The sequence below is a fragment of the Miscanthus floridulus genome, chromosome 5, assembly GCF_019320115.1.
Source record: "Miscanthus floridulus cultivar M001 chromosome 5, ASM1932011v1, whole genome shotgun sequence".
NCBI classification, from domain to species: domain Eukaryota; kingdom Viridiplantae; phylum Streptophyta; class Magnoliopsida; order Poales; family Poaceae; genus Miscanthus; species Miscanthus floridulus.
Window position 1 is genome coordinate 131,037,844 of NC_089584.1, and position 71,174 is coordinate 131,109,017.

At 45.9% G+C, this 71,174-nt stretch overlaps 5 protein-coding genes and 2 pseudogenes across 6 annotated transcripts in view; 6 read left to right on the forward strand and 1 right to left on the reverse strand.

Moving 5' to 3' along the window:
* Positions 1-1,264, forward strand: part of LOC136453615 (dolabradiene monooxygenase-like) — a 1,641-nt gene extending 377 nt beyond the window's left edge. Inside the window, exons 1-2 of the mRNA XM_066454174.1 lie at positions 1-532; positions 631-1,264. The exon at positions 1-532 is cut by the window's left edge and continues 377 nt beyond it. Coding sequence (XP_066310271.1) covers positions 1-532; positions 631-1,254 — 1,156 coding nt within the window. The 3' untranslated portion in view covers positions 1,255-1,264. The remainder of the gene's footprint in view (positions 533-630) is intronic.
* A 29,299-nt stretch (positions 1,265-30,563) lies between these two features.
* Positions 30,564-31,917, forward strand: LOC136453616 (protein ALP1-like). The gene is made up of 3 exons (XM_066454175.1): positions 30,564-31,073; positions 31,162-31,387; positions 31,478-31,917. The coding sequence occupies exons 1-3, from the start codon at positions 30,564-30,566 to the stop codon at positions 31,915-31,917; spliced, it is 1,176 nt and encodes a 391-aa protein (XP_066310272.1).
* A 190-nt stretch (positions 31,918-32,107) lies between these two features.
* Positions 32,108-34,696, forward strand: LOC136453617 (uncharacterized; annotated as a pseudogene).
* Positions 34,697-36,662: 1,966 nt separating this feature from the next.
* Positions 36,663-38,387, forward strand: LOC136455356 (uncharacterized; annotated as a pseudogene).
* Positions 38,388-38,646: 259 nt separating this feature from the next.
* Positions 38,647-39,376, forward strand: LOC136455357 (uncharacterized). Its single transcript, XM_066455415.1, has one exon. It carries the CDS (start codon positions 38,783-38,785, stop codon positions 39,374-39,376), a length of 594 nt encoding a protein of 197 aa, XP_066311512.1. The 5' UTR covers positions 38,647-38,782.
* Positions 39,377-50,722: 11,346 nt separating this feature from the next.
* On the reverse strand, positions 50,723-53,219 carry LOC136453619 (protein TRANSPARENT TESTA 1-like). Its single transcript, XM_066454176.1, has 2 exons — positions 52,300-53,219; positions 50,723-51,630 (listed from the first exon to the last, which is right to left on the reverse strand). The coding sequence occupies exons 1-2, from the start codon at positions 53,056-53,058 to the stop codon at positions 51,208-51,210; spliced, it is 1,182 nt and encodes a 393-aa protein (XP_066310273.1). The 5' UTR covers positions 53,059-53,219; the 3' UTR covers positions 50,723-51,207.
* Positions 53,220-62,748: 9,529 nt separating this feature from the next.
* LOC136453620 (uncharacterized) lies at positions 62,749-64,789 on the forward strand. 2 transcript variants are annotated; one of them, XM_066454177.1, is made up of 5 exons: positions 62,749-62,841; positions 62,932-63,212; positions 63,344-63,555; positions 63,657-63,933; positions 64,041-64,789. In XM_066454177.1, the coding sequence occupies exons 2-5, from the start codon at positions 62,955-62,957 to the stop codon at positions 64,383-64,385; spliced, it is 1,092 nt and encodes a 363-aa protein (XP_066310274.1). In that variant the 5' UTR covers positions 62,749-62,841; positions 62,932-62,954; the 3' UTR covers positions 64,386-64,789. The 2 variants fall into 2 exon arrangements, with proteins under 2 accessions (XP_066310274.1, XP_066310275.1); XM_066454178.1 differs by having other exon boundaries at positions 62,764-62,841; positions 62,937-63,212.
* The last annotated feature ends 6,385 nt before the right edge of the window (positions 64,790-71,174 follow it).

Genomic DNA, 71,174 nt, shown 5'->3' on the forward strand with positions numbered 1-71,174 from the left:
GTGGCGCCAGCTCCGCAAGATCTGCGTGCTGGAGCTGCTCAGCGCCTCCCGGGTGCAGTCGTTCCGGCGCATCCGCGAGGACGAGGCTGCGCGGTTCATGGAGAACCTCGCCGCGTCCGCCGGCGCCGCCGCCGCCGCCGTCAACCTGTCCAAGATGATCTCTAGGTTCATCAACGACACCTTCGTGAGGGAGTCGGTGGGCAGCCGGTGCAAGTACCAAGACGAGTACCTCGACGCACTCGGCACGGCGTTGCGGCAGACGTCAGGGCTCGCCGTCGCCGACCTCTTCCCGTCTTCGAGGCTCGTGCAGGTTCTTGACACGGCGCCGCGTAAGGTGCTCGCGTGCCGGGACAGGATGCAGCGCATCCTCGAGCAGGTCATACAGGACACAAAGGAAGACGTGGACCGCGGTGGCGAGGCTGCGGCGGCCGGGACCGGCAGAGAGGGCTTCGTCGGCGTCCTGCTAAGGCTCCAGAACGAACGCAGCACGCCGATCCCGCTCGACGACGACACCATCGTCGCGGTGCTCTTTGTAAGTCTCAAACCAGCCTTCTCCAACTCATCCGACCGGCAGCGCCGAATGTCCGGTCTGCGAGCTAAAATGGCTGCATGTTTTTTTGCCCCTTCTAGGACATGTTTGCTGCCGGTAGCGAGACCTCGTCGACCACGCTGAACTGGTGCATGACGGAGCTAGTCCGGACCCCGGAGGCCATGGCGAAAGCGCAGGCCGAGGTGCGGGCGGCCTTCAAGGGGAAGAGCACGGTAGGCGAAGACGACCTCAAGGGGCTCAGCTACCTCAAGCTGGTGATCAAGGAGGCCCTCAGGCTGCACACACCAGCTCCACTCCTGGTCCCTCGGAAGTGCCGTGAGACGTGCAGGGTCATGGGCTACGACGTCCCCAAGGGCACGGTCGTGTTCGTTAACATGTGGGCGATTTGCAGGGACCCCAAGTATTGGGACGATCCGGAGGAATTCAAGCCGGAGCGGTTTGAAAACAGCAACCTAGACTACAAGGGAACAAACTTTGAATTCCTTCCATTTGGAGCTGGCCGTCGGATTTGCCCGGGGATCAACCTAGGGGTGGGAAACATTGAACTTGCATTGGCGAGTCTTCTATACCACTTTGACTGGAAGCTGCCTGACGGAATCGATCCAAAGGATGTTGATGTAAGTGAGGCTGCAGGATTAGTTGCAAGTAAGAAAACAAGCCTGATCTTGCACCCTGTTACTCGCATTCCTCCAGCAAATGTGTAAATAAGGTGTAGTTATGTAGTATCGTGTGGATCTAACAGTATGGCACTAGCCATCATTGATTGTGTGCTTAGATGGGAAATAAAAGTCAGGCTTTGGATTGTGTATATGACATTTTATAGGTCCTTATGTTGTAAAATTTATCTTATACAGTAAATCTTATTAGTGTATGTATGTGGGTTATAATAAAAATTACAGTTTCACAATGTGCCATTGACTGCTTTGATTACTATAATTATTTCTCTATCATGCAAACTTCTAACAATTTTCTTATGCCGGAACAGGTATTATTTGTTCTATAATTTTTTAATAAAAATGTTCTACAAATGATAATAATTTTGTGAATTGAGATCAGCCTTGATTCGCCTTGAGTTCCAAGCGAACAAATCTATGGATATGTGAGTTTTGTCTATAATGTTTGCCTAAGAATCCAGTAAAACGTTTCACTGCTTCGTGCATTGGCTAGTGATTTGTCGATCATGCAGCTCAATGGATCTACATTTTTCTACCCAGTAATGCAAAGGTCACACTACTAGAAAAACGACCTTTCATCCCTAAGCTTATTACCTGTTGCATTTGGAATCGGTACTTACATTAGTATTAGCACCGGTTCCAAAGGATACTGACTGCAGCGCATAGCGAGGACCCCTTTAGTACCGGTTGGGGGAAACAACCAGAACTAAAGGGTGAGCATTAGTACCGGTTGTTGCCTCCAACCGGTACTAGTGCTCCATGCACCCTTTAGTACTGGTTTGTGGAATCAACCGGTACTAAAGTTGTATCCTCTAGTACCGGTTGCTGCCACAATCCGGTACTAGTGCGGAAACACATTGGAGAAGAGAGGAGGGCGGGAAAATATGAAGGAAGGATGCATGGGAGAAGATATATACGTTTGCAGATGATAATGATACTTATGAGCACTCTGATGATGAAGAGATAGAGGAGCATTTGGTCTGTCAACGTATTTCAAAGTACCACGTCAAATCGCACTCAAGACCTCTCACCAACTCTTTGTGTGCAAAAGTTTCTGATGGTGATTATACGTATATACACACAGTCACCAACAAGCAAGAGGATGGAAATTATTAATTGATAGCCCAAGTGGCAGTAGAAAAACTTCCAAGATGAACCCAACTGACTCTCCTTCATAGAGAAGTGCTAAGACTCCATACATCTTACCGCGATACACAACTCCGAATAGCACTCGAGACCTCTCACCAACTCCTCCACCACTTTTCAAAGGCAAATCAGCTTATTATCACATGCATGCATGGTAGTGTCTTTGAAACAGGTTTAGGGCACATCACATTACGTTTATCATCTTTTGCACAACAACAAATGTGACCTTTGGAAGATAGCCCTCCTCTAAACTTGCACAACAAAGCTAGATAGGAAGATAAGGCGACCTGCGCGGGGGTGACCTTGTTCTTGGGCTTGCTGGCAACGTCGGGAGTGGTGGGCTTGGGCGGCGCCATGGCTAGCTTAGCTGATGCCATGAAGCTTCCACCAACAACGAAGGATCATTGAAATCATAACCAAGCATCACCTCCAAACTTCTTGTAACAAACTAGCCTAATTAAACTTTCATTAAGCTTAAGTGAAGTCATTAGAGCATAATGGAACCAATGAACAGCTGTGTATCCAAGTAAAATGACCCATTTGCCCTCACAAGCTAAAACACGTGTTTAAGCCATAACTCAAATTTTTGCTTAAGAACTTAAAAATCTGTCCAACTAAGAGTTGTAGAACTCACAAATTCTAACAACTTATGTAATTAGCACTTTGCTTGAAACTGATCAGAAAAGGGTCAAAATCTCGAATTACAAATCTGTGCTGAAAGGTGCAAATCAAGAAAAGTCTCAACTTTGGAGCTCTTTATTTCAAAATTTCCAATATAAACTCGAGCTGAATCCTATACAAAACTTTTAGAGCTACAAACCATTAGTAACTTTGATTATTGGAGTTAGGCCAAAATCTGCACAAAAGGGTTTCAAAAACAAGGTCAAACACACCAAAAATGGTCAACCCTCACAGGAAATTGAAATCTCGCTAAGTCTGAAATTTTCAGTTTTGCCGAACTTTGACGCGTTTTATCTCCAAATCGGTTTGGAATCTGGGCAAAAACCTTTAGTAGAGTTTGAACTCAGTTGTTAGGACAACACTTTTTGTAAAGGGACCAAACACGGTTTAGTTCAAAAATCCCGCACAAAAATCATCCCAAAACCCTGCCCTGTGCCTGTTCCTTGTCACCCCCTGTGCCTGAACGCCCAGCGCACGCGCGCGCACCGCCGCCCAGTCACCAACCACGACAGCGACGGCCCTGACACGCTCAGCACCCAGTCGCGCTCGCGCTCGCGCTCGCCCTGTCGCCCTCGCGCTGTCGGGCGCCGAGCGCTCTGCCCGCGGCGCCGCTAACACCTCGCCGCCGCCTCCACCAACGCCCGCCGGCGACGCGACGCAGCAGCGCGCCTGCTCGCCAACCGCGTGCCCCGACAGAGCAGCTCGCTCACGCATGCGAGCCCCCGCCCTATCCCTACGCCCTCGTCTGTGTCATACCCCGTATCACAGGATATATGGACCTCGATATAATGGGTTGTAGGCCTTGTGGGTTTGTGCTAGCGACAATGAGTGGTGGCTATATAGGAGAGAAGCCAGAGACGGAGAAGGGAACAGAAAATATCCAGAAACACGAACGGGTCAGGAAGGTGTTCTTCCTCCTCGCGATTGAGATCATATCCTCTGATTTTCTCCTGTGATAGCTCATGTCACCGGATTGATCTCACTGGCGGCCACGGGTTGTGACAGTGGTATTAGAGACGACTTTCCTCGGCGTGGGTGGTGGGCAGCGTCAGCTCCTGCTTCGACGCTGGTTATCGGCTTCTTCGTCTAGACCAGCAGTGGCGCGACCTGGTGGCACGTCGACGGCGGATCCAGTTGTCCAGCTCGACGGCTTCATCGATTCGGCAAGCCCATCCTCCTCAGCTCTGGTCGGTGCTCCAGCAGCAATCGACTCGGGCTCCATTTCGTTCGCGATAGATTTCCTTCCTCGGTGCGGCAATGACTCCTTCACCGAGCGTGTGCTGTAGCGGCGGCTTATACTCTGGTGGCGTGTGGTGGCGGTAGACCTTCAGATCGACGCTCGATGGGTGGGCGGCTTCCACTCGAGGCACTCTGACGGCCAGCTGCGGCCACTACCACAAGTACCTATGCGCGGCATCGACATACTTCCTCAGCTTCCCTGTTGTGGGCTAGCTGCGTGATTGAGGTCTCTTCTCCTGAGCATCCATCTAGGTGCAGGGAGAGTTGCTATACCTTGGAGCCAATTTTGAGTGAGGGTGGCCTTGGTTTGCTTCAGCGAGCACCTGCTGTGTGTTTTGCCCCCCAGGTGTTTGTGGGAATGTCACAACAAGAGAGTCGACGCCCAGTGCTTGATTTTCTGTCTCATTCAAAAGCGGTTTGGGATGAGGAACTGCAACATACATTTGACGACCAGCATGGTTTACTGAAGGAGCTAGCTCAAGGTGGAGAGCATCATGTTGGTGAGAACAAGTTCATGGTCAAGGGACCCATGGATGAGCTCACTCTTGACACTGGTGCTCCTATCCTCTTGGAGCTTGGCATGGCTTCCGTCGATGTGATGTATGATGAAATGCCTCAGCTAGATGTGGTTGGGGATGTTGCACTGTTGCATTACCTTGACTCACAGGATGCATTAGTTCAGCATGAAGCTCAGTTTGATGAGTCCTTGGTTTCGAACAACAGAGCAATAGTTGATCTTGTCATCAATGATTTGATCCCTCATGACAGTGACATGGATACTGCAGATAAATTGTTCAATGATATGCCGCTTGAGGTAAGATGGGATGAGGAGAGGCAATCTGACATTGGCATGCATGAAAGCCTATTGCAACACCAAAGCTTGAGTGTGGATGATGAGCTAACAAAGCACATGGTCAAGCTCAATGCCAGTGTAGTGCTTACTCCTGTCAGCACCTCATGTCTTCTCAACCAATGTATGAATGTTGTAGACCAAGTATTTAATGAGTTTCTGCAAGGGGAAGAGTCATAGGACAGTTTATTGGAGTTATTAGCTCATGGAGAGTGTTCGATTGGCATGGACAACAAACCAATTGCCGAGCCAGTCTCTTTCAAGGCTTCGATGGAAGGGGAGTTGTTTGATGAAAACCATGTATGGGATGACGATCCACAGTATGATACTGAGCCATCGGATGACATGAGCTTGGATGTAGATCATGTGGTAGAGCCACTCACCAAGGACTTTCAGGTACTCCCTAATGTCGAAGTCTCTGCTAACGAGATGGAGAACATCATAGAGGAGATCATCTTGGTACTATGCAATGATGCATTGTGGGATGGCAAAGTTGCTGGATTATCATTGTTCCAAGAGTCCGATACAGAAGTTGCAGATATCATATCAATTCCATATGCAGTCAGTTTAGGCAATATTTTTCCTTTGAGGAATACTGATAATGTACGGGTTGTTAGTCTCATCAACCAGAACTACTGTGACCTGGCACACTTTGGCACGCTTGTTCGGCAGCATGATGCAATCGTTGCTGGACATCAACCTAAGCTTGGGATGGATGCAATGGATACCGTGTTTGATGAAACACCTCCTGAGATGTTTGTATTGGCTGTTGAGTTTCTATCTGATGTATGTGCTGCACATGGATTGCTCAACGGCATGCTCTATCAGGATGTGCTATGGGACGATGAGCTGTTGCATGCCATCCATGACCTTGATGGTCTGTTGCAACAGCTAGATCCAGAGTTGGATGACTTGATGCAGGGCAAGTTGCTGTCTAAAGAAGTGATTTGTGGTAGCATGGTGTGGGATGAAATACAAGCTAAAATTGGCATGCACCGTCGTTTACTGCAGCAATTAGCTCAAAGTGGAGATTATTTTGATGAGAAACTAATTGGGTCAGACAAAGAAATACTTTCATTGAGGGCAGTAGCTAAAGACTCAAGAAGGAAAGTTCAGCAACTGAAATACATTATAGATGAGTTACAGTTCAAATTTGACTGTTCACTATCTCATCTTGGAAGCATGTGCAATAGCTTGAGGAATTATGAGTGGATGAAATGCCCCCCCTTGAACCTAAAGAAAGGAAGTCTTGCTGGAATCTGTCCTAATGAGAAAATATATGCTAGTAATGGAGATGGAAATGAAACTTATTCCAAAGTTGAGATATATGATCTGTACCTTGGGAAATGGATATGTAGCCCATCTATGCTGCTCTGTCGGTTTGCTCTTGCTGCATCTGAACTAAATGGAGTCGTCCATATGTCTGGTGGCTATGATGGAAGCGTGTACCTGGAATCAGCAGAAAGGTATGATCCAAGGGAGCGTTTCTAGGTCTGGCTTCCAAGTATGAGTACTAAAAGAGGATGCCGCACCTTAACTGTCTTTGGAGACACCCTAAATGACATTGGGAGGGCACTGTTAGCAATATGTTTGAATGTACCATGGGATCCAGGTGGCAATCATGACTGCTTCATTCCAGCCATTGCTTAGGGACAAGCAATGTTTTGTGGGGGCGGTAATGTCATACCTCGTATCACAGGATATATGGACCTCAATATAATGGGTTGTAGGCCTTGTGGGTTTGTGCTGGCGACAATGAGTGGTGGCTATATAGGAGAGAAGCCAGAGACGGAGAAGGGAACATAAAATATCTAGAAACACGAACGGGTCAGGAAGGTGTTCTTCCTCCTTGCGATTGAGATCATATCCTCTGATTTTCTCCTATGATAGCTCACATCACCGGATTGATCTCACCGGTGGCCACGGGTTATGACAGTCTACAACGCTGCCTCGCTGCCCCGCCAATTGCGCTCGCCACCATGGACGGCCGCCAGCAGCGCGCCCCGCCCCTTTGGTCCCATCCACTGGCCCTAGCTGCCATCCAGAGCCCCGCGTGGCTATAAGTAGCCCACCAACGCCGCCTGCACTTCCCTTCTTCGTCCTCAGCCCCTCCTCGTCGCCCGCCGTCCACTCCACCGCTCGGAATCGCAGTTTCCCCAAACTCAGAAACCTTCCAACCACCACCACTGCCCCAACATGGCACCCCACCTTCCGACCACCGTTGTCCCCGTCTAACGCCTCAAATCGACCGTAAGTGAGTCCCTGAAGCTCGTACTCGCGTGTTATTTCCGCTTCCGTCGACTTTCCATGCATGCCGTCGGCCGTGCGTCGCCTCTCGCCACGGGTAGGCTAGGGGTGCGGATTAGGGAAGTTGAGAGCAGGGGGAGATGCGCCTGGAGGAGGGGAGCGTTTTGGGGAAGTTGTTGGGGAGGGAAGGAGCGCCAACGCACCAGCGTAGCCACACCGCCGCCGGTTCAGGCGCCCCTGCGTGGTTGCCCCGTGCGTGACTAGAGGTTGAAGAAGGTGGAGGGCGTGCTTGCGAGAGAATAGAAAGCTTAGGGGTCCGGTAGAAAGTTGTAGGCTTTATGTTTGAAGGTGGAATCTGTCCAGGGGTGTAGGCACAAAATGCAGAGACCTGTGCGCGATTAACCCGTAGACCTAGGGGCTAGATTGGAAGATTGCCTCGGTTTTTCTTTTTTCCTAGATCTAAAAAGGCTGAAACTTTGGAAATTCGTAGTAAATTGTAGAAAAATCATAAAATAAAAAATGAAGATGTTTTGGAATCCTTGAGTTGTGTAGTTTCACAGAAAAATAACTTTGCACATGTCACTGTTGTATGTTGTCCTCTAGGTTTTATTTCTTGTTTAGGCCATTAAAATCTTAATAAATCAAAGAAAAATGCTAAAAAGATGAATCCAACTCTCAAGTGTTTGTTTCAGAGAATAGAAGCTTAGAAAAATAGTTGGAGCCTACCATAGGTGTTTAAGTCACTGTTTTAGTTTTATAATTGAAATCTAAGGGTAGATTTTTCTTTTTGCATAATGTTTAATCCAGAGATGAGAAAGATATGAAACCACTTGGATTAGTTTAGTGATCAAGTGTAGTTTATAGGAAAACTATGAAACCTTGACTGAAACTTGATGAAATCCACTTTCCTTTTTAGAGAAAGATAAAAAGGAGTAATATATGGAAAATAGATGTCCTTCACTAAAAATCATGAAAAATTCACCAAAACCTCGGTTTCACCCCTAGACCCCACTGTTAAAATTTCATCTCCAGATTCATTATGGGTTGTGACTTAAAAAATAGTTAGTTGCATTCTACCTTAGGATAATAAAACATGTTTAATCATTTTTGTGCACCTCTAATGGACCCCAACTTTTTACAGTAGCTTCGTAATAACAAAGTTAAGTTGCTGGTAAATTTTCACCTCATGTGTTGCTGTTTGGTTAGTCAAAAGAAATTTGGAAGATGAACCAATTTATAAGCGATAAAGAAAACATTAAATAATAAAAAGGATAAAAAGGGTATATTGGAAGAAGCACATAAAAACATTAGAAACAGGATAACTTTCTGATCTTAAGTAACTAAACACGTAACATAGGTGTACACAATCACCATCAAGAAGGCTGAGTGTTAAATCATGAAAATGCAATACCTACAAAGCAATCGGTGTATGTGTTGATCTAGGAGTTGTATGTCTTGACATAAAGTTTCTTTTGTAATAATATATGAAATGCCATTCAGATACTTGAACATGCGTCTTGAACCATTTGCACTTGCATATCATGTAGAACTGAACATCGCCGACGGCACCTATGAGCTCCACCCGACGCAAGAGGAGGAGGCCGTAGCGGATCTGCACCACGCCAGAGTTGAGCCCATGCCAGAGCAAGCCGAGGACCAGTTCGCTAACTCCGAGTGTGAAGGGAAGCCCCAGAGCATAAATTCCTATCTTTAAATCCTTGCAATATATTTGGTTGCCTTGATTGTGCATTTACGTTTCTAGGAATTGATTGAAACCGTAGATGCATGAATGTAGCATCCCTTAATCTGAACACTAGTATAAGAAGTCGAGTAGTTGCAATGCTTAATAGGACTCGGTAAAAGTTGAGTGATTTCCTATCACTCGCGAGTTATAGGAGTTGAATGCTTATCATTTCGTTGCAACTATAAGGATGATGGATGGGGCTGGGCTTATGTTCAGTACTCGGTGTGGTTGCCCCGTCTATCTAAATGAAAATGGACTAAGGTCGAGATGTGATAGTGTTCGTGATCAAGTGTTTGAAAGTACTAATCTCATACCTAGTATGGGATGGGGAAGCCTAGTACCTGATTGAACCAGGACGTGGCTTATACCCCTGCTGTCCTTGGAACGTAGTTCCCATGGTGCATCATGTGGGTGCAAGTACGGTCACAGTACGGCAGAGACCGGGACGTGGAGCATTGCATGCCAAAGGAAGTTTGGACCTGACACATGCCTGGGGATCGATGGGGATGGCTGACAAGTGAAGCGACCATTTGTGGTGCGCGGATGTCATGGGATTAGGTTCGCCATGCATGGTTAAGAAATTCGAATCGGTTCGTCTGCCTCTCATAGTTTGGGACTACTTGATCGCTATGCTACACTGAGTAAGAATGGAATATGATGATGATGTTAATATTGATGCTTGTCATAAATTGCTTGGAAACTATGCTTGTTTGGTATAGCTGCTAACCTAGATTGGTAAATGAACGTAGAAAATTGTGGCTAAAATATTGAAAGTAAGGACATACACTAGTTGCTTTTGGCAAAAACAAACCCCATAGCCAAAAAGCCTGCATGTCTAGGTGTTGGTGGAAGTAGTTACCACCCGTCGGTTAAGTCTTGTTGAGCGTAGTCGCTCAGCCTTATTTGCGGCACTCTTTTTCAGGTTTTGAGAATGAAATGGCTGCAAGTGTTACTTGGCCTACCCAGCTCCCTCCGGGTTGGACGATCGAGTGGGATCCCTCCTCGGACGGCGAGGACAAGGGTCAATGATGTCATGATTGGCTTCGTCATGATGTCGTGCTTCGACGCTTTAGCTATTGTTTGTTTTATTTCCGCTGCTTGAATACTTGCAAACTTATGTTTGAATTTCGAACGCTATGTTGTAATAAATCAGTGCACTTGTTTAATCTAGATGGACTGTTGTAATCTCTAGAATCACTCACCATCGTATGAGCATTGCTTTTCTCGATCCTGCATCAAGTGGTTTTATCGAAAGGAATCCGACGGACGACCGAGTGGACTCGCTTAAAGTACATGATCGTGTGTTAGGAGACTTAAGTGTGCTTTAGCCGAGTTAATTTGGGCGGTTCCGCCACAGCTGGTATCAGAGCTCAAAAAGCATGACAGAGATAGCACCAGGCCTTAAAACACCTTTTAGAATAAAACTTGCAAGAAATTAGTTTGAAAATCTCGTATGGTCGTTAAGGATGAACTTAGTACGAGAAGCCCTAGGGGAATTTTTGGGTTATTAAGGTGGCTAATAGCTATTGGTTATTTATATTGACTCCTAGCACTTCGCCCACGTGTATCATACGTGCGCAGAGTTTCGCATCGCGAATATGTGAAGGGTGATGGATTCGATTCCAACGAACCTATCATCACGGTTGGTTTCGCCCACGTGTATTATACATGCTCAAGGTTCCGTATGTGTTGCTTCGCACTAACAAGTCCTGCTACCATTAGACCTTTTTCAGTTCTTCTGAATTCTGATGCAATCATCTTCCTTGTGTAGGTTCGTTATTAAAAAGGGAAAAAATAATCCTTGGTAGGTTCTTCTCTGCTAGATGCATAGATTACATACAACAAGTGAAGATGGGCCCGATCCGTTATTCAAGATGCATGATGGGCCTAATCTTGTTGATCTACCTAGTTCATAGACGGGCCTTATCTCCATGAAGAATACAGTTTAAGAATACAATAATTAGCCCACCATAAAAATTTCACCACAATTGGACCATAGAAACTGCAGCTATGAATTATTCAATTTAATTACAGAAAAGCATAAATCTAAAGCCACAGCAAAAACTTTATATTAAAACATACCATATTATATGTTCACTATGTAGATCTACTCATGTGGAGTCCAACAAAATTAGATTTTCTATTTTATGATTTTTCTGTGATTTACTATGATTTTTCAAAGATTCAGCCAAAATAAATAAAAAAGAAAAAGACAAAACCGTCTTCAAAAACGCTTATAACAGGTCAAAGAGTTAAGATGAACGGTTTTAAAAGTTGAGGAAGGTGTTTTACCTGGTTTTGAAGTTTAGGGAGAAAAAATAGACTTCACGAAAGTTGAGGGAGGTCATGTGGACTTTTTCCTAACCGGATTAACCATGAGTGCGACGAGTGAGACTACGAGAGAAGGTTTCATGGGCCAATGACAGAAAAAAAAAAGTTACGTGACAATTTCCCCCACCTTGCAATGGTAATGATAGGCCCAGCCCAACAACATAAGAAGCCCAGGATTGCATTTAACAACAGTTAGTGACGCCTGTGATCATGAACGACATCGTGTCATGGTAACCAGGTTTATTTCACCGTCTGAGTATACCCCAAAACCAAAAAAAAAGACGTTCAAAAAGGATGTGTACAAAATCTCTTAGGGGTCGTTTGAACCCCTTCATTTTGGAGAAATTAAAATCTGCATAATGAATTAGGCTATTTGGCTTGGAATTTGATATTCCATAACATTCTCAAACTCACAAATAAGCCTATCCCAAATTTATAGAGTGGAAGATAGAAATAGATTCTATAAATCACTATACTATAATTATATTCTTCAACTTATAGCACACTCTTCAACTCACTTCCTTACAATAGAAATGCAACATATAAGTATGTCCCTTGTATGCCTAATAATGAATATATAAATATATTTCATATAAAACTATATTAGCTTAATTAATCTATGTCTAAATTGTAATTATTATTATGAATACAATTCCAATGACCCAAACGGGCCCTTATATATCTTCAAATAAACAGACTAACCAAGTCTTATTTTCAATGTGGTTGGTAGTTGATCATGTTTTAGGGCAGTTGGTCATTCATTTGACCTAAGACTTGTGACATTTACCACTGACCACTACACAGCCTGCGATAGAGTTCAGACTCGGTCACATGCTTTTACCAAGTTACCATTGACCTGCGTTTCTTGTGGCGGTACTAAATTGTTTTACCTACAAGTTAGATACATGCAGAAATACGTAGTACAATTTTGTTCCAACTCATCAACAACGTACTCCATCTGTTACGGACTGGAAAACTCAATTGGCAGAACTCGACGGGCTATTGGCCGGAGCTATCTTTGAGAAATCAGTTCGCAAAGGTGCTCGCCAGCGTGACTACTAGTTTCTGATGCAACTTCTCCAGAAAGTCTCTCATTACCAGTTTCTGCAGTCTACAGGCTACAACGTATGGCCATGGAATTCGAACCAACGCCAACGTCCAGTCATAGTGTCATTTTAATCGCAGACTTTGACTGATCGCAAAAGATAGGCCTCTGAAGGACACAAGTACTACCGACGAAATCGACTTCTCCGTGCTTTCGCCAACGTAGTATTCATAGCAAGTACGTGTAGCATAAGTCCACCTAGACATTGATGTTACAGTTATACCACTGCTTGAAAAGAAAAAAAGGGTTATTTGGATTGGTGTCATTGCAATTTTGCAAGTTTGAAAAAATACCATTACAATTCATCTATTTTGAACAATGCCATTACAATTTGTTTGTTGTCTCAACCATGCCATATTCTACGTATCCAACGACGTTGGGTCCACATACAGACGTATATACAGCTGTACACTTTTCGTATGGTCCAAAATGCCCACGGTACTTCCCCTCTCACACTCAATGACATGCAGGCCCCACACGTCATTTCCTTCCTCTCCTTCCACCTCTTCTTCGTCTTCCGCCATGGCACCGGAGGAGTCTAGCTCCGGAGCTCCCCCCACCCCACCACTTGTGATCTCGTGGGTGCCAGGAAGGGCCACGCGCGGTTGCTGACGCCGCCGCTAGTGTCCTGCTCGTCGTCGACGCCCGTCTCCTCGTCGCGTGTGCCGGATGTAAGCGTGGCAAGGAAGAGCACGAAGCTGCCGCCATTAGAGGGCGGCGAGCTGGACTGTTGTGCGCGGATTTGGCCACCATGGATCCTTTGTGCGCGGAGCTGGACCTCAGCCCGTCCCTCCGATGTGGATTGGGCGGAGATTAGCTTTGTGTGGGTGTCGCCGCCGCCATGGATCGAGGCCTCGCCGTCGCTGTGCTAGATCTTGTCGTTGACGTGGTCTCCCTCGCCACGTCACTAATCTCCGGTGCCGCAGATCCGGTCGCGATGCAGTCCCTACTACACCCTGGTTCCGTGCTCGCGGCTCCATGGTCATCCGCGCCGCTAGATGCCGGCCACGGCGAGCAGCGGTTCCTAGCTGGAGGAGCGAACGGTGAGGGCTAGGGCCGTGGGCCCACTCTGGGCGCGAGCGCGTCGGTCGTGGTGCCGACGGTGAAGAGGTGGACTGGTGGTCGACGTGCGGGGAGGGAGAGAGGGATTAGAGAAGATGACATGCAGGCCCGGCAGGCAGTGTCTTGGGGGCATTTTGGCCCATACGAAATTACCGTAGCCTGTATGTGGGCCCAATGTCGTTGGATACGTAGAATATGGCATGGTTGAGACAACTGACGAATTGTAATGGCATGGTTCTAAATAGATGAATTATAATGGTATTTCTCTAAACTTGCAAAATTGCAATGGCACGGATCCAAATAACCCAAAGAAAAACCTTGATGTCACAGTTGGTCCAAATTGATTTCTTTAAAATTTGTTAGGGATACGCGGCGGTAATAGAGCAAGGATTAACATTTACAGAAGCAGGTACCAGGTCTTCTAGAACACATTCTGCATGATGGTTGCATCGAATTAAAATCGAGGTAGATGGATGTGGATAGCTGCCAAAACACAGGTCAAAGCGGAAAAAGCTTAATTTATCCTTTTGTAGAGATCTTGTTGGCTATAACAATGTTTGGTATAATAAATAAAAGAACAGTCCAATTCAGCAATCTTTGATGACGTGACTGTAGCTCATAATGAAGTATTACTTTGCTCAAAGTTTCCTTGCAGCTGCCGCAGGCATGATATGAAATCACATAACATCCATATCTATCCCTTAGCTATGCTTGTGTCGATGATTCTAGCACTTGTTTTTGTACAATCGTATTTTATAAGGAGAACTCGCTACTAGAGAACAGACTTTAGAACGATGTTCTAATTTAGCATTAGCTTCGGTATTTTTTATCCTCGGAACTAAAGGACCCTTTAGTCCCGGTTGGTAATACCAACTGGGACTAAAGGTCCCTGCCCAACGGTCGTCCGTGGAGCAGGGATCTTTAGTTCCGGCTGGTATTACCAACCGGGACTAAAGGTTCCAACCTTTAGTCCCGATTGGTAATACCAGCCGGGACTAAAGCTTTTAGTCCCGGTTTGGGTGATGCCCCGGAAATAAAGATTAATCTTTAGTCCCGGTTTGACCTCCTAACCGGGACTAATTATCCCGGCCTATAATCCAGCTCATTTCTTCCTCCCCGAGCCCGAGCCATTTCATTCAAACTCACTGCCTCTGTTCTTCAGCTTGCTGTTGTTCTTGCTCTCTCCCCCTCCATTGGTGTTGCTCTTCGATTTTGGAGGTAACAAACTTAATCCTCTTATGTTTTATCAGTAGTTTATCTCATTTTGCGATGTAGATGCATGTATAACTTTATATGTTGGATTTTATTATGATTTTATATGTCATTTTTAACTCAAAATCACATAATGATTTGCATATATGTTTGGATAAACAAAAGTTAAATTAGTTCATCAAAATCACGCATCGCTCGTCCTCGCTGGAGCACGCGCCATCCTCGCCCCCGGTGGCTTACGTGATCTTAGAATTAATTTTTCCATGAAATGAAAAACTTAGAAAATAGTTAGAAAATTATAGAAAATCCGTACTAGTTGAACTTGCAGACCGTGTTTAGCTCGGCGAGCATGTTCTCTGCCGAGCGGTAACGGACGTCAAGGAGGAGCTTTGATTCTACGAGAGAGAGCGGCAACGGTCGTGGAAGACCGTGTTCCCTTTCTTGTAGAATCGGAGCTCTTCCTTAGCCAAGTACGGTGCCGTCCGATGGAGAAATGCTCGCTGAGATGATCACGTAAGCAAGGTCAACTAGTACGGATGGTTATTTATTGAAACATGTTTTTGAGCAATAATTTGATGGATATTTGATAACTTCAGACCTACAAATGTCATCTACAAATGTTACTATCCTCGGCAACCTAAACGCCCGCGAGCTCGTCGATATCGAGCAGGTCACTTAGAATTATTTTTTCCATAAAATGAAATACTTAGAAATTATGCCTTTTATTTTTTAGAATTAAATTTTCCATGAAATGAAAAACTTAGAAAATAGTTAGAAAATTATAAAAATCCGTACTAGTTGAACTTGCGGACCGTATTCATCTCGGCGAGCATGTTTTCTGCCGAGCGGTAACGGACGTCAACGAGGAGCTTTGATTCTACGAGGGAGAGCGGCAACGGTCGTGGAAGACCGTGTTCCCTTTCTCGTAGAATCAGAGCTCTTCCTTAGCCAAGTACGGTGCCGTCCGGTGGAGAAATGCTCGCCGAGATGATCACGTAAGCAAGGTCAACTAGTATGGATGGTTATTTATTGAAACATGTTTTTGAGCAATAATTTGATGGATATTTGATAACTTCAGACCTACAAATGTCATCTACAAATGTTACTATCCTCGGTAACCTAAACGCCAGCGAGCTCACCGATATTGAGTAGGTCACTTAGAATTATTTTTTCCATAAAATGAACTACTTAGAAATCATGCCTTTTATTTTTTAGAATTAAATTTTCCATGAAATGAAAAACTTAGAAAATAGTTAGAAAATTATAGAAAATCCATACTAGTTGAACTTGCGGACCGTGTTCATTTCGCCGAGCATGTTCTCTGCCAAGCGGTAACGGACGTCAAGGAGGAGCTTTGATTCTACGAGGGAGAGCGGCAACGGTCGTGGAAGACCGTGTTGCCTTCCTCGTAGAATCGGAGCTCTTCCTTGGCCAAGTACGGTGCCGTCCGGTGGAGAAATGCTCGCCGAGATGATCACGTAAGTAAGGTGAACTAGTACGGATGGTTATTTATTGAAACATGTTTTTGAGCTATGTGATTTCTATGTCATTTTTAGCTCAAAATCACATGATGATTTACAATAGTAAAATCACTTGATAGTTTAGTATTTTACTATTATACATAGTACATATTTTATGGTTTAGTTAGATAAATAAATAATTTTAGTTTTGTTTAAATATATCATTTTAGAAAATGTGAAATTTACACTAGTTTGCACAAATAAGTATAGAAAGTAGATGACAACTGGTACCGGATCCTCGGCCTCTCGTTCGGTAGCGAAACGACTGAGGCTAGAACTCCCTCTCATTATCTATGGCAAGTGTAAGCAGAAGATTGTGATGGAATACCGAGCCAAGAGACAAGGACCCAATAAGGGTCATGTTTTCTACAAGTGCCCGGATCGCGATGTGAGTTTCTTACGCATTTGATTATTATGGCTAATTGACCTGCTTTTCTTGAATATTTTTGACTAAATATTTTTTGGCTTTAATTTCAGTGGGAGGGCAATGGATGTGATGGTTGGTACTAGGAGGAAGATTATGCTACATACGTGCAGAATTCGGGTGCGCTTGAGGTAGCGGCTGCTGATGATGAGGCAGTATGCCAGCAGAAGAAGCTTATTGATATTCAACAGAAGAATGATTTGTCTATTTTAGTTGCGTACGATCACGAAATAATTATGTTACTGAAGTGCATTGTAGTTTTAGTTAGTTTAGTGATAGTTGGGATTGCTTACGTTGTAGCTAGGCTTAGTTAATTAATCAACCGTGTGTGTATCATATATGTTGTGTAATAAAATACTTAATTGTGTTTAAGGTTTTCATAATTTGTCGTGTAATGCAGATTATGTCATGCCATTAGATGTACAATGCCGATTGCCGCTCCCAAGACTTTATTGAGGGCGTGCACTATTTCTTAGGTGTGGCCGAGGCAAATAAGCGGGATGGTTTCATGTGCTGTCCATGTGCCATATGTAAGAATTTAAAGGAATATTCAAGCTCAATGAGTCTTCATTCACATTTGTTTAAGTCAGGTTTCATGTCAAACTATATATGTTGGACTAAGCATAGAGAAAGCAGGGTCATGATGGAAGAAGGTGAAGGAGAAGATTTAGACATTGATGACATTATTGCTCAGTATGGTGCCTTTGATGATACTACAATGGGGAGAGATGAAGAAGAGGTAGCGGCAGAAGATGATCTCGGTGATGCTCTTGGCGATGCCATTCATGATGCACAACAAGAATGCAAAAGTGAAAAAGAGAAAGTTAAGTTCGAGCGCATGCTTGAGGATCATAGGAAGTTGCTATACCCAACGGTCGAAGAGGGGCAAAAAAAGCTGGGTACAACACTGGAATTGCTACAGTGGAATGCAAAGAATGGTGTATCCGACAAGGCATTTAGGAATTTATTGAACCTCATAAAGAAGATGCTTCCGAAGCCAAATGAATTGCCCATCACTACGTACGAAGCAAAAAAAGTTATCTGCCCTTTGGGATTAAAAATCCAGAAGATACATGCATGTCCTAATGACTGCATCCTCTACCATGGCAATGAATACGAGAATTTGGATGAATGCCCGGTATGTAAAGCAGTGCGGTATAAGATCAGGCGCGATGATCCTGGTGACGTCGAGAGTGAACAACGTCCTAGAAAGAAAATTTCTGCCAAGGTTATGTGGTATGCTCCTATAATACCACGCTTAAAACGTTTGTTCAGAAATAAAGACCATGCAAGGTTATGTGGTATGCTCCTATACTGACGAGTTATATTCGATTATCTATCACATCTTATAGATGCATGCGTACGTATATTTATTGTTAATCGTTATGTTTCTACTCATGTAGCCGGTCTTTGGATCTACATCAACCATCGGCAAGAGTAGGAAAGTCCGAGGGCCAAAAAAGCCATTAGAGGGCCGTTTCATAATATCAGAATTCGACACCGACACCGGCAAACCATTGGGACCACATGCTCAGACATATGTCAATCAATGTGGGTTCATTGTAAGGGATAGGATCCCAGTTAGTGCTCGTGAATGGAAGCAGAAGATATCCGCTCCTAATGTTAGTTTTGTATCTAATCGTGACAAGAACCTAGATTGGAGAGATATCACTCAGCATTTCACATTACAAGCAGATGATGCTTTGAAGGAGCTAGTGAGGGATTGGACAATGAAAAAGATGGCAACATTGTTCCAGAGTTGGAAGAAGACATTGTATAAAAAGTTTATCTTGAAGAATGAAACGCCGAATTTCAATGCTAAGGCGTTTGTCAAGTTGGAGTACCATTGGGATGACTTCGTACAATACAAGACATTTCAAGAGAGTAAGGAACGTGTGATGAGGAATCAGCAGAATACCCGACAGAAGCAATACCATCATCACATGGGATCAGGTGGTTATAGGAGTGCTATTCCCAAGTGGCAGAACCTAGAAGCAGAGATTACTGCCAAGGGAATCATACCTGAAATAATAGAGAAGAACTGGCCTCAACGCACGAAGAATTGGTTCTATGCTCATGGGGGAAGCCTAGACCCAGACACTGGCAAGCTAATTTTTGGCCAAAAAATTGAGAGAGCAACACAGAGACTAGCTCGTGCTAGGGAAGAAGCTGATAGTGGTGTTTTCAAGCCCAATAGAGAAAAAGATGAATTGACATATGCCCTAGAGAATCCCGAACACGGTGGTCGAACAAGAGGCTATGGGGCGGTTCTGTGGCTACAAGCATTCCCAGCAGATAGGGATACCTACAGAAGCCACCAGAGAAAGAAGGATGAGGAGGCAGACCAAATCCGTGTATTAGAGCAATTTGTTAATGAGTCACGACAAGCATTGCTTGAATCACGTGAATGAGAAAAATCTCTTGAGGCAAGAATACAGAAGGAGATCAAGAGGCAAGTGCGGCTAGCAATGAGTCAAATGCAATCGCAATCAACGCTGGGAGTCACCATTAGTCCCGTTGGTCAGATGAAAAACAGTTGTGCTTCCACGGAGCTGCAGTTATTCAAGGTGATGCTGGGTTGCGCTTCTCTGTTGATGACATTACCGAGCCTCTAACAACATGTGAACTACACATTCCAGATGGTAATAATGCATCAATCATGGTGGCTGTCGGGGTTGTATCTCCAATAGACCAAACGAAGACACCAAGAATCCATGGGTCAGTTATTCAACCTGGATATGCTAGCGTCTTGGTCGATAGAGTGCTCAAAGGTTACAGCAATGTTCCTCTTGACATTGAAGGCAGTGATGGAGAGAAGACATTAGGAGAAGCAGAGAAGACATTTATTCAACGGCGCAAATGCTTCATCATCATTCCTGGGGCGCCACCGCTTCCCCTACCTCACCCTAGGTACGAATAAAAGTGAATGAAATATTATTTTTCCATTAATTTTATATTGGCTTCAAAAATAATTGACCCACAACTTGTTTTTGTAGCAGGGTCTCTCCCCAGCCTAGCCCAATCATTCATTCCCCATCTCATCACAGCGTCGCGGGGGGCGAGACGACTTCATCCCCACGGCGATCTCCAACTCCTACACCGGCCCTATCGCCTCCACAACGATCTCCAACTCCTACACCGGTCCCACCGCCTCCACAACGATCTCCAACGCCTCCACGCCGGACTCCAACACCGGCCTCATCGCCTCCACGCCGATCTCCAACACCGCCCCCACCCCCTCCACAGCGGCGCACTACAAAAATGTCTAAGGTCCCGGCGACAAAGAAGACCCAAAAAAAGAGTTATTTCTCAAGAAATACCTCCTAAAAAGACTGATGAGCAAATAGCAGCTGAAGAAGACAAAAAAGTAAAATATTTTTTTATAGATATCCAAAAGCAGAGACAAGCGAAGCTTAAGGAGAAGTCGTACTTTTACATACCACGAGATCAGCTGAGGCAGAAGGTCGAAGCTCACAAGATAAAGATGCTTAAAGTTCGTAAGCCTCCGCCACTATCAGACTATGACTGCTTCCTCGTGAAGTCACATGATGCACATAAGAAAAGGAAAAGAGCATCAGGGAAGGATGTCCCACAGCTCGGACAACAGAAGCAACCAATGCAAAATCTTATTGTTGCTAATGAATATGGTTTCAACATAGAAGTCTATCAACCAGACAACTCTGGAGAAGTGTCGGTTCAAGACCTTAATGCTTTTTTTGAACAAACTGGTTTAACCTTGGATCAAGTGACGGGCAAAGCTCCAATCCAGAACCTGGAAGTTGATACCTGGAAGACTTATAAATTTGGTAAAAGTATGTACAACCCTACGGCTCTGAATGAATTGGGTACGCAAATGTACTTGCTCAACAAGTGGTACATGCAAGCGTGTGGCAGGGGTGAGCAGTGGATCTTTATCAGATTTAGAGACCATCATTACTTCCGTGGAGATGACATATTACATATTAGTTTCGAAGAATTACATCAACTATTCCACTTGGACGCTCTGGACAAATCAATCATTAGCTCCTTTTGTTTGTAAGTGATTCTTACTTTTATTTAATAAACTCACTTCCATGCGTACGTGTATATAATTATCCTCACATATAACTTATATTTATATATAGATTTCAGATGTCAGAGCTTCAAAGAATACAAGACACCAGTGTTGGCTTCATTGATCCTTATATCGTATTCAAAACCGATATTATTGTCAAGGAGCACTAGGTATCTAAAGCACAGACGAATATCATGAAGTTCTTCGTGAAGCAGCACGACAAGACAACAATACTTTTCCCGTACAACTTTGAGTAAGTGTTAATAATAATATAGTCTACACATTTTATGTAATATCAATACAACTTATATGCATGTACGTGTGTGTATAAACCAATGCAGGTTTCACTGGATACTCATTGTCATTGAGTTAAACTCAAGTCAGTTAGTAATCTTAGACTCATTGAGAAAAGAGCGAGCACTATACCAAGATATGATAGACATTATTCAGGGGTAATTTCGATCTCTCGCTCACAACTATTATTGAATAGACTTTGCCATAATTTATTAACGATCGTATATTATTGGTCGCACAGGGTTTGGAAAGAGTTTATTTTGGTAACACCGTAAGGATTGCAAGGCACCACTTAATGTAGTTGAAATACCAGTAAGTTATACTATATATATTTTTCCACGTGTTTAATTACTATATCGTACTTCAATTTACGTGTGAGATGATGAGAATAATCTTCTTCTCGTACAGTGGTGTTTGCGGCAAGAACCAGGTAATAACTTGTGTGGATACTACGTTTGTGAATTTATCACTGCATACATAAGAAGAACTCCTGAAGATGTCCTCAGAGTACGTATATATCAATTTTTTATTTATTTTTAAATGAATATATATATATATATGTATGTATTAATATTTTTTCTTTTATTTCAAATGTAAGACTAAATGGTTGAAACGAAGAGTCATGCAAAAAGACCATCTGAAAGCAGTTCAAGAGTCAATAGCAGAATATCTTCTAGAAAAAGTGCTAAATCCCAACGACGAGTTCTACTTTGATCTAAGGAACTAATGATGTAAATTAAATGTTTATTGATATCGTTATTTTCGAGAACAAGATTATGAAAGTGTTGTATATATACATATATATCTATAATATATATAGTTTTATACTTTATTCGAATATAATAATGCTCGAGATGAGAATTAGATGTAATTATATGCGTGCGTGTATTTATATTAGCAGCGTAGAATACGTACATAAAAACATATTATATATTAAACAAATATGTGTAACTGAACTGAAAACAAATTAAACAAAAAAAAGAAAAAGAAAAGGAACCTTTAGTCCCGGTTGAGGTTACCAACCGGGACTAAAGGGTGCGGCCAGGTTTGCTCGGCTGGAGGGCCTTTAGTCCCGATTGGTAACACCAACCGAGACTAAAGGTCTCTCTTTAGTCCTGGCTCGATGACCCGGGACTGAAGGTTCCACCTTTAGTCCCGGGATCGTTGTCCCGGCGTGGTAACCGGGACTAAAGGACGTTACCGCCCGGGACAACAAGTCCATTCTACAGTAGTGCAAGGTCCCGTCAGTCCAAACTTAAACAGACCACTCAACTCCTGCTTTGCTTGTATCTAGACTAGCTACTAACCTGATAGAGAGTAATTGAGATTTATTTAAATTCGGCTAAAATCTAATAGACAACTACTAGATTTACTTGATGGATTGGGTCCACTCCTTCTCCCAGCCAACGAGCTCGCCGGCCGGCGGCCGGAGGCAAAAGCTACGAGGGCCGGCCTGCTGGGACTGGGAGACGGCGTCTGATGCTGTGGTTAAATTTACATATAAAACAAATTTCACCGGTTTTGCTTTAATTCTCTGTCGGTGTGAAAAGGCAAAACGCCTTCGGTCAGCTGCTTCTTTCTTTGCTTTGCATTGCCTCCCCCTTCCGACATTCTTTAGTTAAAGTCGTTCTTCTCTCCGTCTTTAATCATTCTATCCGTGAGCCTTCGGTCACCTGGAGAAGAATGGATTGTTTGCATTCGAAGTCGCTAGTGCCGACGATATGCCTCCCCTGCAAGCAAAGTAGTTCTACTACTACTACCTTGTTCTACGCTGAGCCGTTCTAGCTTCTGTCAATCGAATATGCATCATCACCCTCCTAAATAACTTAGCTGTATATAGTGTTTGAGCTAGGTTCATTGCAGCCGGCAGCCGCCCCATCGTGCTATCCGTTCCCCGACGTCAACATGACGTGCGCTCTGATGAGCTGTGGTGGTAAATATAATACAACAACAGGTGTCCAACATATAAGTTGGTGTCATCATCCGTACGTGCATGCTAATCATTCATGTGAACACACCGAAGATTTGTGTAGCTGGCTTGTTGCAAATGGTCACTCGATCGACACTTGAGAAAACGTCGCTGCGACTTACGCGTATGCACGATCAAAATGTTGCTTGCGGCCGCAATGCAGATGGATCGCCCAGAGCTAGCCCGCTCGTCGTTCCCACACGCACACGCACACGCACACGCACACGTGACGCGCCACGCCCCCGGGCCCCGGGCGCGCGCGCCCGTGCCATGCATCTGCTCCGCTTGCTATGTGAACCGGTGGGCGGCGCCCTGATGGACCCGTGTGGGCGCGTGGATTGGTTGATTAATTACCTCGGCGAGCCCGACCAAGTGGGAAATGGCCGGTGGTATGTGTGCCGGGACGACGACGACGACAATCCTTCGTGGTGGTTTATTCGCAGCTAGCGAGATGGCTAGATGCGGCATGTAGCGCATGAGCACCCACACGCAGCACGCACGGCATATACACGCCCGGCGGCGCACCACCAGGCAGAGGATTACATCACCGGTCAGGCGGTCACCTTCGGCGCTCGCCCATGGCTTCCTTTTTGACATTCCGTGTAACCTGCTGCTGCCCGTGGGCCGTGGGTCCGCTACCTGGTGATCTCTTCCTCCTCTTCTTCTTCCTCTTTCTCATCCATGCATAAAACTTTAGGTAATAGAGGGTACCTAGCAGTCTACTCAACACAGTAACCATCTAATATGCTGAAAACAATTTTTATTTGGGTAAAGTATATTTCAACCTCCAACTTATTATATGATGGTCTGCTCTGATTTAATTTCCAACCATAAACTACAAACCGAGTAATGGGCATACTGTAGCAGTCAAAACCAAAAAAAATTTGGTCCTCTTGCTGGTTTCCAAGACGACTTTCTATTTTTTTAAAAATAAATTAAAAACTAATTTGTTGTCAAAAAATTCATAAATGGTTTATTTAAAATAGAAAAATAAGAAATTAGTATAATTTTTTTCTCAAAATCTATATATAGTTATTTGAAACTTGTTTATTTTTGTTCCTATCTTTATTGCTCGTAGTCATGTTCATTATTTATTTAAAATCAATCAGATCAAAACAACTCTAAATAGAGCACCGATAAATAAATAACTTTTTTAGAGAAAAATGGCAGTAGTTTCATATTTTTATTTAAAATGAATTATTTAGGGCTTTTTAGATAGCAAACACGATTTTTATTTTTTAGAAAATAGAAAAATACCTTTCAAACTAGCCAGAGTTGGAGGGTTTCCGTCATCCAATCTTGTAGTTCATGGTTAAAAATCAGACTATAACTTAGAGGTTGATGAAAACGTACTTTAACCGAGTTTATTTTATGGCTCCCCTAAAGCAACTTATAGCAGTGGTGGTGCCATAATGTGTTAGGAGCCTAGACAATCTTTATTATGCAAAAATATTTATCTAGTATATTATAAATCTTTTTTTTATTGCCAAGGAGCCCGGGCACTCACTTATAGAGTACTACCGGTAGGATTGATCGTGTGCTGGAGTTGCTCTGAAGCGTTAGACGGGCCCTGGATCCATTGTTGTCTCGTATGTATGCAAAAGCAAACCATTTGGACTACGCGAGCACATTTTCAGGTAGTCAAGTACGCAAATTGGAATACGTACATGTACGTGCGTCACCCTTGTGCTTTATAAACCTTTCTTTTTCTCTGCTTGCGTACCATGTCACTCGCGCCAAATGAAGGCTGGATGAAGTGAACACTTGCATTGGGGTCTCGATCGATCTAGAGAGGTGCGTCACTACGGAAAACAGATGCTTTGTCGAGTGCAACTCTTTTTGCCGAGGGCTAAAAGTCGGACACTCGGTAAAGAGCTATTTTGCTGAGTGCCGCACTCGGCAACGATATACACTCGGCAAAGAAAGCTAAGCCAGACACTCAGCAAAGGCCCTTTTTACCGAGTGACAGGCACTCAGCAAACCCTGGCGCTCGGCAAAAAGCGGCGTCAGGTAACGGCCGCCGCCTGCCGCCTAGGTTTGCCGAGTGCCAGCGGGTAGGCACTCGGCAAACCACTTCTTTGCCGAGTGCCAGACCCTGACACTCGGCAAAGAATAACGGCAAACTATTTTTTCCCACTTTTGAACTCTAAAATTTTTCTCGAGTCCTCCTACAGTACATGAGACTCCATGTTAAAATTTGGTATTTTTTTCTGGCTTTTTGTGATATTTAGTTAATTTATTTCATTTAATTGATTTTTTCCGGAAAATGCAAATTTGAACTGTACGTGCATCGAGTAATGAAATTTAATGATTCAAAAAAATGATATTCATGGTATTTAGTGTAGTGTGAGGCCGTATCCAGAAACGGACCCAAAATTTCGAACATCTTATTCACGAAACATGACCACAAACTTGTGGACGAATTGTTTTCAAATTCTATAAAATGCAAAGGAAGTCCAAAAATCATGAAACTTGTCGAGATGTCATGATATCGTATGTGGAGGATGTGATAAAAATTTGAGAAGGTTTGGTGCACGTTATCACGTACGATGCTTACAAACCAGGACATCTCCACATGTGATATCTGATATGATGGAGAAGGTAAACTACCTGTCCCAAACGATGAAGATTACAACTTCAACCCAAACACATATGATGGAGAGTTCTATCAAGAAGATGGGCTACAAGGGAGGTTTGACATAGACTTAACCGAAGAGATAGGAATGGAAGTAGACAATGAAAGAGATGATGACGAGGACGCTGGAGACGAGATGCGAAATCTGAAGGACATACAAATGCTTGAGCGATTACGTTTAGGCAATGACAATGAAGACAACATTCCTCCTTCGGATAGTGTTGATGAGTTGAACAATGTTGATAGTGATGACGAGACCTATGATCCAGCTAATCTCAATCATGAAGATTATTTCTAATACATGTAATACTATGTTTTTTTAATTATGTTTTGTTCATTTTTTCATATATTTCTAATACATGTATTACTATGTTTTTTGTAATTATATTTTATTCATTTTTGCACCTATTTCTAATTACGTCTTGTTTTTTTTATTGCAGGTGATTGAACAAAGATGGCGGGCGACTGTCATAGGTCTGTGAACTCGATTTACCAAAGACCACGCCGGCTGCAGGAGGAGGCGGAGGGGGCGGCGGAGGGATCGGACAGGAGGAGGATGAGGAGGACCGCCAACCCCAGGAGGAGGCCGTCTCCTCTCACGCCGCGTGAGGAGGAGCTGGAGGAGGAGGTGGCGCCCGTAGATGAGTCGGACGAGGAGCTGGTTCGACAGACGGACGAGGAGGAGGGGCCGCACGAGGTCGAGTCTCCTCCCACGCCGTGGGAGGCGGCAGGCACAGGTTCCGCTTCCTCCGACCTCTTCAAGTGTCTACTTGCGAGGTCCCGTGAGCCTCCCACAGGTTTCGCTTCCTCACCAACGCCCAATGATTCGCCCCGAAGGGTAAAAGTAAGTAACTTTATATGTTATCACCACTACTTCATATGATATGATGAAAAAAAAACTAATAATTTTTCTTAATCACTTGTGTAGAAACTGGGTGGTTGTGTCGGTGGTAGCGCACGGCTAGTCAATGGCATCCTGGGTCTTCTGTGCAGGCAACACTTCCCTGACATTGTCACGTACGCATCAAAGACGGAGCCGGCCTACTCGTTTGACCACTACGCTGTCGCCCCCGATGCGGAGTACCCCAACAAGGCTGCGCGGGTGAAGGCAGAGTTTTGGGTAAGTCTCCCTCGCACAACATTGCTCAATACGTCGCATTCATTGGACTTTTCTTGAAATAATGAATGGATACATCGCTTTTGTATGCAGACTTATTACAGATGCGATGAGGGATTTGAGGCCAGGGCGGAGCAGGTGACTACCAAAGCCTGTAAAAAAACTCGTCACTGACATGCATCACGAGGTGCGCATCTAGGCCATCGTAACGTACTACGGGTCGAAGCTTGGAGAGAGGAAAACCAAGACACAAGAGGGATGCTGTGGCCTTGCCCATAATCACAGGAGTTGGATTTGCTGTTTCTTCTTCTTTTTTTCTTTGCTTTTATTACTCTGTAATGCAATGAATAGTTATCTTTCCATAAGTTACTTGTGGTACATCATAGCTCATCGACCTGAACCATGGACCCCAATTTGATTGGGTTTGCTTGTTCCAAACTACCCCCTTCGACCCATGATTTTAGAAACTTGCACTCGTCCCTTGACTCTGGTTCACCACCCACTTAACCCAGATTTATGGTGACTATGGCCTTGCCCCTGTTCCTGTAAAAAAGAGCCTGCTATAAATAACCAGTATATTTTTGACCTTTATTCTTTGCTGGAGCCTGGAGGAACTGAGCAAGTTGGTTGAGGGAGTGGATATACGCCCAGACAACCAAAGTTCAAGTCCTCCTGGGAGTGGATATACGCCCAGACAACCAGTATTGTGTTCGAACCATGCTGATTCTGTTTGAGACGATTGGGGTAGGGGGTGAAACTGATGTGTGTTTAGTGGCAGGGTGGGTATATCTAGGGGTAGAGTGGTGGATGGCAGGCACACCATCACCACCAACTCCATTGCTTTTAGAGTTTTAGTATGGAGGACGAGGTAAGCATGCGACGGTGGCATTATGGACTTACCCATTGGGAGCCCAGCAGCTGGATCTTCACTGGTTGCCTTTTTGGACATCGAGTGCGTTTTAAATATCTTGGATGGGCTTCCTTTGTCTCATCACCGCAACGTACCATGATAGGTGTCTTATCACCCCAACTCTACCATGATAGTGTGTTATGTGACCTGATTTCATCCTTCATGAGTGCCTCCAGCAGGGTTGGTGGTGATGCGGTGGGATTTGGGCATCATTTTGGTGAAAGCTGCTCTGAGGGGGTAGAGTTTGATATCGTCTTGCTCTAAAGGGCAGGGGGCATATTTGTGTCTTTATCTCACCTTTTGGAGTCTTAATTGGACCCCAAGTGGTCTGCAACATGAATTGATTGTTTGCATTTTTCCAATGTTTGTCCCATTCCTGATGGTAATTTCCCAAAGAAGCTTTCTTGTGATGTTATTCTCCCAATTTGCTCTTTATATCTTTAGTTTTATTAGAAATATAATGATTCATTTTATTTATTTTTTGCAGATATACGAAGCACACAAGTCGCACTGGAAAGTTTGTACAAAAAATATTCCTGAAGGTATCACAAGAAGGAGCAGACGCCCTCCTGCCACGAGCCAAGGTACAACATCTGCCTCTTCCTGGATGTGAGGTCTTATAACTTCACGAATCATCCTTGTAATCTAATAATTCAATAATGCTTCCAAAACTTAAATTTGTGCTTCACTTTACTGATTCTTCTAAAGTTAAGTATTGAGCAAAAGAAAATTGGAAAAAAAGAGAATATTCTGTATGTTTTGGAATCTCTGGCCCTCCCTCTATTTTGTTTGGTATCGTAGCTGTTTCTGACACTTTGATACCACTACTCAGGTATTGCTGCTGCATGCTGATGGGATGAGAGACCGCGTTGCAAATCAGATATTCCCGTTTTGAAGCAATACTTGTGTATATATATGGAGCCTTGAAGCAGTACTTGTGTACATATATGATGTGATGCCTGTTGTCTCGTAGCAAATTTTCGGCAAGCTACTTTACACCCTTACCATACGTGTCTGTGTCGCTCAGTTACTTTTCAATAGACAGAAGCTTACCATATGTCTCGTTTTCCTTGAGGTGCAAGGAACCTGGTTAGTTTGACAGCCATATGTGCAGTGTTTTTAATTTTTTTTCCCTGTGATTGCTCCCTTTTCAAAATGTTAGTACTATGTAAGTCAGCTAGTTGTCTTCCAAGTCAAATTCATAATATAAACCGAGCGTACGGTGGATTTCTATATTTGCTGAAGAAGGCCAACTAGTTTCATTTCAGCAATCAGAAAAATAACGGAGTTGCTAACTCCCGGACGTGGCGCTAGCGTCGGACGACCCATGGCAGCAGCTAACGGTAGGATCGCACAACCTCGACAACTTTTTGGAAAAAACCCGCAGCAACGTGTGCTTGCATGTTTCATGCAACATTTCGGGGTAAAGTTTCTGCTCGGAAGAGCACCGACCAACTTGACTCCAAGGCCAATCTTATAATGCAAAAATGTATATGAAAGAGTCTGATCAAAACAAGAGTTTTCCGTTGTATGGAATCAAAATCTGAGCCACCCAAATTACTGCAACATCAAGAAAGATTTACTGCAACATCTGTAAACACCAGTGCAACATTCAGAAACTATTTTCCATCTCCATGTCTCTCGTCGATCCAACTGACTTGCACAACAAAAAAGCTAAATCCACTGCAACATCTAGTAGTAGTAAATGTTGCAACAAATACGATTTGGTGTTTAAACATCCGGCGAAAGCTACTGCAACATCAAGAAAGAATCACTGCAACAAACCGATTTACTTCCCGTCTGTTTGGTTGGAGTGCTGGAGCCAACCCGAATGGGTTCGACCCATTTTCTGGTTGTTTGGATGGAGGTTTGGGATGGGTTGGGTTCGACCCCAGGAGAATATTCCTCCAATATGCCGGTTCGGTTGCTCCGTCGAAATCTGGCGGACGGAGCCGCTCCGCTCGGGTTGAGAAATTCACGTGCGCTGCAGTAACCCCAAACCTTATCCCTTCACCTCCCCTCCACTCGACCGCTCCATCAGACCGCCGCCGCCCAGCGCCGAGCCCCGCATCTCCGCCAGGGTCGCGCAGCGCCGGCCTCGCCCATCGCCGGCCTGGCCATCGCGCCGGCCCCGCCTGGTCCGCCGCGCGTGGCCCTGCCTGGTCCGCCACGCCCGAGGAGCCGCCCCGCCGCGCCCGAGGAGCCGCCCCGCCCGCCTCCAGGTCCGCCCGAGGAGCCGCCCGCCCGCCGGCCTCTGCCCCGGACCGGCGCCGCCCTCTGCCCCGGACCGGCTCCGCATCTCCGCCAGGGTCGCGCCGCCCTCTGCGTCGCCCCGCCATCTGCCCCGGACCGACGCCAGGTCGGCCCTCTGCCCCGGATCCCTGCAGGTGAGTACTGGTTTAGTCTTGTTCTGTTGTTACTTTTTCATAGCGATTTCATAGCGACTTCATTGATGCGATTGATGAAATGCCGAGAGGCTACCCTGAAACCCACGAGGGGGCGTCCCCCCCCCCCCCTCGACTCCCCGCCTGCTGATCGGCCAGCGGGGCCGCCGTTTGCGTACAACGCCTAGATGGTTAGGAGCACCCTTTTCCTATGAATAGAAACAAACTATGGTCTTTCAGTAGTATATTGTGCTCAGACTTAAATTGTAAGTAACTTTGAACCAAACTACATGAATTTTAAGACCATGTTACCTCTTATATGGAATTGGATGGGGCCTGCTTCTGAATATTTGCTTTTTACCTACCTGATCTATATTGATTGTGCTGCTGTGCTTGATTGTGCTGCTGTATGTAGATGAATAACAGGCTCAAGACATTTGTTTTTGCTGCTGTTGCACATTGGTTGTTGTGTGTCATGGCAATTGTTGTTCGGTCTAGGAAAAGAAAACGAGTTTCAAGAAGGGAAGGGATTACTTATGCACCAATATATGAAAGGGATAGGAAGAGAATAGAATACCTCAATGACAAAATCTGGAAGGATGACACAACTTGTGTAAACATGCTGAGAATGAACAAAGCACGTTTCTTTAGGTTTTGTAAGTTGTTTAGAGATCGTGGTTTACTTGAAGATACCGTTCATATGTGTGTTGAGGAGCAATTGGCAATGTTTTTGCATACTGTGGGGCACAATGTTAGGAATAGAGTAATTGCAACCAATTTTGGTAGATCCGGAGAAACGGTCAGTCGTTATTTTAACAAAGTACTTCATGCTATTGGTGAGCTACGAGATGATTATATTAGGCCCCCTTCATTGGACACTCCAGCTAAAATTGAAGGAGACCCAAGGTGGTATCCATACTTTAAGGTGTGAAGCTCAACCTTATGTCATATTCTAAGTTTATTTTTTGCCAAACCTAATTGACCTAATCTTGACTTCTTTGAACATCACGTAGGATTGTATAGGAGCACTTGATGGTACACATATAAGAGCCACTATTCCAAAGGAAATGCAGCATGCTTTTCGTGGTAGATACAAGCATTGTACTCAAAATGTACTGGCAGCCGTAGATTTTGACCAAAAGTTCACCTATGTGTTGGCCGGATGGGAGGGGACAGCACATGACGCACTAGTTTTACGTGATGCTTTAACACGTGAGGGTGGCCTTCGTGTGCCACAAGGCAATACAAGAACCTATGTCTTGTCCATAAATTTGTTCATCAAAATTAATGGATCATTGAGATGTAACCTAACTATGCATCATATGTTAGGTAAATATTACCTAGTTGATGCTGGATATGGAGCCAAACCAGGATTTTTACCCCCTTTTCGGGGTGTACGATACCACTTGAATGAATGGGGGAGGAATCCGGTGCAAAATGAGAAGGAATTGTTCAACCGTAGGCACTGCTCATTGAGAATCATAGTAGAGCAAGCATTTGGAGCACTAAAAAGGAGATTCAAAGTACTTGACGATGCCTCTCCTTTTTTTCCTTATGAAACTCAAGTTGATATTGTTGTTGCTTGCTGTATCATTCATAATTGGGTGATTGAAGATGGGAGTGATGAATTCAATATACCAAGTGACAACGATGAGGACACCCAGCACACCACATATGCTGGGACAGCAAGTGAGAATGCCATTATGCTAGCTTTTAGGGAAGGCCTGGCTGCCCAAATATGGGCAGATCGTCAAAGCCATGGAAACTAGTATCGGTCAATGTAATATGTGTTGTATTTTTTTTTCTTGGACAATGTAATAATTGTATTTGAGGGCTGAAATTGTATTTGAGGACATATTTCTATAGATATTTGATTGCCACGTTGTTTGCTACTTTGTTTGCTACTTTGTTGGCATTATTATTTGAGGACATATATTGCATTGTTTATTTTGTAGGGGAATGGAAGCAGAGGGTAGTGCAGGGACTGGTGGACATGCTACTTGGACTTCAACTTGGTCAGCCTACATGCTCGAATACCTTGCCATTTTAGTGGTTAATGGCACCAAGACTTCATCCACCTTCAAGATGGTTCACTACAATGGGTGTGCAAAGGCTCTTCAAGAGAAATTTGGCATTGTGCGTGTGGGGGATATACCCCCGGGAATTTCATATTTATCTACAGGAATTTCAAGCTATGCTCAGGGACTTCGTCGCTCGCCTCTCGACCTATGCTCGGGGACTGCCTCGATCACTCTCCGACCACGGCTCGGGGACTTCGTCGCTCGCTCCTCGACTAGTGCTCGGGGACTGCCTCGATCACTCTCCGACCACGGCTCGGGGACTTCGTCGCTCGCTCCTCGAGCCGTGCTCGGGGACTGCCTCGATCACTCTCCGACCACGGCTCGGGGACTTCGTCGCTCGCTCCTCGACCAGTGCTTGGGGACTGCCTCGATCACTCTCCGACCACGGCTCGGGGACTTCGTCGCTCGCTCCTCGAGCCGTGCTCAGGGACTGCCTCGATCACTCTCCGACCATGGCTCGGGGACTTCGTTGCTCGCCTCTCGACCTACACTCGGGGACTGCCTCGATCACTCTCCGACCACGGCTCGGGGACTTCGTCGCTCGCTCCTCGACCAGTGCTCGGGGACTGCCTCGATCACTCTCCGACCACGGCTCGGGGACTTCGTCGCTCGCTCCTCGACTGCTCTCCGACCACGGCTCGGGGACTTCGTCGCTCGCTCCTCGACCTGTGTTCGGGGACTGCCTCGACCACTCTCCGACCACGGCTCAGGGACTTTCCGTCTCGACTACATGTGACTGGCAACTCGCATACAGTTGGGATATTTTTTCTCACTTGGACCTTGCTACAAGGCTCATACCTTGCCTTCCAGCAAGCTCGGGGACTACATCGGTACGATGCACCTGCCGGTGCATCTCGTATCGCCTGTACGACGATTGGATTCTCAACTTAACTGGGAATTCTTTTTAGACCCTGGCACCACGTGCCTACGTCACCTACTACCAGGCTCGGGGACTAAGTGGGCACACTTCACCTTGCGGTAAATGTGTTTGTTTTTCGACCTCTACGCCTCTGATGATCAAGGACGATCAAGGACGCTACGCTTCAAGACGCACTTACATTTCTTTTCAGAAATACAAGTGGGCACACTTTCCAGGACGGAAATCTTTTTCTTTCTTCTTAAGAGCACCATACATTCTTCGGACAACCTACTTCTCCGGCGACAACGGTGGTCAGAGATGTTAAGAACTCAAGCCTCACTGTTCGGAGAAGGTTAAAATGGCGTGTCGCATCAGAATACATGGCGCTCGGGGACTAGCTGTGGGGGATATACCCCCGGGTACCACAAGATGGTACATGGGCCGCACCATCCGAGGTGGCCCGGCCCGTAAGATCAAGGCGTGCACATCAAGATTATAAGTTGTACTAGATATTGTAATAGTACCAAATTGGATACTTTACTTGTAACCTTGTCTCTTTGGAGTATATAAGGAGAGACAAGGGTCCCCTAGAGGACAGGTTAATCTGTATACATCTCAATACAATACACCAAAGACACAAGACGTAGGGTATTACGTCGACTAGACGGCCCGAACCTGTCTAAATCGCTGTCTCTGCGCCTTGTGTCATCATCTGGTTCCAGATCACACGCATCCTACCGATAATTTACCACCACGGGCACCCCTCTCGGTGGACTGCCGACCATATTTTGTCGACAGTGCGCAGTGGTGAGCAGGTTAAGAATCACCTTAAGACATGGCAAAAGAAGTTTCGTAAAATATGTGACCTTCGTGGTTTGAGTGCTGCTGGTTGGGATGAAGATACCTTCACTATAACTCTTGATGATGAGCACTACAACAATCATATTAAGGTATTTGCTGAATTATTAGTTCTCACATATAATAATCTAATAATAGTTGCTGAATTATTAGTTGTCACATAATAGTAGTTGCTAAAATTGTACATATATTGTAGGATCATAAGTCTGATGCTGATTTTCTAAACAAGCATATTCAACACTTTGAGGAGATGCACACAATATTTGGAAGTACCATGGCTACAGGCAAGTTTGCAAAGGACTCGGGTGTGCCTCTAGGTACACAGGAAGACAGTACAGATGACTGGGACAATGAGGTGCAGAGGATGGAGGTACAGAGTGATAGGAATGCAAATGAAGACAACAATGCGGCAACTTCATCGGCTACCAAGGCCACCAATCCTAAGAAGAGGGACAAGGGCAAGAAGAGGGCGCTACTGACCAAGATCCATTGGTTGCTGCAATTAAATGGGGAAGTACCAAGTTAGCCAAGGCGATAAAAGAAGCGGGGAAACCTGACAATGATGTGCCGGATGATTTGTATGACAACTTGATGGCTATGAGTGGTAGTTTCAATTCGACTCACTTATCCTTCTACCATTCCTACTTGGTCCAACATCCTCACATAGCTAGAGCTTTCAACTCCTTGCCTTTTGAACATAAATTCAATTGGGTTGCAAAGCACATTGCTGACAACTACCCTGGGCAGTAAGGGTAGGTTGTAGTCATGGGATGGTTCTTTTGTTAGTGCCACATAGAACTTTATATTTGTGGTCTAAGTAAGCTTGTGTCTTGCTATGTGGAAGCCTTGAACTTGCTATATATTGTGTAAGGCTTGAACTTGATGCATCGTGCAAGCATCAGACTTGATATTAGTGTGTAATGTGCTTATGGATATGGCCTAAGACTTTTATTTGTAATATGGCCAAGACTTTTATATGTGCCTGTTATATTATTTTGTGTGCTGATCTTTTGATGTATGGTGCAAGCATATGAAATATTGTTATGTGTTGAGCACAAATATTGCTATGTGTTGCATAAATTGAGAAGCGTAACCTCACCATTTCAGTGCAAAGGTGACCATATGCAGGTTCTGTTTGAATCCATCCAACCAAACAGAAAATAGGATGGATCCAACCCCATCTCAGTCCTCCAACCAAACAGAAGACGGATCGAACCCATTCTCGCAACCAAACAAATCAAGGGTTGGAGCCGTCCCCAAAACATGGGTTGGAGCCACTCTAACCCACTGATCCCACAACCAAACAGACGGTTCATGCAACACGCACTCATGTCATCATCGACGCCATGGCTAAAAAAGCTTGTGCTGCCGTCTCCGTCTCTCGCTGCTCGGCCGAGAGCATGGTTGCTCTCATTCAACTGGATTGCAAAACAAAGAGAGAGGGTGGTGTAAAAGTGGTTGATGAAGAGGATCCGGGGAGCAGCTCAATGATCTTGACCGCATGCTTCCACCATGGATCTTGCTCAAGCAGCATGAAGAAGCCAACAATCTTGTTGCTGTGCTCCTTGCCTAAGATGAGATGGATGGGGAGCTCCGACGAGAAGACAACTGATGAGCTGTTGGGCGAGATTGGAGGATGGAACGGAAGCAGCTGGGTCTGGCGGAGATAACGAAGGAGTCGACATCGGACTTGAGACGGCAGCAAATTGAGGCCGCGTTTAGTTCGCTGCCGAATCGCCGTTTGTACAGTGTTCGATGTGAAGGCGAATACGGTAGCAATTTTGTTTGTATTTGGTAATAATTGTTCAAACATTGACTAATTAGGCTCAAAATGTTCGTCTCGCAAAGTACAATCAAACTGTGCAATTAGTTTTTTATTTCGTCTACATTTAGTACTCCATATATGTACCGCAAATTTAATATGACGGGAAATCTTCTTTTTGCATAGTACCAAATTCTGGAATCAGAGGAACTAAACATGGCCTGATATTGATGATTATGTCGGATCCGGTTACAGCATGTGGGCCCATAGGAGCGTCCGATGCTTCCTGCACTATCGGACGTCTTCATCGAAACATTTCCGGAAAAATAAACGTAAGTCGGAGTCGGAGCCTCTGACATGTGTCACAAGAGTTTGGATCCAATCCCGACCCACCTAATATAAATCAGCAGCTAACGCGTAACAGGGTACCCAAGGAAACCGGCGAAAGGTCCCGCCCGCACCGCACCCAAGTACGTTCCCGAATCCCCACCCCACACCACCCACCCGGGAGAGGCTAATAGGTGGGCCTCCATACCAGGTGCCCCGCGTGTCAGTAAGATACGTAAGAGGAACTGTCCGCTTCCCTCCGCCTAGCCGATTCTTCTCCACCGCACACCGCGCCGGACGAGTCTCCCCTGCGGCAACTGCAAAAAACTCGACCCACTGCCCACCGCGCACCTTCTCTCTCTCTCCCTCTGAAAAGCTCCCTTTTTTCTTTTTTTTTTGAAACGTTTCCCATTTTTTTTTCTACTCCCAAAACATAATAACCCCTGCCGAGCAGGTAGGATGGCGAAGCGAGTGCCCTCCCGAGCCCAGATCCTGTCCCGTCGGGTGAAGCGACGACCTAGTGACCTTGTTGATCCGCCACACCCCAGCTCGGTCGCCAAGATCCAATCGCCGCTTCAAGATCCGCCACGCCCCCCCTGCGCTTCCGCGCAGATTCAATCTCGGCAGATGGCGCAGCTGGCGGTGGCATCCGGAGTCCAGATCCCTTATTGGGGGGCGAAATGTCTGAGGAGCACTCTCGATTCACGACGTCGCTACTCGGCCTGCGAGATCCAATCCTGGTCCGTCAAGCTGAGGATCTACAATAATTTGCTTGGTTTGTCTACCAATCAGACCAAACCCTCTTGGGGGGTGAAAAAGCCGCGCACCGCGCTCGACGATACGCCGGGACCCGAAACTGGTTCAAACAGGTTCGTGCATTTGGTACTTGATGATTTTCGTCGATATTACGGTTGGAATCTCGTCTCTTTGTTTGAATCTGATCCATTTAGTAGCAGCGGAACAACGGATTGGGCGAACTTGGGGATGGGCCGGCCGGCCTTATTGCCGAGCTCGTCCTCGCCAAAGACGTAGCTGACTACGTCCGCTTCCGCGCCGTGTGCCGCCCATGGCGGCGGTGCTCGCTGGATCCCCGTTCGCAAGGCTGCCTGGATGGCCGCTACCACCCGCGGCAGTGGATCATGCTCGATAAGGCTCACGCGGGCCCGCGTCTCCGCCGCTTCTTGAACATCTCCAGCGGCGAGTGCATCCGGATGGACCTCCCGGCGCTGGAGGAGCACACGTTGCTCTCTCTCACCCCCGAGGGCCTTCTCCTCCTCCTTCACGAGGCCACCCTAGCCGTCCGCTTACTCAACCCGCTTACGCAGCAGGTCACTGATTTGCCACCGCTGACCGCGCTGCTGACAACGGAGTTGCAGATACCCAGGAGTTCTGGGCCGCGTCTAGGAGATAGTATCAAAGTGTATGGCGTCGGTGTTGTTGCCGACGCCTCCGCAGTCGCAGTCAATTATGACAATTGCAGGTCGCTTCTACTCATGGGGCTTGTCGTCGCGAAGCCCGGTGATGAGCGTTGGACCTCGGTCGACAACGGATTCTTCAGATCAACTATGACAATTGCAGGTCGCTTCTACTGCGCCACCCACAGCGGTGTCATGGTACTGGATGGCAGCAGTGATCAGCAGCAGCCGCCAAGTCTGCTGACAGCCGTCGACTGGAGCAGGTCGTTGTATTTCTACCGGATGAAGGACAGCCTGCACCTGGTGGACAATGGCGGGGACCTGATGCTGGTGCACCGCATGTTACGCCGCCTGGACGACGAAAGGTACGCGAGGAAGTACGAGGTGTACAAAGTGGATTTGGACGCCGGCGTCCTGATCCCAGCCAAGAGCTTCGGCGGGAGGGCCGTGTTTATGGGCATGTGCCGCACGCTTTCTGTGTGTCGAAAGGCCTTCCCTCTTGTTGCTGCTGATACTCTCTATTTGGGGTCAGATTGCCTTGATCGCACCTTCTCGTATAATCTCGCGGACGGATCCAGCTGGGAACGACGTTGGGACCAGGACACGGACGCCAAGAGTTACATGGGTTCTGACTGTAATGACACCGACGACGAAAGCAGCGAAGTTGAGGAGATGCAGGCTCCGAACATTGTCGATTGCTTATCTTACTGCATTGGGGGCACCGGAGAGGAACTTGCGTGAGCGATGAGGCTAGCTCATGCATTTGACCCATTGTGAGGAGCATGTGTGTCAGTTATTTGTACTGTATATATGGGGTGCCAATGTATAAGCGTCGACGTGCACTTAATTGTTTTTAAGTTGAAGATATATGGCGTGCCAATGTATAAGCGTCGACGTGCACTTAATTGTTTTGAAGTTGAAGATAGATTCCTTGTTATATTTCTCGTCGCATTTGCAATGTGTAGTTTTAGGTACATGTTACAATGCTTACATATGATCGTCCTGAGCAAAGCATCAGAGAACATTGTGAAGTAGTAGTGTTGTATTGTTGTGGTTCAAGTTATGTATAGTGCCTTGTGCGTAACTGACCTTTAGGTTGTAAGAGCAATAAGCAGACATACCACTTTGAGTTAGATTTCTACAAAATGTACTATAATATATTATATTTTTACAAAATCCCTTTTAGCGTTACAGTGTGATGTCCACCCGTAACACCCACGGGCATATTTGCTAGCCTAAGCTAAATGCACATATCTGGGTGCCAACTCCCACCCACGAACCCCCGCGCCCATCAAGACGGTGGCAGGATCGAGCAGGCGAGCACGCAGGGCCATGTCCGGAACGCCCGACGCCAGCTCCGATAGCCAGCTGGGCTTCACGTGCGGCGCGCTGCTCATGTGCCTCTACCTCCCAGGCCTCTCCAAGAAGAAGCCAGAGGTGGAGGCGGCCGCCGCGAGCGCGCCAGCGGAGACGGCGCCGGCGCCGGCACCGAACGAGCAGGCGACCCCGGACGCGCCGAGCCGGGCCGCGTCGCTGGAGAAGTCCGAGTGCGCGTCGCTCTACTCCGGCAGCAACATCGTCTTCGACTTCGTGGTGGAGGAAGCGGGGGATCGTCGGGAGGAGCGGGGCGGCGCGCGGGCGGTCCACGGGTACTGCCCGTCGCCGTGCTTCGACCTGCCCGTGGAGCTGATAAGGGCCGGCGAACGGTTTGGCGCCACCGGCGGCGGTGACAGCGATGCGCCGGTCACGGCCGCGTTCGTGTTCGGCGACGACGGCGGGAACCGAGGGGGCGGCGCTCTGCAGAAGATGGCGTCGTGCCTGGCGCCCGGGGCCGAGGGCGACGGCGAACCGCCGCACCTCGTGAGGTTCTTGTCGGCGTCGGGTCGTTGTGAAGACGATTACATTCATTATTTAAAGACGGGTTAAGTCTAATTTACACACTCCAACTTGCAGTAAAGTTCGGATTTCAACCTCGAACTTTAAAACCGGACAACTTTAGCCTTCCAACTCTCGAAAAAGTTCAACTTTCAACCTTCTTGCGGTTTTACGGGTGAACAGTAACTTTTGATATTTTCAGGAGCGCTGAAATTTTATATTATTTTTTTGAGCATCTTACTGTTCTCAAATGAAAAAACTCAAAACTACAAAGTTGTAGATCTCATCGAGGTCTACAATTTACATATAAAAATTATCTTCATCCGACATCGTATTGAAGAGTTTTCTATTTTTTGAAATTTGAGTCTCATCACGCGATAAATATGGTGCTGAAATTTATATTATTTTTTTGAGCATCTTACTGTCCTCAAATAAAAAAACTCAAAACTACAAAGTTGTAGATCTCATCGAGGTCTACAATTTACATATAAAAATTATCTTCATCCGACATCGTATTGAAGGGTTTTCTATTTTTTGAAATTTGAGTCTCATCACGCGACAAAATTGTTTCATGCGTGATGAGACTCAAATTTCAAAAAATAGAAAAACCTTCAATACGATGTCGGATGAAGATAGTTTTTATATGTAAATTGTATACCTCGATGAGATCTACAACTTTGTAGTTTTGAGTTTTTTCATTTGAGGACAGTAAGATGCTCGAAAAAATAATATAAAATTTCAGCACCATATTTTATCGCGTGATGAGACTCAAATTTCAAAAAATAGAAAACCCTTCAATACGATGTCGGATGAAGATAATTTTTATATGTAAATTGTAGACCTCGATGAGATCTACAACTTTGTAGTTTTGAGTTTTTTCATTTGAGGACAGTAAGATGCTCGAAAAAATAATATAAAATTTCGATGCTTCCAAAAATATCAAAAGTTACTGTTCACCCGCAAAACCGCCAGAAGGTTGAAAGTTGAACTTTTTCGAGAGTTGGAGGGCCAAAGTTGTCCGGTTTTGAAGTTCGAGGTTGAAATCCGAACTTTGCTGCAAGTTGGAGGGTGTAAATTGAACTTAACCCTTTAAAGACCAACGCCCAAATCTTATTTTGCGTCGGCTGAATTTAAATCAGCAGTTTCAAGGCCGATGCTAATCTTGGTATTGGTTGAACCGTGAAGGAAAGTGGACATTGTAGACAGAACCAATAACACGTAAGAACCTGCACGGCAAAACAAGGGATAGCTATTTTATTTACGGCAAGCCCAATGGTATGACTCTATTATCGGCTTGTCGTATGTGCATGACTGACAGCCGATTGATAGAAGAAAATTGGTGACATCCATCGGCTCAGAATGGAAAATTAAGGCATCAAACTACTCAGGACATCAAGCCGATGGTTGTATTGAGATTAGATTGGGTTTTTCTCCATTGGCTATTATCATCTGTTGTTCGACCCGGCATATTATTCGTGGAGCTAATTTATATAGAGATGAGCCGTGCAAATTCAAGAGGCCACATGATCTAGGAAACAGGATAATGGCCAGCTCCGTTGTGGCCTAAATTTTGGGCTGGTGGTGGCAATTTCAGAATTAGGATACTTGGAGTAAAGCATGTTGTCATCAAGCAGGCTGGCTGGAATATTTTATCAAGGTTGCAAACGTCAGCAATCCAACGCTATCCTCATTAATCGAGGAAACGGTTACCTTACCAGAAACCAAGTGTTCGGGCTGACGACGCCGATGGAAGGCGATCAGCAAGGACTGCTCAAAGGCCGATGGAATCAAAGCAAGCATCATAAAAATCGGTGTATATGCGGTACTATCTTATCCGTGCAGAAGACAGCTTGCAAGTGTCTCGAAGTCCAGTCGGAGACATATAATGACAAGAAGGAAGCCAAGTCCGTTAGCGTGTATGTACATGTCATGCAAGGAGATTTCAAGGAAGATACGGGCATGCATATGACTGCAACTGATCGGCTAGATAGAGCCAATGAAGTCCGGTCAATTATTTCTAGACTCCAATTCTTTCGACACTTTTGCGTGCCCTGCTAGCCTGGTTGTTTACGTGAAGAAACACAAAAGAGAAGTCGGCTGATGACATAATATTGGACTCCAAGTATATTACGACACGGAGTGAATACGTGTTTCCCTCCATCGGCTATTATAAGGGAAGAATATAGTCACACAAGCTGGTTGCCAGAGATGATCAACTCCGAACATGCGCGTACACGGCCGGTTCAACGCGCGCGCACCGAGTTGCGGCCGATCAGCAAGAGCACATGGTATCTACGAAGACACATACAACATACATGGCCCATGTATGGGATCTTTATTTGCTTCTTTCTAAACACATACATGGACGTATGAGAGCTGAAGCCAAGGTTCCTCTAGCTGAAGAAGCTATTAGGGACCAAGACGTCGCAGGGAATATGTTGGCCAGAGACCGAGATATTCCTACATGCCAGAGTTCTGCGTTAGCTTGAGCCAGCTGTTGATTTCATGCATATATGTCAGTATTCTCGTTGTTGCATCTGCTTGTGGATAGAGATTATAACAAGGAAAAATCAGATGTTCATGATCCTACCTCTAGATAGCCGATTATAATTCTAAAGCTCGGGGGACCAGCTCCTAATCGGCGAAAACAGATGAATGGTCAGAAGTTCAAGAAGATTGAATCCAAACAAGTCATCGAAGATATCGGCTCATGAAAGCCAATTACGAGATGCCGAGGAGGATCAATTTTGCAGTTATCAAGACTAAAGGAAAATAATTTTGTAGCATGAGTTCTCATAGTCCGATCTTGGGGGCCTGATTGCCCGCATGGTGCGAAAAACATCGGCTTATGACAACTGATTTTCAAGATACAAGAGAGTTTCGAGTGGAAACCCACGAATCAGGCCCTAAGGTCGATTATGTTGGTAGTGCTTGCCACGCCTGCTAGAGAATCAGAATTTCTTGTTAAATCTGTAAGTTTTTCTGCTGTCAGACCCTAATAGAATCGAGTCTCTTGCTATCTTGCATCATCGGAAGTTGTGGAACCCAAATCGAGGAACGCTCGGCTGGAAAGTTCAAACACAAATTGCAAAAGCTGCCTCTCAACGTTGATTGGCTGCTCAGAAGCAGGAAGGTGATACTGAATAAAGAAGAGCAGCTGTGCTTAGAGTCATCCGTGATATGAATCTATGTTCAGTCAAGGGAGAAGCAAATTCAGTTGACTCCAAGTATCGGCTAAGTTATTACGTAGCAGGAGCCGATATTATTGACATATCGAGCGATTCATTATGATAGATCAGATTGTCCGGTCTAGAAACCCGAAGGTTTAGGCGTATTTTGGGCTTCAGCTTTGGTCTGTGCTTTCCAGAAGATATGGGGAATCCAAATGAGTCACGTTTGCATATGCATGATCTTGATCGACGATGTAGACCCGATACAGCCATAATCGGCTATATGGAGCTGACGCAGACTTCATCATCAAAGAAGAATATGGTAAAAGATTTGAGTCCTTGGCTGTAAGGCCGATGTGATATTTGTATCCATCGAGTATCAAACAACAAGAAGCTGCAGTGTGCTCATATACGTAAAGAAAAAAGAATAGCCGATAGGTCCTCCAATAAAGAGACTTTTAAGCAACAAAGGAAATATCGGCTCCAAATATTTTAAAAAATAATGCTCAGATGCATATTTAAATAGTGTTAACATGGTCGCCAAGAAATGAGAACCGAAGCATCATGGATTATGCCTTTGAGAGCGCGAGCTTTGGATGACCTTCCACTGCTGATGAGTCAAGAAGATGCGTACAAGGAGGCTTGGCGACAAATTCGATTGCATCACCGTGGAGCAGGCAATGAACGATACTCCTCCGGTGAAGTACTCTGGGCCGATAACTTTTCATAAAGTAGAATCGGCCGCCGAGCCAATGAACCGTTTGGTCCCCAAGAGTGGGCGGACAAATATGAGGATTCGGTGTATCACTTCATGCTGGGCCATACTAGGCGCCGACAAGTTCTCGCTGGAGTTCTTGCTTGACACGCTCGGCATCTCGTTCTGAGTACGACTTGCTGGTGATGGCCGACCAGGTAGAGACTACCATGCATGTATGGCGACGCAGGGCTAGCAGTAGCCACAGCAAGCTACCGTGGAGCAAGATCAAGGAGCTCGCAGCCGACGACAACAACAAGGACATGGTGCTGACGGACAGAGCCGAGAACCTACTCTGCATTAGCTGTATTTTTCTCGTGGAGGCGTTGAACTTGAGGTCTCTAAGAAGAGCAAGAAAAGCGTCAGTGAGCCAAAGCAGTTCATCGGCCTCTTACCATTGTGCACTGTTCGTACCACCGTGGCACGACAAACAAGACTGGTGAGGCTGGATCAGACGGTGTCGGCATCAGTCACGGCACGGAAAGCTGATGAGGTCATGGTGGTGCAGCGAGTGTCCCACGGTGCAGTCCGGGCGAGCGTCACCAACAGGGGTCATTTGGCACTCGTGCAATCCTGAAGCGATCGAACGGCATCATCGACTCAATTGATTACCCCGTGCCTGTTCTGCTGACAGTCGATTCGATGCGATGTGAAAAACAATACATGGCAGGGTTACAGCTAATGGATCAAAGAAAAGCAAAAATGTCAACACACATCAGACCCCAAGGCCGATTGTACATATCGTGCTTGTCACGAGCTGGTCAAGGACATTATTGAAGGCAATATGATTTGCATGCTGATGATGTCCATAACCATGAAGGAGATCTTATGCGACATCATCAAGTCATTCAAGCGGGCCGTGTTCGAAGACGTGCATTTGAAACTCAACCAGTTCGGCCCCATCATCTACGTCACCAACGTGAAGCAGCTATGACATGCCGGGGCACGAGTATTTCCCCTGCTTGAGAATACAAATAGCAATACGGAAAGAAATAAAGTATTAGGCATCCCTCTGGCGAAGTAACTGAGCTGATGACCTCCCTAGAAGTAGAATCGGCTGCTAGTCCAGGACCCGGCTTTTCAAGTTGATGAATTGTTTATTCCTAAAGCCGATGAAGTCTTGACATCATTCAGAGTCACATCGGCTGAATATTTTAGTCAAAGATTTTAAGGCTGATTTTAACCTTGCCATTCGGCCAATAGTAGTCTGATACTGCTTCAGGATTTAGCATCATGCATCAGGATTCGTCCATTTATCCGGGCCACCGCCACCTCCGACTTCTTTGGCGACAACCAGGACTGCCACGAGCTGTGAGAGCTCGTCGAGTAGGCCGCAAAGCATGCCGAGGTGACTAGGCTCAGAGTAGAGGTACGAACATGCAGATACGAGGTATATGCCCCTCTATGCTTGGCTCGCATATTTTATTTCTTGCTTTTTTCTATACTTGTGAACAATTTATCATAAGGAAAGTATACCATCTAAATAGTTGATGAATGAGATATGGTATGATAAAAGGAACCTTGCTTCTTTTTACGAAGTACTTGAAAAAAATTTCTAGCAAAAATTCAAAATCAATAGCTTGTCTCCTCGATGATGTTGAATTTCCTACCAAGGCCATATGTTATCAAAAACTTTTCACATAAACTGCTTACTTTGTTGAGTTTTGTCAAGTCTTGTTGACCATTGTTGAGAAATGTATCATGCTCCTAAGATCAAGGTCACGTACACGCCACATATGTGTTGCTTCTATACTAGAAGTACGCAAAGCATGCTTTTTATCCACCACAAAATATTCTGCTCCTACACCGAAAGAAGGCAAAAATATGTTTGTTAGGTTTTATCAGAATAAATGCTCCAAGTTCTTGATAATATTCCTCTCAAAAGTTTGTTATAAAAAGAGACATGGGTTATGCAAAAATAAGGTCCAAAGTAAAAAAAAGAAAAAAAAGATATGAGAATAAAGATAGCCCATGTTCTCGTAAAAAATATTACATAAGAGAGAAATATGTTTCAGATAGCATAGTAGAGTTAGGTTAGCCACCAAATATTCCACGCACATACACATCTTGGTCTAAGAGTATGACACTTCTCTCCTTAAATCCGGAATTTGACTTTACAATATATGCAAGGTAAGTATGCTACATATTTTATCCCTATCTGAACTCCACATAAGCCTTTAGAAGTAGGATGAAAAGAGGCAAAACAATGCCTTGGTAAGGAACTATACACATTAAGCGATCTGAGAGAATCATTTGAGGAGCAAAGCTATGTTTTAATTTAAAAATCTTTCAAAAAAAATCAAGTTTTCTGAGCAGGAGAAGTAAGGATGACTAGATTCTAATCCGTTTCATTCATCAACCACCCAAGATAGTGTGATAGACACTTCAAAGTTCACAAATGTAGATAAGGTTTAGAATAAGGTAATATTGCTGTCAGTAAATTCATCGGCTCCCTAAAAGAAGACCATTGACTAAGAGTTATTGGATTATATTGATTTGACGTTGATCAGTAAGGAACTTTTTCCAAGAAAGACTCCATCGGCTATTGAAGAGCCGATTGCTCTGGTAAAGATTACTGCCGCTGATGTCGAAATCACATTACAATAAATTTTGAAATTATCAAGACCAAGAAAGGAGGTGATTGATATGGAGCCGATGCAGCCATGAGTATTGCGGTCAGATATCATTGATTCAAGAAAGAAGACTATTGGATCAAAATAGTTCAAAGCATGGAAATTCATACTTTGAACTAGGAGGGCCTATGTTGACACCAAAATTTGGCAAGTTTACACCGGAAAGAAAATTGAGTGGCGAATGACGTAAAAAAGAAGAAAATCTCCGATAATGACCGTGATTTGAAAGCTGATAGAATATATACGGTGGAATTATTGATACTTGTCCGCAGCAAAAGAACAGACAGCTGGCGTCACCTGTGCCTATCGAAGTTCTGATATGCCTATACTATCGTATCTGTTACATACATGTATACGTGATGCATTATTGGGCAACCGGCAAGGCAAATACGTGATGCACTATAGTACTTGTTTTGTCTGGATTAATCAATCATAATAAATCGCTATGACCCATGAGTATCGGTTATTTTGAATTCGTACTATCATCATTGATATTAGTCGATAATCTTCAATTCAGCAATCCTTGCTTTACTGATATGCTGGATATCGACTATTTAGTCAATAGCCACATTGAATCGGCTATCTAGCCACATATCGGAACTGTCTGGTGTAACACCGGCATGTTCCACCTTAAATTATTGATATTTTTCTCCTTGTCAATTGCAGGGTCAAATTGACTGGCACGCCTTCGGTCCTGAAACCGACCAATCCTGTGTTTGAAGTCAAACGGATCTCCAGCCTTGCTCCATCAAACAGATCTTTCCGGCTTGCTATATGTTGATCACATCGTCATATTTTTGTGTGAACGGGAGGGTCCTTAAAGTCGTTGGTGAGCCATATAAGGCCAAAGGCCTCAAGGTCCCGTCAGTCCAAACTTAAACAGACCACTCAACTCCTGCTTTGCTTGTATCTAGACTAGCTACTAACCTGATAGAGAGTAATAGAGATTTATTTAAATTCGGCTAAAATCTAATAGACAACTACTAGATTTACTTGATGGATTGGGTCTACTCCTTCTCCCAGCCAACGAGCTCGCCGGCCGGCGGCCGGAGGCAAAAGCTACGAGGGCCGGCCTGCTGGGACTGGGAGACGGCGTCTGATGCTGTGGTTAAATTTACTTATAAAACAAATTTCACTGGTTTTGCTTTAATTCTCTGTCGGTGTGAAAAGGCAAAACGCCTTCGGTCAGCTGCTTCTTTCTTTGCTTTGCATTGCCTCCCCCTTCCGACATTCTTTAGTTAAAGTCGTTCTTCTCTCCGTCTTTAATCATTCTATCCGTGAGCCTTCGGTCACCTGGAGAAGAATGGATTGTTTGCATTCGAAGTCGCTAGTGCCGACGATATGCCTCCCCTGCAAGCAAAGTAGTTCTACTACTACTACCTTGTTCTACGCTGAGCCGTTCTAGCTTCTGTCAATCGAATACGCATCATCACCCTCCTAAATAACTTAGCTGTATATAGTGTTTGAGCTAGGTTCATTGCAGCCGGCAGCCGCCCCATCGTGCTATCCGTTCCCCGACGTCAACATGACGTGCGCTCTGATGAGCTGTGGTGGTAAATATAATACAACAACAGGTGTCCAACATATAAGTTGCTGTCATCATCCGTACGTGCATGCTAATCATTCATGTGAACACCCCGAAGATTTGTGTAGCTGGCTTGTTGCAAATGGTCACTCGATCGACACTTGAGAAAACGTCGCTGCGACTTACGCGTATGCACGATCAAAATGTTGCTTGCGGCCGCAATGCAGATGGATCGCCCAGAGCTAGCCCGCTCGTCGTTCCCACACGCACACTGTAGCACGAAGCCGGTTTTCTCTCTCCTCCTCTCACCGACACGCGCACTGTTCATCAAAGCCGCGCAAGTCGGTTTTCTGGCTTGCCCCCCCGCGCTACAGTGTTTTGCTACAGTGAGACAGAAAAGTAGGAGAGAGAGAAAACCGTCTTTTTGCTACAGTGTTGCTACGGTGTTTTCGTCAGATAAGCCGAAGCTGGTTGAAGCCGTTCCAAACGGGGCCTTAATTTCCAACCATAAACTACAAACCGAGTAATGGACATACTGTAGCGGTCAAAACCAAAAAAATTTGATCCTCTTGCTGGTTTCCAAGACGACTTTCTATTTTTTTAAAAATAAATTAAAAACTAATTTGTTGTCAAAAAATTCATAAATGGTTTATTTAAAATAGAAAAATAAGAAATTAGTATAATTTTTTCTCAAAATCTATATATAGTTATTTGAAACTTGTTTATTTTTGTTCCTATCTTTATTGCTCGTAGTCATGTTCATTATTTATTTAAAATCAATCAGATCAAAACAACTCTAAATAGAGCACCGATAAATAAATAACTTTTTTAGAGAAAAATGGCAGTAGTTTCATATTTTTATTTAAAATGAATTATTTAGGGCTTTTTAGATAGCAAACACGATTTTTATTTTTTAGAAAATAGAAAAATACCTTACAAACTAGCCAGAGTTGGAGGGTTTCCGTCATCCAATCTTGTAGTTCATGGTTAAAAATCAGACTATAACTTAGAGGTTGATGAAAACGTACTTTAACCGAGTTTATTTTATGGCTCCCCTAAAGCAACTTATAGCAGTGGTGGTGCCATAATGTGTTAGGAGCCTAGACAATCTTTACTATGCAAAAATATTTATCTAGTATATTATAAATCTTTTTTTTTTATCGCCAAGGAGCCCGGGCACTCACTTATAGAGTACTACCGGTAGGATTGATCGTGTGCTGGAGTTGCTCTGAAGCGTTAGACGGGCCCTGGATCCATTGTTGTCTCGTATGTATGCAAACGCAAACCATTTGGACTACGCGAGCACATTTTCAGGTAGTCAAGTACGCAAATTGGAATACGTACATGTACGTGCGTCACCCTTGTGCTTTATAAACCTTTCTTTTTCTCTGCTTGCATACCATGTCACTCGCGCCAAATGAAGGCTGGATGAAGTGAACACTTGCATTGGGGTCTCGATCGATCTAGACAGGTGCGAGAGGTCCAAGGCGCCACAAAAGAGTGTTCGGCTGAACTGGATTATTTACTATTCATACTGAAAAACATTGTTTATGTTGGAATGTTGTGAGAGAAAAAACTGCTCCGGCTGCAAAAAAAAAAAAAAAAAAAAAAAAAAAACCTAACAAGCGGCTGACCAGCCAACTCGGTCGAGAGAAAAGCTAGCTCGCCCGTCACCTTGCCCTGCCCTCCCAGGGCCGGAGGCTTTAGAAATGTGGAGACGGAAAGCATATCTGGTAAAGGTTCAAAGCTAATCCTCGCCATAATTACTCTTATTAGCTGGTGAGACCGGCCGGGCCCACTTGATAAGGTTAAGAGCTGTGTCTGTGTGTGAGTGCGATCCTTGTCCAAGTTAACCTTTGATTTGATTTTGTCTGCGTCGTCTGCTGCTGACGCGATATGATATGGCCCCTGTGCGCGTGCATCCGTTGCTTTCCCGGTTGACTTGCGCCCGCGTGTAGCCTTCCGCGAAGAATGTTGAAAATTTTGCTAGCTAACGCCACATCAGAGGCCAAATTCGCGCGGCATGCTCACGACTGTATGTTACATACAGTACAGGGGTGTAGTACTGATGTGCATGGTACCTAGCAGCTGGCGATGCAGCGTCTACAGCACACTACTGGTCCTTGAGTACTTCGTCCATTCAAATTATACATCATTCAAGATTTTCTAAATATACATAACTTTTATTTTTATTTTTATTATTATTATTTAGACATAATCTATACCTAAATTTGTAGCAAAGATAATATATATTTAAAAATTTCAGAACAATCTGTAGTTTAGAACGAAGGGATATACATATTGGTTGTACTTAGTGATCGAACCTACAACTCATTCATGGTACCTGCGTCTGTGTTTTTGCTATAGCCAATTTAAGTTTATAGTTTGACGCACACACATGTTTCAATTAGACTGTAAAAATGGGTAAGATTGCACATTTGGCACAGCTCCAGCTCTAAGAATTTCTAGGGCTACTCATTCCTAGTTCCAAAAATTTTGGAGCAAGAGCAGTGGACACTTAATTTGAAAGTTATATATATTTAAATTAATTTATTTTATACTATAAAATGCAAGTCTAACACGTACCCACCTAGATAGTTGTGTTAAACAGGCACTATGTATACATGTGTCAACTATAATGGGGTATTCGTTTAGAGATTGGGGCACCAAAAATACTTGTATCTTTTTTTGCGCATAACCCAAAGTACTTGTATTGTTCACTCTAGATAAGCCAAGAAAACCTCTATACTTAATATGCAGAGCTGGCTCCTGCAATGCTTCAAGACCCAACAACAACAGTCAAATAAAACTATGGGCCACTGTGGTAGAGCTTCACTTCCCAATTATTGAGCTTCACTCCTCTAATAAAGTGGTTCTGGTGCGGGGCAAGGTAGGAAGCAGGTGAGGAGTAATTCTGGATGATTCCGGTGGTAATTAAATGAGGAGCAGTGGAGAGCATCAGGTTTTTTAGCTCCTAAATCATAGTGTAAATGGAGAAGTGATTCTTGTTAACTCCCTACCAGAATCTAGAGTAATAGCATTTTAACCGTTTGATGGGGCTCCATATGCTACGAAGGAGTTTAGAGCAGAGCTCTACTGTACCGTACCAAACATGCCCTATATAGTGTTAACCGATTTTCCTTATAAGCTCCGTGGTCAGTGAAGATACAATACAAATTTAACTTTCTGCAAACAATGTTTAAAGATTAAATATGTAAGTCACATGCAAAATGAAGTAATATATCTATATAAATTGAAGTGATAGTTAATTACCGAATATTTGATAAACGTAACCAGTCAAACAATATACGCCAGTTAACAATTAACAATGCCTCAGTATCCAGTATCCAGTATCCTCATCTCGTACATTTGCATATTAGATTGCAGACTAAATTTAATTAGCCTGTGAAGCTGAGAAATTTTATCCATTACAAGCTAGAGCGAGGTTCCATGGGCACGCAGAGGCCGGGTTGAACAGCCCGCAGCCCATGATACTGGCAGAAGAAAATTCAGCTACTTCACAGCTTAATTTGGCACGAGCCATCTTATTGAGCTACATATAGCTTTGCTTTAAATTGTTTCCTTGGAAATACTATATGTACTTGTGCTTAATTAGTTACCTTGATCATCCTCGATCGCATGGGCTGGTTGCATGGTTCATTCGCAACTACGTACACGACGGTACGAGCAGCTAGGAACAAACCTGCATCAGCCGCAGCCTGCAGACCACCTTAATTATCTTATGGGTGGGGAGATAGATACACTTCTATCTAGCAGCTATAGCAGCCGACAGATCGACCTCACCGACTGTGGAAACGTACGGTGCGGTCCTTCACGGCGGCGGCGGCGGGCTCGTCGACGGGGCCGTGGTCGGCGCCGAAGGAGCGGACGTGATCGTTGCGGGATCGCTTGTGCTTGAAGTCGGAGCCGCAGGCGCAGAACCAGCGCTTGCCGCAGTTCTTCTCGTGCGTGCGCCAGTCGCCCTTGACGGCGAAGGGCTTGGCGCAGCGGCGGCAGCGGAAGGGCTTGGCGCCATGCTTGCGCTTGTAGTGCGTCTGCAGGGTGCGGAAGTCCTTGAGCGGCCGCGCGTGCGGGTGCGCCACGTTGTTCTTGCACCCCGCCGCGCAGCAGTAGCACGGCAGCTTCAGCAGCGCCAGCGTCTGCGTCCCCTTGAGCGACTCCGGGCCCTTGCGGTACTCGCGCCCGTGGCCCCACATGTGCATCTGGAATAGTACGTATACGTACGGAGTATAATGCATGCACATGTAGATTAATTAGTTGGAGTATGTAGTAACAGAATGGAGATTTATGAACATTTTTTGTGTGAATTGAGATTTATGAACCCATGCAAACAAAACAAGCAAAAGCTTGTTTTGTTTGCATGGGTGGATTGTAGTACATCGAATTACTTACTACTGTGCTTTTGTTTTGAAGAACTACTGTGTAATTAAGTCACTGTGTGTGCATGCAGAAATGGTGTATGATTGGTTGTACTTGTATATATATGATGGTTCATGGTTTTGGAGGCAAGGTCAAGCATGAAATTGAGTTCGATCGATCGACTTCCAGTTTCCAATAAAATATCATGATCTGCATCACCTATACAAGCTTCTTGTTGCCGCATATCATATATGACGTAGAAATGCGTGTGCTGCTGTCATTTCTAGCTTATACACAATAACACTCATCAATTATTGACTCAATTCTTGCAAGTTCATGCGGGCAGGGCACTCTCAATTTTGACGTGTCTTTTGTTGTTTTATCGAAACCAACACGATAGTCGATAGATAAGTAATTAACTAGAGTTACGGCAGGGAAACGCAAACAAAGTGCCGTAACAAATAAGATCCAAGTTCAATCCAGTATATAGGCAAATAAACATGGCAACATACCTGCATGTTGTTGTATCTGTTGAAGGTCTTGTTACAGACATGGCAGATAAACTGCACCGGGCCGATGAGGATCTGCGCCGGCGTCGGGATCCAGTACCGGCAGCCGGCGATCGGCAGGCCGCTCTCCTCACCCACCACGCCGAATTTCCCCACGCCGACGACGATGCTGTTTGATCCTTCCACCGACGCCGGCACCACCTCGTCATGCTCCTGCTGCTGATCCACCCCCTCCGCCTTGCAGCTGCCATGCATATGCTTCCACTCCTCGCTCTCGTCCTCACCCTCCTGATCCACTTCGTCGTCTTCCTCCTCCTCCTCGTCACCCTTTTCTTCCATGATGGCATCCTCAATGCAGGATCCACCAACCGGCAAGCCGATGTTCAAATCCACGCCGGACTGCGCCAAATCGCTGGTCGCGCCGCCGCCGCCACCGCCGCCTCTCATGATCTCTTCTTTGACGGTGCACTGCTGCTCCTGCTCGTGATCATCGGCCCCTTTCCCCTCACCGAGCCTGCTGAGCAGCGGCAGGCAAGTCATGCTGCTCACTGCTTCCTGCACAACTCCACCGGCTGCTTGTCCCTCTTCACCAAGCACTGCTAGTACATGATGCCCGGACGCCTTCATCGAGTTCGATGACGACGACGAGCTAGGCGACGACCGCGACGACGATGGCGACGAGGAGCGCCGCGGCTTGAGCCACTGGAAGAAAGGCGAGCCGACGGCCTCACCTTCCATGGCGGCACAAGTCCGCGGCCCCATGGATCCTGATCTATCACCGATCGACGACCCTTATTATATATAGCCACTACAAAGTAAGTGTGTTCTGGCTCTCTTGATCTTGGGGGTTTGGTGGAGTGGAGAAGATGGGAGAGGGAGGTGTAGCTAGCAACAACAACAGAGAAGCAGCAGCTTAATGTCAAGGCGTGCCTGTCACGGCCCTGCGGAAAACGAAGGGTCAGTGGCCACCAGTCCGTTGCCATATATATGCTCGAGTCCAACGCTTCTCGCTCTAATGTTTACATGTGTTGAAGTTTGGAGGCTTTTCACACCCGAGGCAGGCAAAGAATCAGGAAACCTGCGTCAGATAGCGCGTGGTGGTGTGAATGAACTCCGATCAAGCGCAGGCATATAGCAACATCAGTACATATGTAGTGCACCTTGATAACTTTGTGTGCGAATGCATGCTGAGTGCTGCATATACTGATCAAAACCAGCTTGGGACTGATGGTCCCTGGCCTTGCATGCCGCCGTGCATCAGGACTGAAGGCCCGGCGAAGGCGGTCAATTGTTGCGATTAGTGGACTAGTGAAAGTGTATAGTCGTCGGCCAGTGCAGAGGACCTGAGGTATTGAGTTTAGGTGAGGTACACCGGGACGAGAAATTAAAACAGATCAAGATGGAACGGTTATTGTGTCCTCTACATCAACACCGGGGTCCGGCAGTCCGGCCATGCATGTTGACGCATCGTCGATCGTCGTCCAAAACCAGCTGTAATATTTTTGTCGCTAGCAATTCATTTCTTCCTTTGATTCTGAATAATCTTTTCTCAAATACGCAAAAGATTTACGTCTTATTGTATTAGGTAAAAGAGAGGTCGACTTAAAACAGCCGTAGCTGGACCATCCTAGCAACATACCTCTAGTTTCGATATTACATAAATAAAAAACAACCAAAACCAATACAGCGGTGAAACCTTAGAGGTGGCCTTGCGCCTTCGCGGCTGCCTAGACACACCCTTACCACCGTCCGAAAAGAGCATGTCCAGTGCTTCGACGTTAGACGCAGCCAGGTTGCCGTCGAAGATCTTGTCAAAGGCCTCTAGCTCCGATGCGGATGGCGCTGATGGACCCCTAGAGTAGCCCATACGCTGCATGATCAGCACCTCACCTCGCTTGGAAGCAGGTATTCGAGAGAGTCTCTGGGCCGCCAACCGCCTGCTCCGCCATGGCAGCACCGGCATAGCAGGAGGCTGCTTGGGAGGCTCACGAATAACCGGATAGTCGACCTTCTTCACCACGCGCTTGGTGAAGCTCTTGAGGCGGCGTGCGGCGGAGCTGTCGCTGATGTCGACTGTGTAGTCCTCCCGAGGCGACGTACTGAATATGTCTGTATCCGCCGTGGGCTCGGCCAGACTGAAGCCAGGCGGACCACCCACCTCGTCCTACGTAGGCACGTCAGCTCTTGAGGTGGTGGTCGGCGTCGCCTGTGTAGGCGTGACCTGAGAGTCTGAGACTGACCGTGCTCAAGTGGCGGTGGAACCAAGTCCGTTGCCAGCTGAGCGGGGTGGGAGACCATCGTCGAAGTGGCGCATGTGCACGCACAAGTGGCCCCGAACGAGGCTGCAACCTCCTCCAGCATCGGGTCCTTCGAAACTTCGCGTGTGTCATGGGTGGCGTTCGGGCATGGTGAGAGCAACAACATGTCGAGGTCGGAGAGGCCCCAAATATGGCACGTCCCACTGTTTGGCCCGCCATGACCATCACGGGCAGCACTAGAGACACTGAACTTTGCCGCAGCGGTGCTGTCCCCTTTCCTCCGTCGACGACGCCTCAGACGTCTCTGACGTCGGCGCCCGCCACCGCCGCGCTCAGCCGCACCCGGCACAGCTCCAGCCGAGCTCAGCATGTCATCCTGAGTGCGTGAGGGGTCGCGGCGACCCTGGGCAGAGTGTCGAGCAGGCGGCCGGGTGCCCGAGGTACGCTCCCGGTCAGGTTGTCGCAGCCGACCTTCCTTAGCACCAGATGTGCTGGAGCTACAAGAAGGCACCGTCTGCCGTCACTTGCAGTCCTACGCGAGGTGTCCGAACCCCTTGCAATGAAGACAGCGTGGAGGCAACTTGCAAGTTGCCACCCTGTGCGCGGAGGAGAGACAGTTGAAGCACTTCCCGTGTAGGTCCGCCGGATAGCGGATAGGGTGTGCTGCCAGCGCCGCTTGGCGACCCCTGCGATCAACTTTTTACAAGTTTAGTCGACTTGTTACTTGAGCATTAAAAAATAAGGAATGGATATAAGATGACCACGTTACCCGTTCACCACTTTACAAGCACAGTTAACAAAGCTTGAAACAGGCAAAAAAGATTTTTTTAAATGTGTCCTAAATGTAAAACGACTTTTATTCTGCAAACGATAATGAAGTTTAAGGTGTCTCTCATGTGACAATTGTTAACACTAGATAATGAACTGACAACTCACAAATCGCCTTCCACCTCCAGCTCAATCTATTGTTCAATTTTCAACTAAGGCTATGTTTGGTTAAAGTACTTCTGTTGCTAAAAAACCAGAAAGCCAACCAAATACGTGAAGCTTGCTGTTTTTTCAAAAAACTGCTACTTTCATGTAATACAATTTTAGAAGCATCTTGGACCCTGCTTTTGGCTTTCAGCTTTTAGAAATTTATGAAAATAGATAGTTGTTCCATAGTTATTTCAAAGGAGATAGAGAGAGAGGGGTAGGTTTTATACTTGTTTTAGCCAAACAACTTGTAACTTTTCCATATCACGTAGCTCACAACATTTTTTTTATAGCTCACGGCTAAACTAAACAGACCCCAAACACCACATGTCAAGGCAGCTTGTCACGGTCCCCAATGTCTCGTCTACCTTAAAAAAACTCGATCCGCGGTGGCTAGACAACCCCGGGTATTCCGGCTTAAGAAGAAGATCTTCTCACGCAAATCGAGAAAACCCCCGAACCTCTGCCCTCCCATACACAGCTGTGGCAGATCCGTCTAAAATAACTCACTTCCGGAGGTGTTTGTCTTCCATTAGACACTAAACACCCCAAGAGTGAGCTAATTTAAACAGTTCTGTCGAGCACATCCCATGGGAGAACCCGAAAATCCATATTTTTCAACATGATTATAAATGGGAGAATAAAGCTTACAACATTTTAGATATTTCTTACATCACTTTCCGTGCAACATCAGAGTATGATATTTATTGTTTATAACAGCGGAATATAACCATGTTATCAGAGTTTCAACGGAAATAAAACCATTCAATGACAAGTCTAACATTAATATGATGATCCGTTATGTACATCATAACAAATTATAAGTTTTTCTCTTGTAAAATATTTTGGGTGGAAGTTTCAAATAAACTATATGTCCGCAACGTTAAGGAAATCCTCGTTGAGCCCACCAGAAGGTTTTCGCACACAAGTGTCAGCTCTAGCATCCACCTGTCACCTACAACAGGGTAGAAGAAACCCTAAGTACTCAATTGTACTCAGCAAGACTTACCCGTCAGGAGGAAAGAAAAGACGCCAATGATATGTAAGGCTATCTGGCTTGTGAATTTATTGCATCTTTAGGAGCATTACTAAACGTGCATCCTTATATTCAATTTTATTAGCAGTCATCATTAGTTCATTAACTAACCATTCTATGTATGCACCTATGCTACTTTCAAGCAGGTGGTAAGCAATCAGAACTATTTTATCATCTTTCATATTCCAGTTCTTACTATGGTGCTAGATCATAGATAAGTCTTACCGTATTACACGGCGGTTCGCGAACCAATGTATCCCAGCTGGGTACGCCGAAACACACGCCCCGCTTATACACCAAGCACAAGCAAGACCAACCCACCACTCTCCTATCAAGGGGTTTAGGTACCCGTCCAAACTTAGACTCCAAGCCTCCACTCCTAAGTCCCGGACTCAGTGTGACGCTTAGACCTCCACCATCCCGCCTCTAATCAATCGGTCCGGAAAGAGTCGGAACCCACGACAAGAGAGCAACGAGCCTTCCCGCTCCCATAAACAAGTATGTGCTCAGGATAATAAGTCTGTGACCTGACTAGAATCCAATGCAATGACCGGTCCTTAATTGACACAGGCGGAACAAATGCAACCCGAGCATCGCTCGAATGCCTAACCAAGTCTAGATCCAAAGTACCATTCCACCCGGTCTCCAATTATCATTCATATATATATTCCATGTGATAGTAATATAATGACAACAATAATATCTTCCCTATCTCTCGCGAATGACAGGCAATCACTCAACTTTCTACCGGAGTCCTGTAGCATAGCAATTTACACGATCCTATCATACTAGTAGGACTCATATATATATATATATATATATATATATATATATATATATATATATATATATATATATATATATATATATATATATATATATATGCAAGTGGTTTTCATTCAACTCCTTAAAACTTAATGCACAAGCATAAGATAAAGTGCAGAATAATAGGGGTTATGCACCGGGGCTTACCTAGGTAAGGTATAACCAAGAGTTAGCATTCCATCATGGTGACACGATCATCAAGGCACCATCTTTTCCGCTACCTCGGTCGACTCCATGATTCATTGTTGTTCCTATTATGATATACGTGGATGCAACGCAGAGACGCCATTAATCAACGATAACTGCAACTCTTAAATACGATTTCGCTCCGCAATCTAACAAGCTAGCTTAAATGACTAACGTACTAGTCTACGTATCCACGTCGTCAAGTAAGGCTTTGTCTCCGGAAAAAATATTCTAGTTTTAAAATCCCAAGGTGTTTCGGCATTTTATTTATTAAACATATATTTTCGAGTCGCGACGGCCCAGTGTGGCCTAAGTCCGGGGCGTCCGCGCGCTTAGCGTTTTGCAAAAGAGGACTCGCACTCTTAGAAAATCAAATGATATAGTGCAGCACTGTTCCACTAGTCTCGAGATTTGCACAAAGCACCCCGGAATACCTCGTCTTCGCAACGGCCGGGTCCTAGACGTGCCCCTACACGTCGGCGCGGCCCCGGCCGGCACCGCCTGACCATGCCGGCCTACTGAGGCCCACAATGACGCGTCTACTAGACCGACATGGACCTCCAATCCTACGCGCAAAAGTAGAAGGCGGCGGCACGTTCAACAGTGTACTAATCCCACCTATCCACGTCGACGGAGGATCCGCGTGGCGGCGCGAGTGCTCCGACGAGTCTACACCCTATCGGACGGGTCATGATGGTAGGGAAGGGTCAGAGGCTCATCGTGGTGCGCGCTATGGAAATGGTTGAAGCGGGGGAGGGTCAAGGCGGACCAGCCACGTGCGTCCGAGCACGGCAGCAACGTTCCGCGGCGGCACCGGCGCGTCACCACGTCGCCGATGGGTTTTCTGGCCAAATCAACGTGAGCATAGGATAGAGGAGGTCAAGGTGAGCCTAGAAACACCACCAATCAAACCCTTACCTCTGGGTTATGGATTTACCCCCAAACCACAGGTCGCGTCGGTGCTCATGATCGGTGGCGATAAAATGCCAAATTGGCGGCCCACAGTGCACTGACGGACCAGGGAGAAACAAGGCGCTTAGCCAACCTTCTAAGCTATCCACAGGAGCGAGGGATTTCGCTGTGAAGCTATAACTTGGCAATGGGAAGAGGGAGAAATGATGGCGGCTCCCCGCACGGTGAGGCGGTGGAGTGGTCTACGAGCGAACCGAGCAGTTAAGGTGGGCAGCTCCGGTTGGTGGCAAAGCGAGCACGTGGTACAGTTGATGAGGTGGGAAGGGTTGTCGCGAAGCGCATGGCATGAAGCGGCAAGATCGAGCGGGGTCGCTGGTGGCGGCTAGCAGCAAAGCAGAGTAGGGAGGCGTCCGTCGCCACTGTGACTGGGGTCATCGTCGCGGTAGGTGAAACAAACGGCGGGGCGGTCGCCATGTCGGCCTAGCCACGGCAGCCGCCGCAGCGCGGCACGGTGGCAGGACGGCCAGACGCAAGTGAGCAGCGGGCACAGCGGCGGGACGGCCAGGCACAAGTGAGCGGTGGGCGCGGCGACAGGACGGCCAGGTGTAAGTGAGCGGCGGGCGCGGCGGCTCGCGGTGTGCCCACCGCGGCCAGGCTGCGGCAGCAGCAACCGGCTAGCGTGGCCACTTGCGCGCGCGCCCAGCGCACCGACGCCGCGACGTCGGGGCTGGACGGCCTGGGTTCATGTTATGCATGGATTTTAAAACGTTTGAAACGTCTAAATCGTTGATCCAATCTCCAAACCACTTTTGCTATACCTTAGAGGGTATATTAGGCTACTAAAACAAGACACAATACTACCCTACTCCTAACCCAATTTCTCTTCAAAAATTGCTAAACATCACAATGCCTAACCTTCCAAAAGTTCATGAAATTTTTCTGTGTTAAATGGATTTCTATTTCTAGTTGCACTTTTAAGCTATTGAATATAGTACTTAACAACATTATCTCTCAACACCAAGTATTTCATTGTCATATACAAATCTCATATTTCAAACTTTATTAAGGTGACACATACATGTTCTATAGTATTTTTGTTCAATAAAAATTAGTTTTAAACCCTAAGTGATATAATATGACTATTGAATCAACTTTCGTTTCGCATTTTTGTTGATCGTTTTGAGTTACAGAAATTGATTTACACACTTTATCATATGCATTAACACATAAACATGATACTCATGACATGTTTTAGTAAATGATTTACGGTGTAACACTGAGGGTGTTACAACAGTGGCACCGCAGCTCCATGAGATGAGCTGACCATAGACCTGCGCTTTGGATGTGGGACAGACGAGGAAGTTTTTTTCCCTGTTCGCTGCGGTCGAAGCCACAAATAAAAAGTGAGTCCCTTGAGACTCGAACTCTGACCACCCCAAAGAGGGGGTACTGAGCCTGCACTAACCACTTAGTCAGCCAGACCGTTCCCCTTGTCTACCTCTAATAATGTCCCACTATTCATCTTGGACCATTTAAACACTATATGGTGGTGTATTGTTTACATTTTAGGCTTTTTGGCCTATTGAAATGGTAATTTCATCAACTTAAAATTTTGTTTTATTTCTTTATTTATATCTATATTTCTTAAATCTTAAACCCCACTAAAAGTTCTATCTTGACATGCAAGTCGTCCACCTTAGTAGCCACTATCAAATACAATTATAGATCACTAGCGTATGCAATTACGACATACATATCAATAAGACACATCATCCACTAACCTGCATTTAGTTGTTCATGTCATTGTCTATCGGAATAAATTTGAGGACGCAAATTTGGGTGCTGCTATTGGAGTGAAGAAAAAAAAACTATGCCGACAAAAATAGAAAGAGCATCCAAATCGAATGTAGTGGCCCTGATTTGGGTGCCCCTGCTAGAGTTGCTCTAAGGCAATAGCTACCTCTGCAGGAATTATTGGCATCCTACAGGTCACTGCTTCTTGCTTCTCTCTTTCACGAGAGACTCCGATGTGGAGTGGTGAGACCACTGTCGATGCTGCAGCGTTGGACCTGGCCTTGCAGACTTGCAGTGCAAAAAATCGAACTTGCAATCATTATAACAACAGCAATGCGAGATTTGTTCGGTCAGTTTGTAGGAAGAAGTCGTTATTTACCCAACTTTATAATGGAAAATTTTAGTGTCCAAACTGGATGTTGTTTGTCTACTCCTAAACATGGACCAGCTAGCAACACGGCTTCAAACTTCTGAAGATATTCAAGGCATACCGCATACGTGTCTCATTCCTGAAGCAATTAAGGACTGCACCAACTCGGAAACTTTCAGGTCACCAGTGTCGGCCCTGCTGTTCTTCCACTAGCGTCGCCGTCGGCCTCCCCAATCCCCTGGAATATCCAGATTGCCCCCCACAATGCAGGTCGCTTGAGCCTCTTTCCCCTCTAGTGGTCTAATCCGTGCGCCCTCGTGACTGGCAAGACGAAGCAGAACTGGGAAAATCACTTGGTGCCGACATAGCCCAGTGCAGCTTTACCTTACTTTGATGGAACATGAACATGATGAAGCGAATTGGCAAGACGTCGTCAAAAAGCAGGAGGGCCGCCGGCTGCGTGACCGGACCCGCCGCTGATCCGATCACCTGGAGCGCGTGCTGCTTGCTGGTGGCGCTACACGACCACGCCCGCCGCCGGCGCCGAACAATGAACCGTTCAAAGCCGTTGCGCTACGTGTCCAACACACCGGGGAGCCACAGACGCAGGGCGCCGCACGCGCGCGCGTGCCGGTCGATGCTGGCGAGAAGTAGGCGGGCGCGTGCGCTCCAGTCCAGCTGCCCCCTGCTGCGGCCCTGCCCAGGCGCGCGCGAGGTGCATGCATACGGGGCTCGTGGATCGCTTTTTGGAACGGAGGCGCCGCATACGTAGAGGCGCCAGGCACCAGACATCATTAGCCTGGACCGGGAGAATTGTAGAAAATGGGGTTCAAAAGCGGCACACGAATCGGCCGTGTTGGACTCGGTCGCCTGGGACTGGGACTCCTGTGTCTGGTCTGGGAGGCTCGAACCTGGTGGGACGGAAACACGGAGTGGACTCGAAAGCGGAAAGGAGCTCGGCCGCGAGACCCGGGGCGGTCGGGGCGGACCGGCGCAGGGCTCCTGCCTGCGGCATCGGGCCAGGCGTTGCACGGTCGAGCCCAGCTCCGTGTAGCCCGTGTATAGTTAGAGGGCTCGTTAGTTCCAGCCCTGTGGGCTGGAAGCTTGAACTCGTTGGGCCATTCTGGTATCCAGCACCACTGTGATGGCTCAGTCCGTGCTCGCGTGCGACAGGCAGCGGCGACCACAAGAAGCCGCAAGGCGATGAAACGTCGTGAAAGATCCACGTTCACTTCGCACGGCCAGCTCCGTGGTGAGTCGGACACCGCTCGGCGCTTGCTTGTGACTTTACACAGCATCTGTCCTCGACCAATGTTGTTCATGGACGACGACCCTAGTGATGCTCTAGACAGTCAAGACTCAGGAGTCACAGTCATACAGCGATACCGACGCAATAGTCTTCGCCGTTGTTTATTTGCCGAAACAAGGGGAGAGCAAGACGCGAGCGCCCACCGCCTGTTTACGGCCAGTGAAAAGACTCGAGCGTCATGGGATGCATCAAAGGTTCGCTTTCATTACCCGAACAGCACAGACCCAAGACCGAAATTTTCTTCGGGCGGTGCAGCCTGTTGGACACGATCGAGGCTACGGACAAACTCGACACCGGCGAGATCACGCCGTGCAGTAGCAGGCCGACACGTGCCCACCACCGGCCCTTCTCCTGTGGGACAAAGCCGACGGCCGCTGCCGCTTGGAGTATCTTGCAGCGGTTGCCTACAAGATCGCTAGCTGTACGTAACCAGCCGCGCCGTCAGGACACGGTGCCCCATCCGCGTGCTGGCACGGGGGCGATGGACACTTGACAGCCCAGGCCTTGTTTAGTTTCCATCAAAATTCCAAGTTTTTTCACTCTCTCTCTATCACATCAATTTTTAGACGCTTGCATGGAGTATTAAATATAGATAAAAAAAATAACTAATTACACAGTTTAGTTGAAAATTACGAGATGAATCTTTTGAGCCTAGTTGGTCCACGATTAGACAATATTTGCCAAATAAAACGAAAATGGTACTATTCATCCGGTTGAAAAAACTTTCGATCTAAACAAGGCCCCAGTAGCCAACTGATGACCGTCCAACCGCCGGAGTACGTCCTGATCGGCAGCTGCCTGATCCCGAGACTGCCTAGCTGAATCACAATTCACAATCCCGAAGTTGTCTCTTGTGCACGCAGTAGCGCACTTTGAAACTGTATGCCGCTCCTGTTGGCTCAGTATATTCAGTCGCCAGCTTAACGTCCTCTCCTCCATTCGAAGAGAACTCTGATCGTCTGGTGTGCAGTGCAGGCTGACCGACGAGTGGAAATGGTCGCTCTCTCCAAGCTAGCCTTGGTGTCTGCAGTGGCGCTGCTGGGCTGGGCGTACCAGGCCACCCGGCCGCCGCCCACGGCGATCCTGGGCGCCCCAGGAGGGCCGCCAATCACCTCCCCTCGAATCCGGCTCAAAGACGGACGGCACCTGGCCTACAGGGAGGAAGGAGTGCGCAGGGAGAACGCCAGGTTCAGGATCATCTTCATCCATGGCTTCTCCTCCACCAAGGAGAGTGGCTTCCCCGTGTCCCAGGTAACAACCGACTGTTCTTGATCGCTTCGTAAACTGGAATTGAGCAGCTGTTGTGTTGTGTGCATGTTCGGCTGTTCGTATTCCAGAGTTCGTTGGGTTGTTAACGCTCGGGCCTCCACGACTGCATGCAGGAGCTTGTGGAGGAGCTCGGCATATACACGCTCTTCTTCGACAGAGCCGGGTACGGTGACAGCGACGCCAACCCGAAGCGTAGCCTCAAGAGTGACGCCACGGACGTCGAGGAGCTCGCCGACGCGCTGCAGCTCGGGGACAAGTTCTACGTGGTAGGGTGCTCCATGGGCGGCTACCCAGCGTGGAGCTGCCTCAACTATATTCCGCACAGGTCGGTTAAAGATAGGGATAGCCGCTTGCACGCCACCATCTCCATTCAGGTGATCGATCAGCTTGTATCTTCTGAATGGGTGGCTCGATCGGTCGTTGCAGGCTGGCCGGAGTGGCTCTGGCCGCGCCGGCGGTTAACTACTGGTGGCCACTGCCTGCCAACGTGTCCAGGACCGCGTACGGGAAGCTCGACGTCCGGGACCGTAGGACCTTCTGGATCGCGCACCACGCGCCGTCGCTGCTCCACGCCTGGCTCGCGCAGAAGTGGTTCCGGGTGTCGCCGATCGTCAGGGGCGAGCGCGACGCGTTCACCGGCAAGGACTGGGAGATCCTCACCGAGCTCTGGAGGAAGCAGCGCGAGAGCGGCCAGCTGGTTCCGGTACGAATTGAAAATCCACGATGAATCCAGACACGTTCGGTTTCTACGACTTTTACCCGTAGATAGGAGTACTACTGACGTGGGGAAAAACTACTTGTTTTCTCTAGGCCAAAGCAACGCAGCAGGGGACCTACGAGTCACTGTGCCGCGACGCGACGATCCTATTCGGCACGTGGGAGTTCGATCCCACGGAGATCAAGAACCCGTTCCCCGAAGGGGAGGGCGTCGTCAGCATCTGGCAGGGGTACCGGGACAAGATCGTCCAGGTGGAGATCCAGCGGTACGTGGCGCAGAAGCTGCCGTGGGTGCGGTACCACGAGCACCCCGAGGCCGGGCACGCGCTCCCGGACATGGACGGGGTCGGGGACGAGATCATCAGGGAGCTCTTGCTCGGCGACGGCGAGGCGCCGCGAGGCTTGCAGTTGCAGAGCGACCTGCGCCAGGATGGCTGAACGTGGGGAAAAGGTTGGTGAAGAAATTATAAACGAGTAGATATTATTCGCATATAACTGGAGAATAAACGGTGTTGCCCCAAGTCAGTGCGACGATGGCTTGACGAGAGTTGGGCAGTGCAAGAAGTCAGTGGTTGATGAACTTCAGTTGATGGATTTAGCTGGCCAGTAGTGTGTCACGCTACTTGGTCCACATTGATGGGTTAAGAGACGCTACCCAGTTAAAATGTTAGGCGGGCCGTTACGGTGATTTAAATTAGGCTGTGCCAGACACATAAATTCAGATTCAGGCTGTGATCTGAACAATGGCATATCATTCGTCAGAGAAAGCTGTCATAGTTTTGTGTGGCGTTAATAACCCATATATATACCAATTCAGTCTGTTCGTTTGTTGGTTACAGTCAGAGCTTATGGTACGATATTTTTCTCTCATAACAAACCAGCACCAACTGAACTTATCAGCTCAGAAACCCACCAACGAAAAGGCTCAATACCGCATCTTAAAGCTTTGATAGTCTGTTTTTACACGGTTCGAACCTCCGCTGAGAAGTAGTATGGCCATCCGACCACCCCGTGTCGGGGATCCGTAGCCTGTGCAGGTTTGCAGAGTAAATGATCAGCTTGTAGAACAGGGCAAAGCCGACAGCATTGCTGTTGCTGCAAGCTCTGCGTCACCGGAGAAGCACGGAGCGGGACACCGATGCGCATTGGACAGTGTTTTCAGTTTTTATTATCCGTGGAATTTGTGACGAGCAACGGCCCACTACTATGACGATTAGTTTTGGGGCCATATCTTACCGAGCTTTCGTAGCCTGAGCATGTCCATGTCATAATCCAACCCCTCTGGCTGAGGCTGCCACAGAACACAAAATCCAGCACTCTCGGCCCATGGATTGTCGAACGAAAAGTGTTAGAAATATAATTAGTTGATCAATTAAGAGATAATAATTGTATCAATCAGCCTGTTCGCTTGATCGTATTCGGCTTATAAGTCATGTCTTATCAGCCAACGAATAATATTTTTTTTCTCACACCAAATCAGCCAACAGTACTTTCAGCCATGACTTATAAGCTAAACAAGCTCAAACGAACAGTGCGATTAAACATATGCTAAGTGCTATGGGGGCACATGATAATTAGAATTAGTGCTAATGTAATATCATACTGGACCTTTTCGGTGGGGTGAACGTGCATGAACTCATCCCTTGAACAGATATCATTTATTCATTTGGACAACACATCAGTAAACACAATCGTTCGTTCCTTTTATCTCTTGTTCAATTTACATTAAACTCTACTTTCAACACTTTATCACGCACGATGATCTGCAAGAGTAATCGGCCACATGGTCTTTATCGAGTACAAGAAAATTCTCCTGCCGAACGATAATGCTGAATTATCTTGCCCGTCTCAAACCAAATGCGCCCTAACTACGTGAAATTCATAGTACATTTCATCATGCAATGGCTAAACCTTCCCTGCAGTCATTCTAGGCGTGCCAATCGGCAGCTTGCAAGCGGCATGGCATTTGGTGGGAAGCTGCAAGCGCCCGACGGGGCAGTGGCGGGATGTGGGTACGGGGTACCTGCTTCTTGTAATTTTTTTTAAATTTTAACACTTTTTCGAATTTAATTTTAAATCTAACGCTCTCGATTTTTTTTAAACTAACACTTTTGGCCACGCCTATTGTCCTGGCATGGCCAAATGCCTGTGCCGCGCCATGCATGGTGGCGTGGCAGAGGGCTAACGTGGCGACGACCAGAAGCGCTGAAAGCTGACGTGGCAGGGCTCTGCCGCGCCACCGATCTTGGCGCGGCAGTGTCGCGCCCTGATCCATGGCGCGGCAGAGCCGAATATAACTTCCGCCGCGGCCAGTCCCGCTGCCCGAGCATCAAAGCGGCCTAGGTGTCGCTCCCGCTCCCGCTCCCGCCCGTCGCCAAGCACGCCGGCCGCCGCGCCATGAACGGCGGCAACCCGGTCCTCCATTGCTGCCTCCCTCCCTTCCCTTCCATTCCCCGGTCGCCTCCCTCCCTCCTCGTCCTTGTTCAAGGTAATGACGCATATTTTATTTTCGTTTGAATGGTGGATATGATATTATGAATGGGAGTTAAGGTTAGTAGGAAAATTATGTTTGGGAACTATGGTGAAGATATTAGTGTAATTTTATCAATGTTAAGGTTAATTATTTAGTTAGAAGTATGTTTGTCATGTATATTTTTGTTGCTATAATTGGTGTTTATAATATTTTAGTTGCATTGCAAATGATTACATTTTACATTAATTTGCGTTGTTTTAATTGGTGTTTAATTTGAACCGTTTTACTAGATGGAAGACATGTTTCGGGAGCAGTTATGGCGAAAACGGGGTCGTCCTAGAGAAATATACCCCGACGAGTCTAGCAAATATGCCCCCGTCCCTCCTGAACTCTCTGTCCCTAATTGTGACTGTGGTTGTCCGGCCGACGTGTTTCAATCGAGACATCCGGACACAGCGGCTCGTTGCTTCTACACGTGCAGTCGTTTTAATATAAGTAATTGTTTCCGTATATTTTTCTTCTTCATTTGTATTACTAGGTTACTAATATTTTGTTGAGTTTTTGTTGTGTAGGCCCATGAGAGGTGTTTTTTCTTTCAGTGGATCGACGGTGCAGACAAGTTTGACCCCAGGTACCTCCTTTTCGACGATTGGTGGAGAGGGCGACATCCACGAGAGCACTTCGAGCGGTGGGTTCCACCTCCCCCTAACCCCCCTCCAATGACGGCTAAGGAGAAGCACTTAGCCGCAGTTAGACGACTTGAGGAACCTCCTCTGTGCCATTGCGGAGACCGAGCCATGATAAACCCTGACAATACGTTGGAGTTTGTGTGTCCAAACAAGCATGAAGTAAGTGCAAAGTGTATGTGTTGAAATGTTGAGCTATATATGTCATGTACTAATGTCACATTATTTAGGTGTATTCAATGACGAAGTGTTGTTTCAAGGAGTGGTTGTATGTTCCTAAGAACAAATGGCCCGAAGAACCTCCAAAAGCAAAACAAAAGAAGAAAGAAAGGTTAATTTACAAAGCACCACCAGTCAAGTGTGAATATGGTGTTAATTCTAACTATGGCCTAGTCCCTTCGGAGCTTGGAATAGACCATTATTGCGGCCATATAGTTGAGTACGAAGAGGTTCGTTATTTTTGTGGTTAACATGAAATCATATTTTGTTTCTTTTGTTAAGACATATATGATATAATATTTCTTTTGAACAGAGCACTAGGAAATGCAGGTGGGAACGTTACGATGGTCAAGCTAAGTTCTTGGATGAACTGAAGAAGAGGCAACTAATTGCAAGGAAGAGGGGATATGGACCTGACTATGTCAACCTATTCGTTAAACATCACAAAGAAAAGATGCGTGAGTTTGCTAAACAACGCGGTATTTGTAACCCGATCGATGTTGGGCTTAACAAATGGGGATTAGAGAGACAGATGATGTTAAAGGAGGAGAGGGCAAGGAAGGAGGTAAGGGAGGAGACAAGAGTACAGAGGTAGGTCTTGAACGAGCATGTTGTTGTATTATGTGCCAGTGAGTGTTTGAACGCCTATTTTGTTGTCTGATTGTAAATGTAATATAATCACGTTGCTAACTGATTGCATTTTATACATGAAGGGATTGGATACAGCAAGGAACATGCCGCAGAGGTGGCTTGTGCAAGGTACGAGGAAAAGAAGTTAGATGAGCACAGAAAGCGAGCTGGTCGCACCGTTGAATCACCGATTGTGTTGTCTGATGAGGGGGACGAGGATGAGGACGACACTGCCAGACTTAGTGAGCTAATTGCTGTAGCAGAGGCACGCTTGCAGGCGGAGGAGGATGAGTGAAAGGACCTAGGATGTCGCCTAGAGGGGGGTGAATAGGCATTTTTTGAAAATTAACACCTTTAAATGCGGAAATGATTAGTAAAGGGAGTTTCCAAAATGGAAACTCCAAATAAGAGTAATACCATCCCTCACAAGTTAGCCACAGAGTATTAAAGGTATAAAGAATATATCTAGAAGCTACAACCTTGCAACACAAAGTTAGAACAGCGAATAAATATTTTCAGGACAGAGCTCTAATATCGGACGTGTCCGGTATGCACGGTTTCTACAGACCAGCCCTAAACTTGCTCCTTTCGATTTCTATCTTCAAACCAAACTACAGGTACCTACTAGAGATATCAATATACAAAGAGAACCTGTACAAGAGCTGGAGCAACACAAATATCAAATGAAATGCGAATTGAGACACGATATTTGTTTTACCAAAGTTCGGACTCGTTCGAGTCCTACTCTCCGTTGAGGGGGCTACGGGTGACCCAGCGAAGGTCAGCCCTAGAGGGTACCACGAAGGTCACTCTAGCCAAAGTCTTTTCCAACTCCTTTTCCTCCTTCCACTAAATGATTCCGAGGCGACGGAATCGACCGTTACAAACTTTCCGTGGCACACCACAATCTCTCGGGTGCTCTCCGGCGACGCCTAACCGTCTAGGACCGAAGAGTCCAAGAGTAACAAATGCGAATCATGAGATTGACAATATGCACAAGTGCTCAAGTGGTGGCTTGCTCTCTTTTTTAAATTCTCTCTTAACCCACAAATGGATTTTGTAATTTGTATCACACACTCACTAAGAGAGGGTTTAGGAGAGTTGGCAAGGCTCAAAAATGTGTGTGTATGTCAGCAGAATCATCAGCCTCCAAAGGTGGAGGCTTGGGGATATTTATAGCCCCCTTAAAAAACTAGCCGTTTTATAGCCGTTGCCATACCGGACATGTCCGATATGACTTATATTGCGCCAACGATAACTAAGTTACAGTGAAGTTGTGAGGCGTCGGAACTCCCGATGAATATCGGGACTCCCTACCCTCAGCAAATTTGAAAAACATGTAACTGAGTTAAAGTTAGTGAGGTGTCGGAACTCCCGACGTATGCCGGAACTCCTGACCGTCGGAACTCCTGACCCTCAAGGCTTTTGAAAACTAGCCGTTGGCTTCTGGTCATCCATACCAGACACGTCCGGTATGAATACCGGACACGTCCGGTATGACCAGGACAGTGAACCCTCCAAGTCAGTTAAAGTGCGAGACGTCGGAACTTCCGACCTTTGCCGGGACTCCCAACGAACCAACCCGAGAACAACAATTTTACAGCTGCTGGGCAAATACCGGACACGTCCGGTAGAAATACCGGACACGTCCAGTATTGCCAGACCAGCAAGAAATTAGTTAGCTCATTTGTCTCTCAAACACTCAAAACTCACATGGGTTGGCTTAAGCACTTATGAAACATTATCTATCAACATGATGCATCCCTCTTAATAGTACGTCATTCCTATTAACTCAAATTTAAAAGTATAATGAAATTAAACCTTTTGAGTTGATCTCTTTCAATCCGAGGCTGTGTATTCCAATCTTCACCAAGTGAGGGTGCCAACATATTGATATTGATATTTTCACTTGAGCATAGCCATCTTGAGCATGTGACTTGATTCCATTCATCAAATTTGAATAATCCCAAATGTATCAAGTCACTTCCATCAAATACTTCATTATAGATTTGATCCTTCACATCAATATGACCATCTTAGCTTGACTAGTACCTCAACTAAATGCAAGTACTTTCTTCTTCACCCTAGCTAGGTTCTTCGGCCGCCAAGCCGTCGCTTGCCCTTCACCCTTGCTTAGTACCTCAAAGCCTTTCCTTGCTATCTTCACCATCTCAAGCCATCAAGTCACATCTTGTGTTGAATCATCCATTCATGTATTGTTATTTTTTTCATTTCAATTTAGCAAGCTTCAAATATGAGACCATTCCATATGCAATCCCTTATGTCTCATTAATTAATTTTTACAAGCTTGCTTTCACATAGTACACGAAAATCCCACAATAAATAAGCCTTTGCATGAATTCCATTTGCATTGTTGTCTTGTGCTTAAACTAGATTGTTTATACAACAACACATCATTTTGGCTTTCATTAAGTACCTGTGAGATAATCTATTACCTATCCACACTTAGCAAATAGGTTAGTCCTTTAATCACGTTGTCATTCAATCACCCAAAACCCACTAAAGGGCTAGATGCACTTTCAATCTCCTCCTTTTTGGTGATTAATGACGACTTGATTAAAGCTTACAAAATGATATAAACATTTAAACTTTTGCATTCAATGATTTATAAGAGGCTCCCCCTTAATATGTGCTTATGATTAGAATTCACAAAATGACATCAAATGTCAATTGCACATACTAAAACATATAGGAGACTCCCCCTAAATCATTGCATCCGTGGGGTGCATGTGTGTGTGACAAAGTGAAACAGTGATGCATATGACAAGATATATCACACAAGAATAAAAATAAAGACATCACATCAAATATTTGGCTTCTAGCATGCATAGTCCTTATGAAAATAAATATAACACATGTAATTCACACATAGCACTCATTACACATTTTCTTAGGTCCACAAGCCACTAATATATAAATAAAGATCATGTCTCACGAGATACATAGATAAAGCATAAGTGAGTCTCATATCTCACATGATACAATCTATCTCAAATCCAAGATACATCAATGAAGCCCAAAAACAAAAACTATAGCCTGCAGTACATATCATCAGGTACAAAGATAAACCAAATGAAACAAATATCCTGAAGCTTTAATCAGTCTCTCTCCCCCTTTGTCATCTATCACCACAAAGGTCCAACAATGACATACTAAGGACAAAGGGGCTACAAGCTGTCACTGAAAGCTGAGATCACT

Bases quoted from the DNA above. Each gene is read 5' to 3' on its own strand.
- LOC136455357 (XM_066455415.1), top strand. From the start codon at position 38,783: ATGTCCGGAACGCCCGACGCCAGCTCCGATAGCCAGCTGGGCTTCACG.
- LOC136453620 (XM_066454177.1), top strand. From the start codon at position 62,955: ATGGTCGCTCTCTCCAAGCTAGCCTTGGTGTCTGCAGTGGCGCTGCTG. The intron at 63,556-63,656 runs GTCGGTTAAAGA...CGGTCGTTGCAG, and splicing joins CTCAACTATATTCCGCACAG to GCTGGCCGGAGTGGCTCTGG. The intron at 63,934-64,040 runs GTACGAATTGAA...TGTTTTCTCTAG, and splicing joins AGAGCGGCCAGCTGGTTCCG to GCCAAAGCAACGCAGCAGGG.
- LOC136453619 (XM_066454176.1), bottom strand. From the start codon at position 53,058: ATGGGGCCGCGGACTTGTGCCGCCATGGAAGGTGAGGCCGTCGGCTCG. The intron at 51,631-52,299 runs GTATGTTGCCAT...GTACTATTCCAG, and splicing joins ACAGATACAACAACATGCAG to ATGCACATGTGGGGCCACGG.
- LOC136453616 (XM_066454175.1), top strand. From the start codon at position 30,564: ATGAATAACAGGCTCAAGACATTTGTTTTTGCTGCTGTTGCACATTGG. The intron at 31,074-31,161 runs GTGTGAAGCTCA...AACATCACGTAG, and splicing joins GGTGGTATCCATACTTTAAG to GATTGTATAGGAGCACTTGA. The intron at 31,388-31,477 runs GCAATACAAGAA...ATCATATGTTAG, and splicing joins TGGCCTTCGTGTGCCACAAG to GTAAATATTACCTAGTTGAT.